The sequence below is a fragment of the Phacochoerus africanus genome, chromosome X (genome assembly GCF_016906955.1).
Source record: "Phacochoerus africanus isolate WHEZ1 chromosome X, ROS_Pafr_v1, whole genome shotgun sequence".
NCBI lineage: Eukaryota > Metazoa > Chordata > Mammalia > Artiodactyla > Suidae > Phacochoerus > Phacochoerus africanus.
In genome coordinates this window covers 97,419,423-97,491,511 of record NC_062560.1, presented here as the reverse complement: position 1 = coordinate 97,491,511, position 72,089 = coordinate 97,419,423, and the positions used below count along the sequence as shown (strand labels likewise).

The window sequence follows — 72,089 nt, the reverse complement described above, 5'->3', positions numbered from 1 at the left end:
CATTTTTCACAGAACTAGAACAAACAATCCAAACACTTATATGGAACCACAAAAGACCCAGAATCACCAAAGCAACCCTGAGAAACAAAAACCAAGCAGGAGGCATCACTCTCCCAGACTTCAAGAAATACTACAAAGCCACAGTCATCAAAACAGTGTGGTACTGGTATCAAAACAGACAGACAGACCAATGGAACAGAATAGAGAATCCGGAAATAAACCCTGACACCTATGGTCAATTCATCTTTGACAAGGGAGGCAAGAACAGAAAATGGGAAAAAGAAAGTCTCTTCAGCAAGCATTGCTGGGAAACCTGGACAGCTGCATGCAAAGCAATGAAACTAGAACACACCCTCACACCATGCACAAAAATAAACTCCAAATGGCTGAAAGACTTAAATATACGACAGGACACCATCAAACTCCTAGAAGAAAACATAGGCAAAACACTCTCTGACATCAACAGCATGAATATTTTCTCACGTCCGTCTCCCAAAGCAATCGAAATTAGAGCAAAAATAAACCCATGGGACCTCATCAAACTGAAAAGCTTTTGCACAGCAAAGGAAACCAAAAAGAAAACAAAAAGACAACTTTCAGAATGGGAGAAAATAGTTTCAAATGATGCAACCGACAAGGGCTTAATCTCTAGAATATATAAACAACTTATACAACCCAACAGCAAAAAAGCCAATCAATCAATGGAAAAATGGGCAAAAGACCTGAATAGACATTTCTCCAAAGAAGATATACAGATGGCCAACAAACACATGAAAAAATGCTCAACATCGCTGATTATAAGAGAAATGCAAATCAAAACTACCATGAGATATCACCTCACACCAGTCAGAATGGCCATCATTAATAAATCCACAAATAACAAGTGCTGGAGGGGCTGTGGAGAAAAGGGAACCCTCCTACACTGTTGGTGGGAATGTCAACTGGTACAGCCACTATGGAGAACAGTTTGGAGACACCTTAGAAATCTATACATAGAACTTCCACATGACCCCACAATCCCACTCTTGGGCATCTATCCGGACAAAACTCTACTTAAAAGAGACACGTGCACCCGCATGTTCATTGCAGCACTATTCACAATAGCCAAGACATGGAAACAACCCAAATGTCCATCGACAGAGGATTGGATTCAGAAGAGGTGGTATAGATACACAATGGAATACTCCTCAGCCATAAAAAAGAATGACATAATGCCATTTGCAGCAACATGGATGGAACTAGAGAATCTCATCCTGAGTGAAATGAGCCAGAAAGACAAAGACAAATACCATATGATATCACTTATAACTGGAATCTAATATCCAGCACAAATGAACATCTCCACAGAAAAGAAAATCATGGACTTGGAGAAGAGACTTGTGGCTGCCTGATGGGAGGGGGAGGGAGTGGGAGGGATCGGGAGCTTGGGTTTATCAGACACAACTTAGAAAAGATTTACAAGGAGATCCTGCTGAGTAGCATTGAGAACTTTGTCTAGATACTCATGTTGCAACAGAAGAAAGGCTGGGGGAAAAATGTAATTGTAATGTATACATGTAAGGATAACCTGACCCCCTTGCTGTACAGTGGGAAAAAAAAAAAAAACAATGAAAAAAATGGACAAATTATCTAAACTGATACTTCACATCAATAAACAAACAAACCAAAATAATGACAAATAAGCAAACAAAAAAATGTATGTATAGGCTATGTAGAGTTAAATAAATTCCCAATGTCTCATATTTTTAATATGTAAAATTTTCATTCCTAGAATAGCCCTTATATATTATAAGTCTACTATTTACAAATAAATATAAGGCTTGAAAAAATGGGTGATTTGACAGTGCCAAATTACATCATGGAAAGTAAGATCCAAATTATATTAAGGAGTGGTAGCCATTTTTCCCTTTTCTGCCTAGCATTATTTCTTCATTCCCTTCTTTTTTTGTTTTTTTTTTTGTTTATTTCTTTGTAATTTCTTTTTTCCCCCCTCTTCTTGTAACACCTTTCATCTCCTCTTTCTCTTGGGAAATGGCTCTTACCTGGTTTCATAATAGCTGCCTCATTCAGGCCAATCGTATAACATATTCCCATGGGTTCTCTAACAGTTTTGTGATTAGTTCTGGAAAATTATATATAGACCCATGTGCAAAGTTCTTTTTTGAAATTGTATTTATTTATTTTGTTTTTGTTTTTGTTTTTTTAGGGCCGCAGCTGTAGGATATGTAAGTTCCCAGGCTAGGGGTCAAACTAGAGCTGTGTCTGCCGGCCTACAAAACAGCCACAACAGCCACAACAACTCAGGATCCAAGCCACGTCGGCAACCTACACCACAGCTCACAGCAATGCTGGATCCTTAACCCACTGAGCAAAGCCAGGAATACTAGTCAAGTTTGCAACCTGCTGAGCCACGATGGGAACTCCCTGCAATTGGGTTTACAATACTGGGTTGATATTCACCTGAGTCTAGCAGTAAACAGCATTCCAAGTTATATGGCACACGCCTATCTGCAGTGAGAAAGAATGAAACAGAAAGCTAGAAGTAAGAAAATAAAATTTCTGGATATTTGAGTGAGGGTGAAGAGGGAGAAAGTTGATGACATCATTCAATATGAACCAATAATCCCCTTTTTCAATTTACGATTGATTGGGTCAGGTCCTTATAACTTTAAAGGAAATGAGAATGGCAATAGCAGAATTAAAATCAGCATTACAAGCAGCAACATGGCAAGATTTATATCACTCAGAAATGATCACATAAGAGTGGAAGACAACCTTGAGAAATTTTCAAAATGTAGTATGTAGAGACAAAGGAAACAATGAAAAGATGCTTAAGTGTGGAAGAGAAAGGAGTGAAATAACCTAGGACATATAGGTATTCCTAAAGATGAAATGAGAGTAACTGGAATTGGAGAAAAAATAAATGTTACTTTTTTTTAGAATGAATGTAATTCTTCCAGTGCCCAAGGGAAGCCGTAAGTATTTTTAAGACTCTTAGGAGTTAGTCTTAGGACTCTCAGGAGTTGGCATATAAGGATTTGAGTGCAAGTACTGGCTGTCTTCCCTTTTCACAATCACTCCCCTACTGCTGTGTCCAGTGCCTCCCAAATAATCTACTTGCACTCAAATCCTTATATCAAGGTTTCCTTTAAGAGGAAACTGCAAAGTAGGACAGCTAACTTTTTTGTTTCTTATCTAATAAAATAGAATCAATCAGAAAGGTGTTCCACATACTCCCTCCTTCACATTTACCATCCTACATGTATGGTTCTTTTTGTGATACCCTGAAAAACTAAAAGTGGAATCCCACTCAATACAGTTGATGATCTATTCTCAGACCTTATATTGCTTGACATATTAGAAACCTTTAACATGTGATAACTCTCTCCTTTAGCAAAAAAATTCCTTCAGCTCCTCAGATATCACATTCTATGGGTTTTCCTTCTACCTCACTAGCTGCTACTTCACAGTTTCCTTTTTTAGTCCCTCTTCTTACACTTGAAACATTGGAATGCTCCAAATTCAGTCATTTACCATCTTATATTGTATGTCTACATGTGGTCACTTGGTCATCTCAACCAGATTTATCACTTTAATCTTCATCTACAAGATATACATTCAGCCCATATCACTAACTAATTGTATACTATTTTATCCAGTTATATTTTAGAATCAACTGCTCAGTGTTGACTATAAAATTAACACCAGGTCCACCCCTCTAAATGAGCTCCTTATGCAGTGTTCCACACCTTGGAAACAGGTATCCTCATTATTCCAGTTACTCAGGCCAATCCTGGTGTGGTTCTTGACTTTTACTTTCCTTTATGCCCCATATATTGTCCTTCAGAAAATTGAGTTAATTCTGCCTTTAAAATATATCTAAAACAAAGCTGTTTGTGATGTTTTACCCAGGGCTAAATTTTTTGTTAGCCTATGAACCATATATTGTATTTATGCTCATTTTTGAGGTGTTCTCCAAATAGTATTGACTACACTATTTGCATCATCAAATTTTCAGTGAAACTGGTGTATTTTGGGGAAACCTGTCTATTCTAACTGGCCTGTTAGAAGATCCATCAAAAAGGAAGGTGTAATAGAATTTGAAAATTTCAAAATATCACTTAAACTCCTGGGAGGAGACCGTAAATCTTTTTGTTTTTTTTCTTTTTTGGGCCACACCTTCAGCATGTGGAAGTGCCCAGGCTAGGGGCTGAATCAGAGCTGAAGCTGCAGGCCTATGCAAAGTCGCAGCCATGCCAGATCTGAGCTGCAACTTGCTGCACCACCAGACCCTTAACACACTGAGCAAGGCCCACACCCTCATGGACACCATGTCGGATTCTTAACCTGCTGAGCCTCAACGGGAACTCCAAGACTATAAATTTAAACTCCTCCTTGTAACTCTGGACTTAAAAAATGATTATAAGACTAGGAATCTAACTTTCTCATAAGTACAGTAACAAAATCAAGAGACTGCTAACAACGCTTAACTCTGAGTTGGGAGTAGAAATTAAAAGAGGGGATCATTTCTTTTTTCATTATATATAATTGTGCTAATGTTTAAATTGCTGATTTTATACATGTGTTACTTTCACAACCAGAAAATGAATAAAGTCATTTAAATAATCATTGTAAAAGAGTGCTATTTAGGAAGGGATTTACACTAAAAGATATAGATGATTATTACAAAAAAATTTGATTAAATAATGTTCTTCTAGTGGAATAACTGAAAGGCCAATGGAATATAATAGCAATAACAAGAAAAAAACCTTAGTAGTTAAAATAATTTAGAACATGACAAATGCATACAATAATGATTAAGAGCACAGATTATAAAGTCAGAATACTTGGGTCCAAGTTCTGGATATGCTCCTTATTAGCTGTGTAACCTTAGGCAAATTACTAAACCTCTCTATGTGTCAGTTTCTTCATCAGTAAGGGAGAAATGATAATCGAACTTAACTCATAGGATAATTGGGAGAATTAAGTGAATTAATATATAGGTATAAGATAGAATAGTGACTACCAAATAATAAGCATTATATAAGATTTAGCTATTAACAGAAATCAGAGGCCTATATATGAAAATTATATATATCACTACTTAGTAAAATGTGTTTCTCATGAATGTACGTGTGAGCAATTCTGAAATTGTGTCTAAAATAGGATAGCATAAGTAAGTATATTATCAAAAATGAGAGTCAGATATTAATGGTAATTTCTTGGTTTTATTGATTGCACTGCAGCTATGTAAGATTTTAATATTTGAAGAAATAAGGGAAAGGAAAAATTTACACAGGAATTCTGTGTAAAGTTTTTGCAAATGAATTTGTAAATCAAATGAATGATACGGCAATAAATAATATTGAGTCATGTTAGCTATTTGAGAAAAATACTTATGTTTACTCATTACAAAATAAAATTTATTCCAGATGGATGAAAGAGGTTTTATATATGTTTTTAAAACACTGGAAGAGCATACAGAAGAATAACTATATGAGCTCTGGGTTGAAAAATGCTCTATGAGTGTACAACTAGTATAAGAAGTCAAAAAGAAATATAGATATTACTTCATAAAAATAAATGTCATATAAAGATATCATATTAATAATTAGATGTACAAATTGGGTTAAACATTTTTATCAAAATACTTAGAAAAAGAATTAGTATTTAGGCAGTATACAAAGGTTTCCTACGATACAATAATGGATTTCCTATCATCCCAATATAAAAGAAAATTGATGTGGCTAAAGTATATCTGACAAATAGATTTTAAGCTAAAAAGCATTACTAGAATAAGTGATTTTTTGGGGGGAGTTCCTGTGGTGGCTCAGTGGTTACAAACCTGACTAGTGTCCATAAGGATGCAGGTTAAACCCCTGGCCTTGCTCAATGGGTTAAGGATCCAGCGTTGCCGTGAACTGTGGTGTAGGTGGCAGATCCGGCTCAGATCCCATGTTGCTGTGACTGTGGCATAGGCTGGCAGCTACTGCTCCAATTCAACCCATAGTCTAGGAACTTTGATATACCATAGGTGCATCCCTAAAAAGCAAAAAAAAAAAAAAAAAAGTGTTTGATAACACATGATTCAATTCAATAGAAAGAAATAATAGCATTACATGTATATGTTGTTAATGATAAAATCTCAAAATGTCTTAAGCAAAATTTGACAGAAATTCAGAGAAATAAAATATTCCACAACTATAATAGGAGACTTTGTCATACCTCCTTTAGTGATAAGACAAGCAGACAAAAACTTGAAAAGAAAAGCTTAATAATTTTAAAGAAGAAAGTTGATTTAATTAACAGGAATATTTAGTGAAACAACTCTGGAGTGAACTTTCTTTCAAATATACACATAACATTTATGAAAATTGAACATTACCAGCATCAGAGAGCAGATCTTAATAAACTTCAAAAATAACAAAAATACAATGAGTATATAAGAAGAAATTAGGCCAGAAATCAATAACTCATACACACACATATATAATACAAGTTAAAAAATACACTTTTAAGTAATAAATTGGTTAAGGATGAAATAATAATGAAAGTTAGAAAATATTTTGGGCTGACCAAAATAAATGCTACATATCAAAACTTGGGATCTACAGCTTAGGCACTACATACAGATAAATATATAAATACAAAAGAGGATAAGATAAAATTCATTATCTAGGAGTTCTTGTCATGGTAAAGTGGTTAACGAATCTGACTAGGAACCATGAGGTTGCAGGTTCCATCCCTGCCTCGATCCATGAGTTAAGGATCCGGCATTGCCATGAGCTGTGGTGTAGGTCGCAGACATGGCTCGGATCTGGTATTGCTGTGACTCTGGCATAGGCCGGTGGCTACAGCTCCGGTTAGACCCCTAGCCTGGGAATCTCCATATGCCTCAGGAGCAGTCCTAGAAAAGGTAAAAAAAAAAAAAAAGTTCATTATCTAAATACACAATTTAAGAAGTTAGAAAAATATGCATATTTCCTATTTGCCAATTCTCTTAGCCTGTGTTTCTCTCTTCTCTTCAGTCTCTTTCCTGTGAAGTTGCATATGTATGTGTTTCATGGATCTCTTATAAAAATGTACTTCTTATTGTAGGATAGAATCAAAAAGTTTGAAAACTACTGGTCTAGTAGCTGAATTGGAAACTGGCATGGCAAACTAAGTACCTAGACCAGGCTTTCTGCTGAAAACATCCTAAAATGCTGGATAAAATGCAGCAGTGCTCTGGCGCAAAAGTAAAGAATATTTAGACTGAACACTAATTGGAAATGCAGTGAGTTTATTTTAAGAATTTTTTTGGGGGGTTAGGACTGCAGAGCAGGAGGACAGGAAGCTCTCCTCCTCCAACAAACACATCAAAAATACATCTACATCCTGTTTAGCAGATCTTAATAAACTTCAAAAATACCAAAAATACAAAAACTATATCTAGTCACTTGTGATGGAACATGATGGAGGATAATGTAAGAAAAAGAATATGTATGACTGGGTCACTTTGCTGTACAGTAGAAATCAACAGAACACTGTAAATCAACTATAACAGAAGAAATAAAAATCATTAAAAAATACATCTACAGGACTTCCCATTGTGGCTTAGCGGTAATGAACCCAAATGGTATCCATGAGGATGCAGGTTTGATCCCTGGCCTAGCTCAGTGGGTTAAAGATCTGGTGTTGCCGTGAGCTATGGTGTAGGCTGGCAGCTGCAGCTCCAATTTGACGCCTAGCCTGGGAATGTCCATATGCCACACGTGCAGCCATAAAAAGCCAAAAAAAAAAAAAAATCTACACATGGAGCAATTCTCATGGAAAACTAAATGGAAATTTGCAGATGAATTCACACACAACCAAATCTGTGAGAAAGATCTCTATGTAATAGGTAGAACAGGGAAAAAAAAAAAAAAAGGCATAGGGTTGGGATCTGCCACCCTAGGAGGGATCTATAAGGAAAATAAAGTCTGCATGGGTGGGCTCTTGCCCTGAAGAGTGAGCACACTGAGACACAATCTGGACATCCCAGTCCTAGGGTCCTATGTGGAGGAAAAGAAGTCCTCTTGCATGCTGGGAAATCTGCTAAGACAGACAGCAGGGCTCAGGACTAGACTAGACTAGACCATTGCAAGGAGTGTGAATGTGCTGGCTTGTCAACAATAAGGGCAGAGAGTCATACACTGGCGACTGCCACTTCACAGCACTTTCCAATTCAAAGAGGCACATACCACAGCCCTGCTCACTTCACACCACAGCATGTTACAAGATCTGGACAAAGACTCAGATTGGGGCACCTGTGGTGTGATGTGAGTGCAGCTGTGGAGCCCACTGTCAGCATGTACACCAGGTGGTGCTACAAGTGGCCATAGACGCTAAGGACTGAATTTTGGACAGATAGGCCCTAGGAGAGGACTCAAACTAGCTATGGAGATACAGCCTGGAGGGCCTCTGATGTGGTTTGGGGTAGGGCAGCAATAGCCATTATTAGCATGCTCAGGAATATGCAATGGTTCAAATCCCAGTGAGAGTGCTCTGGTTTTCCCCACTTTACACAGTAACTGAGTGCTAGATCTGAAGCAGACAAGTCCTGGGTGAAGATGGCCACAGAGGCAGTCCAGATCTTAGGCAGCAGCACAATTACCTTAACTCTTACAGCCAGGACACCCCAACCCCAAGTCCCTGTCTATTTCATACCACAGCCTTGCAATAGATCTGAGACAAACACACCAGAGAAAGGTGTGCAAACTTGAGCTGCTACTAAGTGGAAATGCAGATGTCTACACAGGTGGTGCTTAAGTCCACTGTGACTACATAGGCCTTATTTGCTTTAGAAATCACCTGCTTTGCAGCAGGACAAACACTTAAGGGCAATGGAACCTGACTGAATGCCACCATCAGGGCTTCTACTTCAACAACTGGGGAACAGACCCAGCCCCTGACATGGCATTGACAATCACTGCAGCAGAGAGGAAATCTCACATCACATCCTGTGAAGGCTCTAGATATTCCAACACAAATCACACTCCCTATTAAGGGAATAACAGCCAGCATACCCTGAGGAAAGATGTGGCTAGCAGCCATGAAAAACCAGCCTTTGCACCAAAAACACTGGACACATACCATCTATACAGGGACACTCCCACATAAAAACACCCCTCCAAGACCACAAGAGATAAATGTTTCTCCTACAATGAAAAGGTAGAGAGACTACACTCAATTAAAAGAAAAAGAGAAATCCCCTGAAAGTACAAATAATGAAACAGACTTCACCAATCTACTAGAACCCAAGTTAAAAAAAAAGCGACAAACCTCTTGCCATACTTATCAAAAAAAAAAAAGAGAGAGAGAGAGAGAACCCAAATAAACAAAATAATAAATGAAAGGGGAGAAATAACCACTGACATCACAGAAACACAAAAATCATAACTGAATACTATCAACAGTTATATGCTAAAAATTTAACAATGTAGGAGAAATGAACAAGTTTCTAGAAATACACAGACTGCCAAAGTGAGTCAAGAAGAAACATAATTTGAACAGACTTATCACTCAAAGTGTAATAGAATATGTAATAATAATAATTTTTTAAAAACTCCCTGAAAACAAAAGTCCAGGAACAGACATCTTAACTCAGGAAGTCTACCAAACATACAAAGAAGAATTTATACCTATCCTTCAAGAGCTATTCCAAAAGACTGAAGAGGAGGGGGAGTTCCCATCATGGCTCAGTGGTTAACAAATCTGACTAGGAACCATGAGGTTGTGGGTTTGATGCATGGCATTGCTTAGTGGGTTAAGGATCCCATGTTGCCAGGAGCTGTGGTGGAGGTTGCAGATGCGGCTCGGATCTGGCATTGCTGTGGCTGTGGTGTAGGCCAGCAGCTGTAGCTCTGATTAGAACCCTAGCCTGGGTACCTCCATGTGCCGTGGGTGTGGCCCTAGAAAAAGACAAAAAAAAAGACAAAAAAAAAGATTGAAAAGGAGGGAACAAATTCATTCTATTAATTTACTAAATACTAATTTACATGATACTAAAACCATATAAAGACAGCACAAAAAAAGAAAATTACAGGCCAATATCTTTGATGAATATAGACATAATCCTCAACAAAATGAGCAAACAAAATCCAACAATACTGGAGTTCCCTCACAGCTCAGCGAGTAAAGGATCCAGTGTTGTCAGTGCTGTGGCTCTGGTTAATGCTATGGCCTGGGAACCTCTGCATGCTTCAGGCATGGCCAAAGAAAAATAAATAAATAAACAATACATGTCTGTGAGGATGCACATTCGATCCCTGGCCTCGCTCATTGGGTTAAGGGTCTGGGGTTGCCACAAGCTGCAGTGTATGTCACAGATATAGCTGGGATCTGATGTTGCCGTGGCTGTGGCATAGACCTCAGCTGCAGCTCCAATTCCGCTCCTAGCCTGGGAACTTCCATATGCCATAGGTGCAGCCATAAAAAGAAGGAAAAAAAAATTAAAATCACATAAAAAAGTAGCTAGTAGTAGCATTAACCTAGAAAATGAAAGACCTATATACTGAAAACTGTAACACACTGATAAAAGAAACTGAATATAATTCAAAGATATGAAAAGATATCCCCTGCTCTTGGATTTGAAGAATTAATATTTTTAAAACTGACATACTACCTGAAGCAATCTGTGGATTTAATATAATCCCTATCAAAATACCCATAACATTTTTCACAGAATTAGAACAAATAATCCTAAAATTTATATGGAACAACAAAAGATTCAGAGTCGCCAAAGCAAACCTGAGGAAAAAGAACAAAGGTGGAGGTATAACCATTCAGGCTATATTACTATCCACAGTAATCAAAACATCATGGTATTGGCACAAAAATAGACATAAAGATCGATGGGGGCAGATTAGATAACCTAGAGATAAACCCACACACCTATGGTCAATTAATCACCAACAAAGGAGGCAAGAATATACAATGGAGAATAGATGGTCTCTTCAGCAAGTTGTGTTATGTAAGCTAGACAGCTATATGCAAATCAATGAAAATTAGAGAACTCCTTCACACCATACACAAAAATAAACTCAAAATGGTTTAAAGACCTAAACATAAGATATGACATCATAAAACTCTTAGGAGAAAACATAGGCAAAATATTCTCTAACATAAATTGTAAAAATATTTTCAGCCTCCCAAGGCAAAGCAGATAAAAGCAAAAATAAACAAATGTGACCTAATAAAATTAAAAGCGTTTGCACAGAAAAGGAAACCATTAACAAAACGAAAACCAACAGAATGGGAGAAAAATTTGCAAATGATTCAACCAACAAGGAATTAATATCCAATATGTATAAATAGCTTATACAATTCAATATAAAGAAAAAACAACCTGATAAAAATGGGCAGAAGACCCAAATAGACATTTTCCAAATAAAACATACTGATGGCCAACAAGCACATGAAAAGATGCTCAATATACTAATTTGAGAAATGCAAATCAAAACCTCAATGAGGTACCAGGTCACATTGGTCAGAATGACTATCATCAAAAAGTCTGCAAATAATAAACGCTGGAGAAGGTGTGGAGAAAAAGGAACCCCCTTGCACTATTGGTGGGAATGTAAATTGGTACAGCCAGTATGGAAAACAGCAGTATGGAGGTTCCTTAAAAAACTAAAAATAGAGCTACCACATGATCTAGCAATTCCACTCCTGGATTTATATCTAGAAGTAAAATTTTAAATATTTGAAATGATGCATTCACCCAATGTTTATAGGAGCACTATTTACAGTAGCCAAGACATGTAAACAACCCAAGTGTCCATGAACAGACAATTGGCTTAAGGACATATCACACACACATGCACACACACACGTGAACGCGTGTGTGTAAAATTACTCAGCCATAAAAAAGAATGAAATATTGCCATTTGCAGCAACATGGATGGACCTAGAGAATATTATACTTAGTGAAGTAAGTCAGACAGAGAAAAAAAATACTATGTGATATCTCCTATACATGGATTCAAAAATAATACAAATGAAATTATATATACATTTTTACATAAATTTTAATACATTATATAATATGTATAAAACAGAAAGAGTCAAGGATATTAGAAAACAAACTTACAACTACTAAAGGGGAAGGAGAGGGATAAATTAGGATAAACAGATACAAACTACTATGCATAAAGCAGATAAGCAACAATATTTAATATATAGCACAGGGAATGATATTCAATATCTTGTAACAACCTATAATGGAATATAGTCAGAAAAATAAATAAATAATTGAATCACTATGCTCGATACCTGAAACTAACACAATATTGGAAATCAACTATACTTCAATAAAAGTAGTTTTTTATAATATGAGAATTTTCTAAATGAATAAAACTAAAAGTTTAAAACTAAAAGTAGAAAAAGATTAACATAATGTACTAACTAAACAAGAGCAGGTAAATAACAAAATTAAGAACACAAATTAATGACATAAAAAATCTAATAGAGAGATCAACAGAACCACATTTTTAATGTAGTAATAACATTTAGAAACCTCTGGCAGTTTAATGGAGGAAAAAAAAAAAAAAACAAGGAGTACACAAACACAATAAACTTAGTAATTATATATTGGATTAAAGCATAGGTAGAATGTTCACAATTACCAAGTGGTTACACACTTTAAATGAAAGGCAAATACAGTCCACCCAATGAGAGAAGACAATATGCACTAAAAAAAAAGGTCCATGACATAGAAACATATAGAAATATAAAATAATCTAATAGAGTTAAAAGGTCAGAAGACTTGAACAGACATTTCATAGAACACGGAGAAGAAATAGAAAATAAAATTCTCTGAATAGATGCATCCACTTCTAGAAAGTATATAATAAAATCATATTATTCCACATCCATCAGATAGGCAAAGATTAAATATCTGACAATGCTGTTGATTTGTGTGTAGAATTTTTAGAACTACAACAGACTGATAGTGAGAGTATAAATTATTAGAACAATTCTGGAAAAAATGAAACTTAACATTGTCTAGTAAAGTTGATTGTGCACATATCTTTTGATGTAATAGGTCCATTTGCAGATATAGACCTTAGAGAAACTCTCACATATGTGGCATATATAAGAATGTGCATAGCAGTGATGTTTGAAACAAAACACTAGAGACATTGAAATTTACATTAAGGGCAACATTGATAAATAAATTGTACTGTGTTCATACAATGGAAAACAACATAGCAGTGAAATTGAAAGACCTGCAGCTATATGTGTCAGTGTGGGTAAATCCCCTAAGGTTGAATGACCAAAGCGAGGGGCAGAGAATACATATAGTCTGATCCTAGTTCTACAATTTATATACCTGAAAAATCAGAGTATAATGTTTCAGGATACACATCTACATAGTAAAACTAAAATAAATTATGAACAATATTAAGGACAGATGTTACCTCTGAGAGAGAAGGAGGAAGAGAAGTATGATCAAAGACTATACAAAGGGATTAAAAGATACTCATAATTTGGTATTTTGTTTACTGCATGTTGGGTAAATAGTACTCTTTTTAGACTTTTTAAAAAAATTATAAGAAAATGTTTCACATATTTCATACTAAAATACAAATAGAGCATCACAAAATGTATTATCTGAAATTGTCCGGAGTGCACTTCAAATTTCTTAATGTTTGGTAGAGGCTATTTACTAGCAAGTCCATATTAAAAGAAGGCTGGGAAACTAAGAGATTATTGTATGAGTTTATTATTGTATGACTTTGATTCATCCCCTTTAGCTAATAAGTTCATCTGTCAGGCCTGTTCAATAAGACGTGTCTGTAATTACCATGCATGTGCTGTTGTTTCCAAGTTGAAAAGAAAGGTGACTCTGGTTACACTGTTCCACAAAAGTAACTATCTATCTGCTTTTTCCTTTTCATTCTGACCTAAAATGGAAAATTTTTTTGAGATGAATTTTCTTTTAGATTAAGGATAAAATGCTATTGTCACAAAGTCACTGAACCAGAACTGCTAAGGATCCAACCATATAGATGCTAAGTAAAAGCCATATTTATTTGATATGCTCAGGTTTTCTCTGTATTTCAAGGCATTTATAAATACTTGCACTAATAATTACCACCCATTATTAAGAACTGCTTACCCCCTTTTTTTCTCAGTGAGCTGAAATCGTTTTAAAAAGATATCATGCGAGAAAAATATCCCTTAGAAGCTGTTCCCAAAAATTAACTTTAGTGATTCTGAGATCTTTTTGGATACTAAATTGTAACAACAGCTCTAAAAGCATGCCTCTAAATTCCCCCACTAATGTACCTGAGATTAAATCAAATGAATCATGATTTCTCTGATATTTATAATATTTTAGGAAGATTAATCTTTAAGTAAAAAAGAATTAGTAATTATTGTTGCTATCTTCTATGAAATAATCATTTTAAGAACTCAAAGATGAATCTTGTCATTTAAAAAATCCTATCCGATTTAATAAAACAATATTTCTAGTATATCTATTTTTGCTCATAATTTCTAGAAGGTAAAGTGGCTTTCTTTGGAAAAACTTCAAATATAAAATAAATCCACATTCCAATCTGCTATAAATTCGAAACTAATTTACCAGGAAACAAGAAGTCAAATATTATAATTTAGTAAGGGAAGGAAACTGTGAATGTGAGCAAATTATAAATAGAAGGTATTCATATTCATGAAGCCTGTTGCTTTCTTCTAGTCAGGCTGTTGAAGAATTTCAGATATCTCTTGGGCAGTGTTTTCTCCTTAATGTCCTCAATTTTGTCTCTCATTCCATCTATGTCTCATCATTTCATTCAGCACATCTAGGGACCTGAATATCATGTATACCTTACACATTGTCAATGTATCATGTTGACATTCAAAATCAATTTTGGTGATAGAAATTAGAAAGGTTTTTGTCTGCATGGTGGTGAAGGGTAGCAGGGCAAGATCGAAAATATTTGTGAGGGACCTTTCTGAGGTAATAGATATGTTCTTTATTTGAGCTGAATGAGAATAAGGCAATTATATTTGTAAATATTCAATGCTACGTATATTTAAGATATGTGTATTTCACCCTCCATAAATTTTGCCTTAATTAAGTATTAGCAAAAAAGAAGAAAAGAATATAAACTTACAGAATATCTTGATTCATAATTTACCTTAATATTTAGAATAAAATCCAAATATCTTACCATGGTTTGTGAAATTCTACGTAATCTCATTCCTATAATGTCTCTCCATCTTCCTTTCCTGACACTTTTTCCACTGCTACTTTGTTCGCGCCATGTGGTTCTTGCTGTTCTTTAAAACTAAATACCAACCCAGCAGCCGGGAGCAGCGCGTCCTGACGGCGCGCGGCAGTGTCCTGACGGCGCGCGGCAGTGTCCTGACGGCGCGCGGCAGTGTCCTGACGGCGCGCGGCAGTGTCCTGACGGCGCGCGGCAGTGTCCTGACGGCGCGCGGCAGTGTCCTGACGGCGCGCGGCAGTGTCCTGACGGCGCGCGGCAGTGTCCTGACGGCGCGCGGCAGTGTCCTGACGGCGCGCGGCAGTGTCCTGACGGCGCGCGGCAGTGTCCTGACGGCGCGCGGCAGTGTCCTGACAGCTGGCGGGCACCACCCCCATGGCACCCCTCACACTCAGAAGTGGAGCGGTCCCAGTCAGAGCGCCACTGGCCTGGGACTCAGATTCCAGGTGGAGGAGGAGGGGATGGAGCCGGGGCTGTAGGAGGAGGAAGAGGTGGACCCCTGAATCCAAGCAGAACTGGGGAAGTTAAATTGATCCGTGGCAAACAGGAAACTGAACTTGAAGACGTGTCAAAAGTTCTGCTTTTTTTTTTTTTTTTTTTTTTTTTTTTTCTATTTGAAGCTACTGGTGAAACTGGACAAGCTGGGAAGAAGATAGGAAGAGGCATGAAAGATTAAGCCCTCCCGGAAGGTGCTGAAGTGAGGCAGGGTTAGCTGGAAGCCCAGAGAGCCCCTTGGGACTTCTAATGGGCCACTAAGGTGCCCCATGCCGCCAAGGGGACTATCTCTCTGGCCCAGCAGCGGCCTCTGGAGGATGACCAGCAGCAGCTTAACTCGGCCTGGCAGGAAATGCTTCTGCCACCCAGCGAGTCATGGAGGTGGAGCCCACAAAGATCAGTTACTAATGCATAGGGAGATGGCGACCAGATACAATGCAGTCGTTGGCCACATGCGGCAGCTGGAAAAAAAAAAAAAAATCAAGAAGATGCTGGACTATTTCCAAGCCAAGCTAGGCTCGGAAAAGGGCAAGTACAAGAGGGCACTGAGGAAACTGGCAACCTATAAAATCAAAAGCAGCAACTATAATGGAAAAAAAAAATCATTACATACACACACACACACACACACACAAATAAAGTGGCAGCGCACCAGCGCAGTGAGGTCTCACGGCCACGGTATTGGACTAAGGGCAGTGGCGCGGCACCAAAGACTTGTCCTGCTTAACCCCAAGCAAGGGCACGGAGCAGGAAGTGAAGAAAATAATTGAGTAACAAAGTCAAGAACTACTGGAGGCTCAGCAACAGCAATTGCGATGGCTGTAAGAACCAAGCAACAGAGACCTCTCCTAAGGGTCATGCCTCAGAGGACCGGATGTGGCATCTGTCCCTCCACTGCTCAAAAGGCAGAGACTGGAATACGCTGACAAAAATATGGTGACTAGAATTTTCACTTTTAAAATTTATTGCAGGGAGTTCTCACTGTGACTCAAAAGTAAGGAACCCATCTAGGATCCATGAGGACACGCGGGTTCCATGTTCCATCTCTGGCCTCACTCAGTGGGTGGGGGAAGCTGGTGTTGCCTTGAGCTGTTGTAGGTCACAGACACAGCTTGGATCCACCAATGCTATGGTTGTGGCATAGGCCTGCGGCTACATCCTATTCCACCCCTAGCCTGGGAACTTCCATTTGCTGGGGGTGCGGGCCCAAATGACAAATATTTATGTGTGTATGTGTGTGTGTATATATATATACATATTTATGTGTGTGTGTGTGTGTATATATGTATATATTGCAGTTATAGGTGCCAAAAGCTTTATTTTTGCTAGTGTACTTATTTTCATTACCCCTCTTGCCTTGGTCTTTCCTAAATAAACTTAGAGTGGCCCTGTAGCTTTGAGTTCTTTTAGCTCTAATTCACCATTTTTATACTAGATCCCTGCTGGTATGGTGGTATGGCATGTGAAAGTAGACAGGTTCTATATAAATGCTGCAATTAAATCTCTGTTTTTAGTGGGGCTATGGAATTGGCCTGTGATGTCCCAAGTGTTTGTTTTTTGTTTTATATTTTGGTGGCCTGCGTCACATGGAGTTCATGGGCTCGGAATCAGATCACAGCTGTAGTTGCATCCTATTCCACAGTTGTGGCAATACATGCACCACAGCGGGAATTACCCAAATGTTTTTGTTTGTTTGGGGTTTTTTGGTTTTTTTTTTTCCTTCATTTTTGGCCACCTGGAAGCATATGGAATTCCTGGGCCAGGGGACACATCAGAGCCACAGTTGCAACCTAAGCCACAGCAGTGGCAATGCCCAATCCCTAACCTACTGTGTAGGCCAGGGATTGAACCCATGTCCCAGCAGCTCCCAAGATGCTGTGATCCTGTTGTACCACATGGGGAGCTCCATCAGGTGTTTTTTATTATATGAAATATTTTATTTCTTCCATCACCAAGTTTAAGTGAGACAGGAAGGCATTTCTCCCCTGATTCTTGAGACAAGTTTCTAGTAAATTTCCCCATCCACCCAGTAGGTTTTTGATATGGAAATGCTCTGAAGCATTTTACAAGAATTGCTTTTTCTCTCTTCCTTCCAGAGCCTTGAGGAAATCTTCCCGGATCTTCACTGTGAGACTTAAGGCCCACAAAATTGTGGATGCCCTTGTAAAACTGCAGCCACAAGGAGAAGCTTATTCTCACACTATACCTCAACTAGTCTCTAGCATTTCATCCAAACGTCTACCTAAGTGTTCCTCTGAATTTATAGCTATAGCAGCTTTCACTCCAGGCAAGCAGATCTCTGCCTTAACTTTCTGAATTTACCTGTCACTCCAGGTTTTGGGCTGGCATTTGTTCCTCAAATTCATTTGGATGAGAAGTCCAAGAAATGTAAATTAATTTTAAGCTTTTCAAGCATTTTCTTGTTATAGAACTGAAACAATTAATTCTAAGTTCTTTGCATGTTAGAGCTGAGACCAGAAATCTCCCTCAGGTCTGTCTCGACACCAGATAATGAAGCAATATTATCATCTGTAACTTGCTACCTTTATATTTCACTGCCCCATATTCATCTATTGCAGAAGGTCCAGATTAGAATGATGTCCTTAATTCAATTATTTCATTTCTCCCTTATCTTCCTTCCTCTGGTATATATATTAATGACTTCATCTAGTTTGAGATTTCAATCTCTATTAAACTGAGCAATAGAATTCAATCTATATTATGCTAAAAATTTCAGCACCAATGATTGACTCAATTATTCATACTTTATAAAATATCTATATTTTATTATGAACCTTTTCACTAAAGTATAACATATAATTATAGCTAAGGAGAAACATAAATTTATAAATAGCACAAATTGACTCTATTTAGTGATATTTTAGTACTGCAACAAATAGAGAGCTGATGTCTCCTGTCCATTTTGCTAGTTTTAATTCTCCCATATTAAATTGTGTTCACTATATTATCTCTTTGATTTTTACATTTACTTTTGATGTTTATAAAATCAATAATATTGTAATTTGTCCAATTTAAGTAAAATAAAATTTTTTGAAGAAAGAACACTAATAACCCAGCTGTAAATTCAATGACATGTTTTACCTGATAGAGGCAAACAGCAGGACAGGGGAAATTATATCTGACTGGTTTTTTTAGGCCTTGTGCCAAATATTTGGATACAGATATGGATAGAGGTGGAGTTTCTTTCATTTTATTGATAGCAAAAGGTTACAAACAATTATAATACTTTTAGTCCTAAGGTATATAATTGATGGCATAAAAGTTAACCAAAAAATACATAAGAATGAACTCGGAGTTCCCATGTGGCTCAGCAGTAAGGAAGCTGACTAGTAGCCATGAGGACGTGGGTTCATTCCCTGGCCTTGTTCAGTGGGTTAAGGATCCAGCATTGCTGTTACCACAGGCTGTGGTGTAGGTCACAGATGCAGCTTGGGTCCAGTGTTGCTGTGGCTGTGGCATAGGCCGGCAGCTCTACGTCTGATTTGATGCCTAGCCAGGGAACTTCCATATGCCATGGGTGTGGACCTAAAAAGACAAAAAAAAAAAAATGAACTTAAAACATAAGAAGAGCAGGTAGCTGCCTCAAATATAAAATTAGAGGCGTACTTCCAAAAAATGCACAAAATCTCTCTGTTCGTCCTATTCAAACTTACTACCACTGATTTTTAGGGATTTAATTGTGAAAAATATATCATTTGACCATGAAATGGCCTCAAAAAAATGAGTATTAAAGTGTTTTTTCCTCTCCAGGTTTTTGGAAAATTTGAGAATAAGTTTAATTCTTTAAATGTATGATAGAAATCATTAGTGATGCCATCTAATCCTTGCTTTCTCTTCTTTGGAAGATAATTTCTTACTGCTTTAATGTCTTATTCTTTTTGGGTCTGTTCAGATTTTGTTTTTTTCATAATTCAGCCTTGATAGGTTGTATATTCCAAGGAATTTATCCTCAAATTCTTCTAGATTATCTAATTACTTCTTGCATATTTTTCACTTCTAATTGTCCTTATAGATTTTGTGAATAGCGACACTTAAAATCATTACCAAATTAGCATATTTAGATTACCAGGGATAATCTAGCAAACCTCCCAGGGAAGGAAGAAAAATATTTATGTATAAATTTGGAGGGTGGGAGGAGAAGATGGGATGAATTTAAAATTACCGAATTTCAACAATGTGTTCATATTGTCAATTGCATATCTTCATCTTCGACTTTCTAAAATAAGACAGGCTCTTATTTTCAAATGTCTAATGAACATTTTATTCAGATTTTGAAAGCGATTCAAATTTAATATGCTTAGGATTAAAATATCTTCTTTGTGTGTTTCCAAATATAATGCCATCTCTAAAAATCAACTAAATCTGAATAGGAATCTAATTTATCCTACTCTATTTTTCCCCACCTAATTCACAACATATACCTAATTAGTTACTTCTGAAAAGTCTCTTATATTCACCACTTCTTTTCATTCCTCTACGATTAGCAACATCTTAGTTCAGATTCCTCATATTGTCTCACAATAGGAATGATGTGAAAAGTTTTACCATTTTCATTATCTTCCTACTGTGATTAATAACCAATATCTCAGCTCATATCATCTTTCCAAAACTACTAATGTTTTAACTTCAGGAGAAAGGAAGTTGAACTCAGAAAGAATGAGTTAGATGTAAGAAGTACTGATAAAGAAAGAAATCACTAATGTATATGTTAATCTAAGCTAGCACTAACTGCAAAAACCACTATTGTTAATAATAATCGGTTGGTGAATATTTAACCAGAAGGAATTAAATACTACATCAAACATAAGCTAGGAGGGGTAGGATCTGGGATAAAGTATTCTGTTTTTTCTTTAGTTTATAAGAAAGCTATATAAGTATGAAGATATGAAATAAAGAAATTTGCAAAATATTTATATTTAATCATGGATATAATAACATGGCAGATCATTAAACCATTCTAAAATCCAACCATATAATTGTTCACAAAAGTTGTCAACAAATATCAAAAATAAATGCTATATTGCCTACATTCTATTACCATAGTGTATTACAATCCAGAATTAGTAGTGGAAATTTAACTAAAATTCTGTGTTTGGAAATTAAAAAAAAACTTTTCCTATAACTAATGGATCATAGGTAAATAAAATGGAAGCGCATACATAATTTGAAGTGGATGATGATGGGAAAAAGTACACACAGCTTGTATAATACAGCTAAAGATCTACTTCACTGATGTGATGAATTACCTCTACACTGTCCCTATTGCTGTTGCTTCATGAAATTGATTTTTACTCTTTTTGTGAATATTCATTCTACTGCTTCCATCAGTTCTATATGACCTTATTTCTCTCCACTTTCCTACATTAATAAAAATTTCTTTTAAAAAGACCTACAAGTTCAGATAAACACAAATATTATAAATTATAGTTTACTCTGTCATCATCTGTGATGGTCTGCATTGTATTAAACCAAGTTTCACATGATGCAGTACCAACCACCAGTACCTCAGAATGTAACTATATTTGGAAATAAAGTCAATAAAGGTATGATTAAGATAAAATAAGGCCATTAGTGTGGGACCCTAATCCAATATGACTAGAGTACTTAAGAATAGGAAGAGACACCAGGAGTGTGTACAAGAGGAACAACATAGCAAGAAGCTGCAAGAAGGGAGTCATCAGCAAGCCAAGGAGGTAGGCTTCAGAGGAAACCAACCCTGCTGGCAAACTGACCTCCAATTTTAAGCCTCTAGAATCATGAGAAAATCAATTTCTGATATTTTGTCACCTAGTCTATGCTATTTGTTGAGTTATTCAGGACCACCTCATATTTTTTGGTAGTAATTTTGAGTTATCAGCCAACCAAAAGGTACCAAAATAGTTGTGATAAAAATATCACAACTAGTTTAAGCACCATCACAAGAGAGATAAATTTTCATGTATTTTGGGCTGTTTGCTCATCTTTTGTTGAGCAAAAATCAACCTCCGTGTATGATTAATGCACTTTTATCCTTCGGTAATTATGGACTGAGGGAATCAAAATTCATTAAGTCTCCAAACCATCCACCCAGAAGTTTTCATTCTTAGAGATTAAAAAAAAATTAACTGGAAGAATAATCCTGATGATTTCTAGAATATGTTTAAATAATTTTATTATGTGTTTGAAAGGATAATTAGAGAAATAATGTCCTAGAATTAGTCTGCATCGCTAGTAAAAACTTTTAGGAACGGGGGCATTAGAAAAAGGGTTTCAGAATGAAGAAGAGATAACCTTAAGTGGACTATTCTCATATATGGCTAAGTCCCCCTGTCAGTCATTGCCCTTCATTGAATGAAGTAATCATGTATATGCCATTTACACAAGGTAGATTTATAAAAAGAGAGACTTTGCTGTGAATTTTATCAATTAGAAACTTCTTTATAATTCCACTCTATAAAAAATAGTTTATATGCTTAAATAAGGCCCCAAGTCTTCTTGTGAACTGTCACTCACATAAGAAAATTGAACAAATCTGGGCCTTCGAGAGAAAATAGTGATAAAAAGCAATTCACACATAATAATGTATGAATGCAGGCTTTCAGGTCCATTAATTTTTCCTCCATGGGCTAATGAATATAATAAACTAGAGATGAATCTTTTTAAACAAAATGGAATTTCTGTTCACAATAGGAGTAAAAGCAAAATGCTCAATAATGAAAATAAGATTATCCATTTATTGTCACTAGGCTTTGGTATTTGAAGTCTAATATATAGAATCTTATATTTAGAAAGGACATTAAAAATTATTTTAGTTGTTCCCAATAAAATGATTGCCTGCATTAGAATTCCTGAGCATTTTTAGAAAATACAGAATTGCCTGTTGTCCCCCACACCCACTGAATCAAACTTTCTGGGTGCAGGGCCCTTGTATCTGAATTTTAAGCCACCATCACAATTCTGATAGGAATCCAGGTTAAGAACAACTGATTAGTCCAACTCCCTATACAATTTTAAAATGTCTTCTATAAGACTTTCCTGTGAAAAGACATACAACAAATATTTGAGACTTTGTAGGCCACACAGTCTCTGTGATGACTGGTCAGCTCTGCCACTGTAATGTGAAAAATACACGGACAATATGTAAGTGAATAAGCATAGCTGTGTTCTGTACAAAAATTACTCATAAAAACAGACAGAGGGAGGTAAAAAAAAAATGGTGCAGAATCTCTGAAAATTCTCTCCTTCATAAAAGCAATGAAAAAATATACCAAAATGGAATCAACTTTTTTAAAGCTATGGAAATTCACCCAAATCTTGCAGTGATCTGAACAAAGGATATTTGAGGGAAAAAAAAAAAAAAAAAAGCAGAGTCTCAGTAAGAAGAATAAACTTTGTGGGTTTTAAACTTGCCTTATTAGCATTTTTCCCTCCTCTCCAACTCCACAGTGGTTTTGAAAATGAACAGCCAATCTGAGGTGGCACTTGGGGCTTCACAGTCACCAGAGGTGGTGTAATGGAACTGGAGCTGGAGCCTGTTCAAAGACTCATTCCCAGAGAATTGTCAGTATCTGAGCTCTCTGTCAGTTCCCTGGAAGTCCCCCCTTACAACGCTGCTTTTATTTGACCTGACATGGAATTTGCCCAGCATGAAGACTTTTCCCTAGGTACATATGTTGAAGACAAAAAGAGAGAGAAAAATTAGAGGAGAATGATTAACTTCGTAGCTGTCTGAGGTAGACTATCCAAAAAGCTTAAACGAAAAACCAAGGAATGAAGATGTTCAAGAAGCTTTGAAAAGCTCAGAGGCATTCCTGGAAATGTAGATGGTTCATGTGCATAGCTGTGTATATGTCTATGGCTATATACATGTTCAAGAAAGATATGAGGCTTTAATCCCTTACCTCTGGCTAACTTTGAGATTTTATACTAGCAGGAAGTAAAATATAAATTTTGGAAGTATACAATAAATTGGAATTTTTAATTTTCTGGCTGAGTGTTGAATGTGAGCCTGAACAAACACAAAGAGCTCTGTAGAAAGGATTGGGAGAGTTATTGGTTCCACATAACCACTAAGTTAGTTGAGCAGAAACAGAAACTTAAGTGTTCACACACAACAAAGATTTCATAGAATTAGTTTAGAAAATTAACTAAACAATAGCAAACCAGCAACATCACCAAATCCTGGATCAGGAGGAAAATTACCAAAGTTTCTATGTTATATTACTCAAAAAGTTCAGTTTTCAGCAAAAAAAAAAAAATATTGCCATGATGTCAAAACTATATAAATAGGAGCTCCCGTTGTGGCTCAGCAGCTAACAAACATGACTAGTATCCATGAGGATGCAGGTTCGATCCCTGGCCTTGCTCTGTGGGTTAAAGATCCAGCATTGCCATGAGCTGTGGTGGGAGTCACAGATGCGACTTGGATCCCGCATTGCTGTGGCTGTAGCATAGGTTGGCAGCTATACTTCTGACTCAACCCCTAGATTGGGAACCTCCATATGCTGTAGGTGTGGCCCTAAAAAGACAAAAAAAAAAAACCTTGATAAATACATAGCAAGAAAGCTATAAACCAATGTCCTTATGCTTAGAGATGTAAAAATCATCAAGAAAATACTACCAACCTGAATCTAGCAATATATTAAAAGGATTCTACATTATGACTAAATGGAATTGATCTCAGGAATGCAAAGTTTAATATATGAAAATTGGTCACTATAACACATCATATTAGTTGAAAAAGGAAAAATTATGATTTAATCAATAGATGAAAAAGAATTTGACAACTCTCTTTCATGATTAAAAAATCAATTAACTAGCTACAGAAAAGAACTGTCTCAAACAGAAAAGGGTACCTATAAGAAATGCATATCTAACACGCTTTTTGCTAAAAGACAACATTTAGCCTTATGATTAGGAATAAAACAAGAATATCTGTTCTTGCCATTTCAGTGTAAACTGTACTGGAGGTTCTATCCAGAGGAATTAGATGAGAAAAAAATAAATGAAAAGCATCCAAACTGGAAAGGAAAAAGTAAAGATATATATGCTACAGAGGACATGGTCTTGTATATAGAAAATCTTAAAGAAACCACACCAAAAAGTATTAGAGTTTATAAATAACTTCAGTAAGACATCAGGTTACAAGATCAATGTACCCAAATCAATTATATTCCTATGGTAGCAATTAACTACCATAAAATTAAACATCCATTTACAATAGTATGAACAACAGTAAAATGCTTAGGAATAAATGTGAACAAAGCTATGTAAAGCTTGTGTAATGAAAACTAAAAAGCATCATTGACAGAAATTTTGGGTTCTCTATTCTGTTCCACTGGTCTGTATGTCTGTTTTGGTACCAGTACCACACTGGACAACCTCATGTAAATCAATGAAACTAAGAGTTTCCATCATGGCTTAGTGGTTAATGAATCTGACTAAGAAAACAAGGTTGTGGGTTTGATCCCTGAGCGAGGCGCTCAGTGGGTTAAGGATCCGGCATTGCCGTGAGCTGTGGTGTAAGTTGCAGACATGGCTTGGATCCCTCATGGCTATACCTGTGGCATAGGCTGGCAGCAACAGCTCTGATTAGACCCTTAGGCTGGGAACCTGCAAATGCCATAGATGTGGCCCTAGGAAAGACAAAATAAATAAATAAATAAAATAAAATAAAATAAAATAAAATAAACTTTAAATCAATGAAACTGGAATACACCCTCACACCATGCACAAAAATAAACTTGAAATGGCTTAAAGACTTAAATGTAAGAAAAGACACCATAAAACTCCTAGAAGAAATCATAGGCAAAACATTCTCTGACATCAACCATACAAATGTTTTCTTAGGTCAGTCTTCCAAGGCAACAGAAATAAAAGCAAAAATAAATCAATGGGACCTAATCAAACTGACAATATTTTGCACAGCAAAGGAAACCACATGCACACACGAAAAAACTGAAAAGACAACAACCTATGGAATAGGAAAAAAAAAGTTTCAAACAATGCAACTGACAAGGACTTAATCTCTAAAATACATAGACAATTTATACAACTCAAAAGCAAAAAAACAACCAAGTTGAAAAATGGCCAAAAGACCTGAAGGACTTTTCTCCAAAGAAGATATACAGATGGCCACAAGCACATGAAAAAATGCTCAACATCCCTGATTATTAGAGAAATGCAAATCAAAACTACTATGAGGTACCACCTCACACCTGTTAGAACGGCCATCATTAACAAGTCAACAAATAGCAAATGCTGGAGAGGGTGTGGCAGAAAGGGAACCCTCGTGCTCTGTTGGTGGGAATGTAAATTGGTACGACCACTATGGAAAACAATATGGAGGTAATGCAGAAAACTCAATATAGTACTAACATATGACATAGCTATCCCACTCTTGGGCATATATCCAGATAAAACTTTCCTTGAAAAAGATACATGCACCCATATGTTCACTGCAGCACTATATGCAATAGCCAAGACATGGAAACAACCTAAATGTCCATGGAGAGATGAATGGATTAAGATGTGGTATATATACATAATGGAATACTACTCAGCCATAAAAAAGAACAAAATAATGCCATTTGCAGCAACATGGATGGAACTAGAGACTCTCATACTAAGTGAAATCAGAAAGAGAAAGACAACTACCATATGATATCACTTCTATCTGGAATCTAAGAAATGCCACAAATGAACCTTTCCACCGAAAAGAAACTCAAGGACTTGGAGAACAGACTTGTGGTTGCCAAGGGGGAGGGAGTGGGATAGACTGGGAATTTGGGGTTAATAGATGCAAACTATTGCATTTGGAGTGGATACGCAATGAGATCTTGCTGTACAGCACAGGGAACTATATCTCTTAAATAAATGTCAAGGCATCTTGTGTCTGTAGATTGGAACACTTACTATTCTTATAATGGTAACAATGCTCAAAGTGATCTATAGACCCAATATAATCCCTATCAAAATCACAAATATAATTTTTCAGAAGCTAATTTTAAAAGCCATACAAAAATGCAAAATGTTCAGAATAGCAAAGGCAAACTTGAAAAGGCAGAACAAAATTGTGAGCCTTCTGATTTCAAAATTATTATAAAGGTACAGCAATTAAGATTGTTTTACAGGCCTAATGATAGACATAAAGAAAAATGGGAATTAATTGTCTAGAAATTGACTTTTATGGTCAACTGATTTTGGACAAGGTTATTAAGACAATTCCTTGGATAAGGAACAATCTTTTTAGCAATGGTGTTGGAACAACTGGATATCCACATGCAAACAAAGGAAACTGAACCCCTACCTCATACCATATACAAAAAATAAACTAGTTAAAAGAGCTAAATCTAAGAGCTAAATCTTTAAGCTTTTTAAAAGAAAATATAGGTGTAAATACTTGTGACCTTGGCTCAGCCAATAATTTCTTAGATATGACACCTAAAGCACATGCAATCAGAAAAAAAATAGACTTCATTAAAAGTTTTGTGCATCAAATGACATCACAATAGTGAAAAGACAGCCTGTAGGAAAAAAAAAACATTTGCAAGGCATTTATCTGATATCATATGAAATCATATATTGTATATATAATAATAATTTAGTTGTTTTTCAGGGCTCTCAAAGTTTTCTTAGCTAGTATTTAGCTTTTTTAAACAATTTATTTCTGTGGGTAAACGAGTTCCTGGGGCTTCCTACTCTGCTATCTTTCTGATGCCACCTTGAATTCCAAGGTTTTAAAATCTATTATGCCTCCTTTTTATGTTCTCAACTAAATATCACTGCCTTAATCAACTATGCTCTAAAACTTAGCAACATCTATGTATTTCCCCATGATTCCTGATAAAACATGTAAGTTTGGCAATTTCTTTGACAGATTTTTTTGAGAGCAGGTAAATCCTTTCATGCCTTATACACCCATGTTTCGTTCACTTCCTTTTAATGAAATCTTTAAATGCTTTTAAATGATGACAAATGTTGAAAGAGCAGAATAGAGCTTTAATAATAAATCTTCTTTCTTATCATCCATCAATAGTGTACCCTCTTCCCCAGACTTCAATTCATTTTGTACATAACCTGCTTAAAAACTCTTCCCATAGTCTCCTTCAATATGATCACAACACTTTACAAATCTAGGTTCAAAATAAAGCCTCATTTGCAGTTTGAGTGATAGATTTGGGTGCTTTTTTTTTCTTCACATTATTATTCATAATCAGTCATAACTTCATTTATGATAACATTCACCCAGTTTCCTATGATTACTATAACAAAAGCACACAAATCAAATGGCTTAAAACAACAGACATTTGGAGTTCCCGTCGTGGCGCAGTGGTTAACGAATCCGACTAGGAATGATGAGATTACGGGTTCAATCCCTGGCCTTGCTCAGTGGGTTAAGGATCTGGTGTTGCCGTGAGCTGTGGTGTAGGTTGCAGACGCGGCTCGGATCTGGCATTGCTGTGGCTCTGGCGTAGGCTCTGATTGGACCCCTAGCCTGGGAACCTCCATATGCCGCAGGAGCGGCCCAAGAAATGGCAAAAAGACAAAAACAAAAAACAAAACAAAACAAAACCAACCCCCCTCCCCCCAAAAAAACCAGACATTTATCCTCTTACTCTTCTGGTGGCTCTAAGTCTGAAATTAAAGTGTCAACAGGGTCATTCATGACTTGCCTTCTGTGGGTAGCCAGCAATCCTTAGCATCACTTGTCTTTCAAATGTATCACTCTCATTACTGTCTCTGCCTTCATATGGCATTCTCCCTGTATGTTATATCTACGCCTCTGCTCTTCTTCTTTTTAAAATTTTATTGAAGTATATTTAACTCACAAAGTTGCTGTTACTACAGCAAAGTAAATCAATTACATGTATACATATATATGTATATATGTCCATGTGTGCCTCTGTGTGTGTGTGTACATATATATATTCCTTTTCAGATTATTTTCCCATATAGATTATCATACAACATTGAGTTAAAAAGCATGAAATAATGCCACCTCCTCTTCTTATAAAGACACCAATCATATTGAATTAGGGCCCAATCTAATGATCTAATCTTCACTTGATTATATCTGAAAGACCCTATTTCCAAATAACGTCACATTCACAGGTTCTGGAGGTTAGGACTTTAGCATATCTTTTTGTGTTACACAATTCAATTCATAGCATAATCTAAAGTCAGAATTTAAAAATGATTAAGTCTAAAATACCTCCTATTTTTCAATTACTTTGATAAGCATCACTGCAGCCATTCTCTGTAAATTGCATCTTCCAGCAGTACAGAGAATTGCTGAAGATGATGAGATATTTTAGTAGAACGAAATTCTAATTAACTTTGTAGCTGATTAACTTTGTCAATATTTTTCAGGAAACAGGAAACGGATTTAAAGATTAATGCTGATTTTCACAGGTGGCAACAGATGAGGACCCAGATGCTCACAAATCCTTTCACCCCTCAGCGGAATATGCATTGTTTAGAGTAAAAATATAAGAAAAAATAGGGAAGGCAGACAATACAACTGACCTCTTAAAACGTTTCTGTTTTTTATCTATTTTGTAGTAGAAATAATAAGAAATAGGAACATGGCCAGAATTAAGGCAATAAAAGTTCATAAGAAAATCATACCTGTTTAATCTGTTCCTGAACAAAACAAGTTCTGTCTATAATGCTTCCGCTAACCATAATTCTATGTTAGTTTAGAAATAAAATATATTGTCATATAGAAATAAAATATATTGTCATATATGTAAAACTCTCTCTTGGCCACATTATACATTAAAATTAAAGCAGTCCCCTTAATATTGTGAAAGATACTTCTTTCAAGGCATTGCTTAGAAATGAAAAGCTATAATACAAATCTGGACTTTTTCTAGACACAAAATCCCAAACTCGGAGTTCCTGTCATGGCTCAGTGGTTAGCAAAGCCGACTAGCATCCATGAGGATGCAGGTTCAATCCCTGGCCTCGCTCAGTGGGTTAAGGATCTGGTGTTGCTGTGAACTGTGGTGTAGGTCACAGACGAGGCTCGGATCCTGTGTTGCTGTGGTTGTGGTGCAGGCCAGCAGCTATAACTTTGATTTGACCCATAGCCTGGGAACCTCCATATGCCATGGTGTGGCCCTAAAAGGACAAAAGGACCAAAAAAAAAAAAAAAATCCCAAACTAAATAAAAAGTTTTTCTAGATATTTAGACTATTGTCCTTGCTAACACTAAATGATATGTTTATTAAACTGTCCATCCCCAGTGGGAAAATAGAGTTATAATTTAAGGGAGAGACTGTACAAATCCATTCCTGTTTGCCAATGCCTTTAAAATTTTACATAGTAGGTACTCAGTAAGTATTTCTGATAATTAAATAAATTAAAGGATCCTGGAAATAATGGGTATTAACTCCACATTAAGACCTGTACTGTCATATCATTCAATTTTTACAACTTTTTTTCTTTTAATTAAAATTGGAAAATGAATGTGAAACCATTTTAAATTGTAAAGTTCCTACAAATGTGTAAGTTATTAATATAAGTAATGTGTTGATAAATGATATTTTTAAAAAGGAAAGCTTTTTTCTCCCTCTTTGGGTCATTTATTCTTTCCCTCTGAGCCTTTTGATTTTTCCACTAAATTAATTTATTTCTCTGGTTCATATTGTAAGATGGGTTCATAATGTCCTCTATGTGAAATATATGTGTGGCTGAGAGAGAAAAAAACTAATCATGTCCATATTGCAGTACTTAAAATTTATTGATAAAATTAAGCTTCACCATAGTTGGAATATATTTGTGAGGCATTCACTTTCAAAAATGCTTTATAAAATATGTTCTGTTCAATGTGAGTTAAAAGTAAAGATATTTAAAATATTTAAAATTTAGTAAAATATAAACAACAACTTTCAGTCCAATTAGGTATTTGAAAAAAAGTATCATGATAGGAATTACTTTGAGAGAGTGAAATAAACATACGATTGCCAGTTAAACATAGTTTCTATTGGATGGGGGTAGCCTCAGGATTCTGATTATAAATGAGGAAAGAAAAATAAGTATGGATAGAAGCAGAGGTAATATGGAACAAAGATAGCAGTGAGCTCATCATCTCCCCTCTCCAGCCCTCCTCCCTGGTTCTGCAATAGTCTCCCTCCTGCCTTCCATGCTTCCAAGTCTTGCCCCTTTACAATCCATTCTCTATGATGAAACCAGAATTATCCTTTTATAATATAAATACGATCATATTTATCTTCAGTTTAAAACATTTTAATGACTATCCACTGAAGAAATTAAGTCCAAACTTGTTACCATGGCTTTTAAGATCCACTGTACTCATGCTTTTCTAATTTTAGTTCTCACCACTTTTCTGCTCACTGCCACCATCACTATCGAACTCTCAAGTTCCAGTCATACAGAATTGATCAGAATTCTTGGAAGTTCCTGTCATGGCTCAGTGGTTAACGAATCCGACTAGGAATCATGAGGTTGTGTGTTTGATTCCCTAGCCTCGCTCAGTGGGTTAAGGATCCGGTGTTGCTGTGAGCTGTGGTGTAGGTCACAGACATGGCTCAGATCGCCACGTTGCTGTGGCTCTGGTGTAGGCCGGTGGCTACAGCTCTGATTAGACCCCTAGCCTCGGAACCTCCATATGTGTAGGTGTGGCCCTAAAAAGACAAAAAAAAAAAAAAAAGAATCCTTCACTGCTATTCTCTCTTCAGCTTTGGGCCCTTTTCACATGCTAAGATGTTGATAATAATCTTTTCAAGATCTCTCATGGCACAACTTAGTAACCATTTTCTGTGAGCCCATAGGACTCATCAGACTTGAAAAATCTTAATGACTTTTCAAGGCTCAGTTCAAAAGCTCTGTGAATCCTTCCTTGACTTGTCAGACAGTCTCTTTTTCTTTGCTCCTTTTATACTATGCACATTTCTCAATTATGGCTTTAATTTTATTGCATTTTAGTTCTTTGCCTGCCTGTCTCACTTTCTACCGTGTACAGCATCCTAGCAATGCAATACTGCAAAGCTGATGCTCAATAAACATCTGAATGACCAAATGTATCAATAAACCAAGCCATACATAAATAACAACTAAGTATTTAAATAGCCAAGCAAGATATGTTAATTTAAGGGAGCATAAACTACCAAAGCAATTTAAATTGATCTTCAGAGTGGCAAAAAAAAAAAAACAACAAAGAAAAATAGTATTACTTTTAGTGGCCATAATTTATGGACAAGTTCTGTTATTCAAAGTACAGTAGATAAAAGCAAACGAATGTTTGTCTCTACAGCACAGATTTTTGAGGATATCTGTGGGTGCACTAATCTACAATAGGTAATTATGGCAATTAATTTTGAGTGGAATTTCAAATGCCAAACTGATTGCACACCTTTAAATAGTAAAATAAATTATTTTTGTTAAATCTGTTACACAAATGTTTATAATTTTTTTAGTCCATTCAGAGTGCTATAACAGAATACTATGGATTGGGTGGCTTACAAACAGAAGAAATTTATTTCTAACAGTCCTAGAGCCTGGGAAGTACAAGATCACCTCACCAATATATTTGGTGTCTAGTAAGGACCCACTTCTTGGCTTAAGGATGGCTCTCTTTTTGTTTTGCATTCACAGGGCAGAAAGGGCAAGGGAATTTTCTGGATTTATTTATTTATTTTATTTTTTTATTACTCAAATTAATTTATCACATCTGTAGTTGTATAATGATCATCACAGTCCAATTTCACAGGATTTTCATCCCACAACCCAAGCACATCCCCCACCACCCAAACTGTTTCCTCTGGAGACCATAAGTTTTTCAATGTCTGTGAGTCAGCATCTGTTCTGCAAAGAAGTTCAGCCTGTCCTTTTTTCAGATTCCACATGTCAGGGAAAGCATATGATGTTGGTGTCTCATTGTATGGCTGACTTCACTTAGCATGATAATTTCTAGGTTCATCCATGTTGCTAAAAATGCCAGTATTTTGTTCCTTTTAATGGCTGAGTAATATTCCATTGCGCATACGTACCAGTTCTTCTTGATCCACTCCTCTGTCGATGGACATTTAGGTTGTTTCCATGTCTTTGCTATTGTATATAGTGCTGCAATGAACATTGGAGTACATGTGTCTTTGCAAGTCATGGTTTTCTGTGGATAGAGGCCCAGGAGTTGGATTGCTGGAACAAATGGTAGTTCTATTTTTAGTTTTCTGAGGCATCTCCATCCTGTTTTCCACAGTGGTTGTACCAGTTTACATTCCCACCAACAGTGTAGGAGAGTTCCCTTTTCTCCACACCCTGTCCAGCACTTATTGTTTGTAGACTTTTGGATGATGGCCATTCTGGCTGGTATAAGGTGGTACCTCAGAGTGGTTTTGACTGGCATTTCTCTAATAATGAGTGATGGTGAACATCTTTTCGTGTGTTTTTTGGCCATCTGTATGTCTTCTTTGGAGAACTGTCTGTTTAGATCTTCTGCCCATTTTTTGATGGGATTTTTTTTTTCTTTTTGGTATGGAGCGGTAGGTGGTATTTATAAATTCTGGAGATCAATCCCTTGTCAGTGGATTCACTTGCAAAGATTTTCTCCCATTCTGTGGTTTATCTTTTCATTTTGTTTAGGGTTTCTTTTGCTGTGCAGAAACTTTGAAGTTCGATTAGGTCCCATTTGCTTATTTTTGTTTTTATTGTCAATACTCTAAGAGGTGGATCTGAGAAGATGTTGCTGTCGTTTATGTCAGAGAGTGTTTGGCCTATGTTTTCTCTAAGAGTTTGATAGTGTCTGGTCGTATATCTAGGTCTTTCATCCATTTGGAGTTTATTTTTGTGTATGGTGTTAGGGAGTGTTCTAATTTCATCCTTTTCCCTGTGGCTGTCCAGTTTTCCCAGCACCACTTATTGAACAAGCTGTCCTTTCTCCATTGTATATTCTTGCCTCCTTTGTCATAGATGAGTTGGCTGTAGGTGCATGGGTTTAATTCTGGGCTTTCTATCCTGTGCCACTGATTTGCATGTCTGCCTTTGTGCCAGTACCATACGGTTTTGATGACTGTTGCTTTGTAGTATAGTGTGAAGTCTGGGAGCCTGATTCCTCCAGCTCCATTTTTCTTTTTCAGGATGGCTTTGGCTATTCTGGGTCTTTGGTGCTTCCAAACAAACATTAAGATATTTTGTTTGAGTTCTATGAAAAATGTCTGTGGTAATTTGATAGGGATTGCATTGATTCTGTATATTGCCTTAGGTAGTATAGTCATTTTGATAAAATTAACTTTTCCAATCCACGAGCATGGTATATCTTTCCATCTATTTGCGTCATCCTTGATTTCTTTCATCAGTGTCTTATAGTTTTCAGAGTACAGGTCTTTTGTCTCTTTAGGTAGGTTTACTCCTAGGTATTTTATTCTTTTGGATGCAATGGTAAATGGGATTGCTTCCCTAATTTCTCGTTCTGCTCTTTCATTGTTAGTGTATAGAAATGCCGTTGATTTCTGTGTATTAATTTTGTGTCCTGCGATGTTGCCCAATTCATGGATGAGCTCTAACAGTTTTCTGGTAGAGTCTTTAGGATTCTCTAGGTATAGTATCATGTCATCTGCAAAGAGGGATAGTTTCACTTCTTCCTTTCCAATTTGGATTCCTTTTATTTCTTTGACTTCTCTGATTGCCATGGATAGGACTTCCAAAACTATGTTGAAGAGTAGTGGCAAGAGTGGACATCCTTGTCTTGTTCCTGATCTCAGTGGGAATTCTTTCAGCTTTTCACCATTGGGAATGATGTTTGCTGTGGGTTTGTCATATATGGCCTTTATTAGGTTGAGGTAGGTTCCTGCTATGCCCACTTTCTGAAGGGTTTTTATGAGAAATGGGTGTTGGATTTTGTCAAAGGCTTTTTCCCCATCTATTGAGAGGATCATATGGTTTTTATTCTTCAGTTTGTTTATGTGGTGCAAAAACACAAGCACATAGAGACTACACAACATTCTACTAAACAACCAATGGATCACTGAAGAAATCAAAGTGGAAATTAAAAAACACTTAGCAGCAAATGACAACAAAGAGACAACACTCCAAAACCTATGGGATGCAGCAAAAGCCATTCTAAGAGGAAAGTTCATAGCAATACAAGCCCACCTCAGGAAACAAGAAAAAGCTCAAATAAACAAGCTTACTTTACATCTAAAGCAGCTCAAGAGAGAAGAACAGACAAAACCTAAAGTTAATAGAAGGAAGGAAATCATAAAGTTCAGAGCAGAAATCAATGAAATAGAAATAACGAAAACCATAGAAAAGATCAATGAAACCTAAAGCTGGTTCTTTGAAAAGATCAACAAAATTGATAAACCCTTAGCCAGACTCAACAAGAAAAAAAGAGAGAGGACTCAAATCGATAAAATTAGAAATGAAAAATAAGTAATAACAGACATCACAGAAATACAAAGGATCATAAGAGACTAATATATGCAATTATACACCAATAAAGTGGAAAACCTAGAAGAAATGGACAAATTCTTAGAAAAGTACAATCTTCCAAGACTAAACCAAGATGAAATAGAAAAGATGAATGGACCAATCACAAGAACTGAAATTGAAACTGTGATTAAAAAACTTCCAAAAAAAAGTAATTGTAATGTATACATGTAAGGATAACTTGATCCCCTTGCTGTACAGTGGGAAAATAAAATAAAATAAAGAAATGGAAAAAAAAAAACTTCCAACAAACAAAAGTCCCCAGGACCAGATGGCTTCACAGGTGAATCCTATCAAACATTCAGAGAAGAGCTAACACATATCCTTCTGAAACTATTCCAAAAAATTGCAGAGGAAGGAACACTCCCAAACTCATTCTATGAGGCCACCATCACCCTGATAACAAAACCAGACAAAGATTCCACAAAAAAAAGAAAACTACAGGCCAATTTCACTGATGAACATCAATGCAGATATCCTCAACAGAATACTCACAAACTGCATCCAACAATACATCAAAAGAATTGTACATCATGATCAAATGGGATTTATCCCAGGAATGCAAGGGAGTTTTCTGGATTTAAAAGGCCATTCTTGAAGGCTCCTTCATCATGATGTAATCACCTCCTAAAGGCCCCATCTCCTAATACTATCACAATGGAGGTTAGGATTTTAGCACTCAATTTTTAAAAATTTGCAAAAGATAAAATATTGACTAAAAACTAAGAAAAAATCAGCTATATAAAAAACATGTAAAATCTGGATATTTGGGGGATATAAAATATTCAGTCAAATAAGATGTTTTAATTGTAAAATCAACTGCAATATTAGAGGCAGATTTATAGCAATTGCATCACATCAAGCAATGGTATGCAACTTTGTTTTAGACCAATAACACTCCACTTAAAGTAGAAAATCTAGATAACATGTGAGATATCATCGAATGAAAACTATCAAGATGAAATGCACTTGTGAGGACAAGATCTCCAACAGAAGGGAAATCAAGAGGGTGAGACTGATTTGGCATCGCTTTTCCCCTCCAAGCATTCGTCCCATTCACATTCAATGACTGAGAGACTGAAAAGATGAGACTATTTTCAGTATCCCAGACAGATCAGGAGGGAAAAACTTTGAGTATGATACCTGACAATGAGGAAGAACCCCGGTATAAACATCTGAGGCTTTAAGTGGGACCCTGAAGAGTAAGGGTAAACTTGAAATAGACCAGCCCTCAAAGAAACTAAAGCCAGCTTTAAATCAGATAAATCCCTGACTGGAATAAAATAATCTGACTTAGCTTAATTGAATGTCAGAAACAAAATTGTCCCTTGAACATAACAATATCCAGAGCTTCAATAATCCCAACTATTTCATCATACACAATGATCAGCACCCAATAAGGTATGTAAAAAGTACAAAATTGACTTAAAACTAAGCAAAATCAACTAGATAAACAATCATGCCAAATCAGGATACTGTACTTTTTAACATGTGAACTTTTAAAAAAGCACTGATTAAGAAATTTAGGGGCAAGGTGGAGAATTCAGGAGAGAACTAGGAACTAAAACAAACAATAAAATAGGAATTCTAGAATGAGAAAACATGATTAAAAATATGAACCAATGGATGGGTTTAACAGCATATTAGAGATGAAGAGAGAGGAAAAATTACAGTGTGTGATGATTTAGGAGAAACTATACCGAAGCAAGTGAGAGACAAAATAACAGAAACGAGTCCAAGAAACATAGGAGACATGGGGAAGAATTCCGACATACATGTAACTGGCATCACAAGGAGGGCAATCAGAAAATGGAGCAGAAGCAATAGTAGCAGAGACAATGTCTAAGAATTTTCCAAAATTAAGAGGTAATTACCAACTTACATATTCAGGATATGCTACCCCATGCAGGATAAATGGAAAGAAAACTACATGTAGTTTCATCACAGAAAATCTGCTGAAATCCAAAGATTTTGTCTTAATTGTAAAAGAAGCCAGAGAGAGGGAAAACACTTACTACCTTTACATTTTGAGTTGTTTTGCCCCTCTTGAGTGTTTAAAGGATGACCCACTCTGAGCTCCTTCTGTGGGATCCATATTTGGCTCATATGAGAAACACGTGAAGCACACACCTGTTTATATACAGCCAATCTCTGGAGATTTGAGCTATTTCTAAGCAGCTCTGTCTTTTGTTCGACTATCCTGCATGTCACATCCAGTTTTTCCACTTTAGATTGTTCAGATATGAATCAGATATGGGCACCTTTATCTTCAAGGTATCTCCTCAAGGGAATACATATTCATCTCCTATGAAACCCCATCATTAGGCTTGGTGGAGTGCATTTACCCCCCATTGGCATGGGACAGGGTAGGAGAGATAGATAAAGGTGAGATCATTTAATCCCTTGTAGGCTATGGTAAGGAATGTGTGTGTCTGTGTTTTCTAGTGCAATTGGAATAAGATTACTTGGGGCAGTAAAAGAGATGGCAAGGCAACCAATTAGGAGACTATTGAAATAGTTCAAACTTGGGACTATGGTGGATTGGATTTAAATGGTGATAATATAAAAATAAGTAGACATATTGTAGAAATATTTTGATGATTCTCTTCAAGGTGGCCAGCGCTCCATTCCTATCCATTACTCTGACCCATCTGTTGTTTTTCATGTCAATATATTCTAGCATTTCATATTCTGCTTTTATTATATCGAATTCATGATTTCTTCTACCATGTAAGGAAAGATAAAATATTCTTTGAAATATCATAACTGAACTTGCTAGTAGAATATATCCGAGTTTCTCTTTAACTTGGTCTGTACTACTGATTTTTTTTAAAGTTTCTATATATGATTCTTTTCTCTCTGTTCATCCTTGAAAGTTGCAATATTCACCCATATATGGTATGTGGTATATAGATAACATTCATTAATATTTTGGCTGTACTCACTTTTCTGCTTCCATGAAACCCTTTCCCAGAGACATGAAGTTCAGAGGAGTTGAGTTTCTTCCTATATTCTTGTATTGGCTTTCTGATATCCAGAAGTAAAGTAGTTCCCCAAATGAAAAATATTTGGACATTGTGTTTGCCCCTGGTGCTGTTCACAAATCTAGTTTTTTTCTATAGCAGTGAGGTAGTATGGCACTCCCAGCTTCTGTTGAAATTAGGCAACATGTTTTTATTTGTCCAATAAAATAGAGTGTCACTTACAGGAAGAAACTTTAAGAGATATCATGTGATTCACCATATTTCAGTACTCTAATAATAACAGAAGTTCATACCAAGATGAAGTCTCCATCAACAAGAGTCCTTAAGAAACAACAATGAGCAGAGCCAACTGTGTACCCCCACCAAACTTCCTTGGACTTTAAGCATGTGAGAAAGTTTTATTGTCCTATATTAGGGTTATTAATGCTTTAAAACATAGTTCACCCTTATACAGACATAAGATTAAGTCAACCTCTTACTCTCCTCTGAAACATTTGAGTCTCTAGACATTTGACATTGATAGTGACTGAGAACTCACTTTTTAGGTAGTATTCTCCATTTTTAAGCAGTTAAAATTATTAAGATAGTCTCTTTGTTTTGAACCAAAATTTGCCTTTAACTTCTACTCAAAAGCTAATTTACATACTGGGCTTAATTAATGAACAGACACTTGTCTAAATTTCTTCAATGATATTCTGTAAGTTAGAATTTATAATCTGTCTCAGGAAGTATTTTGTTGAAATTATTTTCTGAAGGAGGCTAAATCCAAAACAACAGAACACATTGAATGTAAATTAAACAGCTCTCTTGAGCAGAAAATGAAATTGGTTCCATGACATGGATTTTAAGGAAGCCCACATAATACAAATAGTGCTGAAAGTGACAGATAAACCTGCAAACTCAATTGATATTCTACCTTGGTGATAACCAGTGAGGAAAATTAGAGTAATATGCATGAACATTATCTCATTCAACTACTTTGATTCTATTATCTAAGCAGAACCAGCAAATATTTTCAAGTAATTAATGACACTTTACTCCAGAAATATCAGTATAGCAGACACTTTTTAAAAAGCACTCCTTTTAATTATTATAGGAAGAGTGCTCTACTCACCATAATCCTATGTTTAAAACTAAATTGGATTGTTTGGATTTCTTCATTATAACAGTGTATTTTACAACTGGTGCAGGGAAATAATTAAGAGCCTACTTGGTACAATTTGAAAATCACTAAAAAAACTCCATTGCCCCAAACTTGTTTTTCAAGGGCTGTTCACATTTTGGGGCTTACAGTATTATTTACTAGTTATTTCTGAGCTCTTAAATATCAATACAAATTAGATAAATGAACAACAAAATAAAAGGAAGAGGAGAAGAACATGGTCTTCAATTTTTTTTTCTTTTTAGGGCTGCACCCATGGCATATGGAGGTTCCCAGGCTAGGGGTCTAATCAGAGCTATAGCTGTCAGCCTACACCACAGCCACAGCAACACCGGATCCTTAACCCACTGAGCGAGGCCAGGGATTGAACCTGAAACCTCATGGTTCCTAGTTGAATTCAATTCTTCTGTGCCCCAATGGGAACTCCAGGTCTTCATTTTTTTTAATGCAAAAGACAAAAAATGTATAAATGTCTCCTTAATTCTCTAGAAATCAAATAATGCAATTATAGCAAGAAGATCCTATTTTTCATCTATGATATAGGTAATTTTGTTTTTACTAACAATATCTATTATTGATGAGTTTTGGAAATGCACCATCTTACTTTTGATAGTAGTGTAGAGTGCCATTCATTTATTCATTTTATATGGTGATTAACATAAAATAAAACATTCCTAAATGGGTAACATGACTCAATGAAGATTAAGAAACTGTCTCAGACATCTCAGGGACAAATGTCTTGGCTGCTACCACCCCCTAGACAAGAAAATTAGACTTGCTGAAATGTTAGTCATGGACGAGAAAAATCTAGAATGTGTAAAGGAGGAAGGGGTTAATATTAATGATATCCTCAGAATCAATAAAAAACAAGCAGAGTATAGCTTCTTCCAATAAACTTTCTATATCAAAACTGGTATAGTGATTGTGACCAGCTACCAACTTCAAGACTAATTGGACTTAATGGAGAACATAATAGTATCAGGCACCTTACATAATCTCAAGATCAACTGTCAATCCAGCCATTCCTATCATGAACAGTTTTGTGTAGGCTTCATCCTATTTCCCACCAACTGCCTCAAGAGGCTTCCACATTTCTCTCCTTTACGACCCTAGGATTTCTGTGATGCTGCAGCATAGGTTACCTCTCAGAGCACTCTCAGCAATTGTATATGTCCTCCCAAGAAGTGTGATGGAGTTACCCAATAGGACAACTCTCAACCACAAGAGAATGAGAATTAATAAGTGCCTTTGATATTTACCCTTCCACAAAAACTTTAGAAATGCATTCTATATGATGCCTCAGAAGTTCCCGAGGGACTGAGCATTAGGCTACCAAGTACTAATTTTCCTTTCTCCTAGATGTCATTCTCCACAAGCCTTCAATCAATCCTGAAAATTCAGATCACTTAAAAAACAACAAAAATAAAACAGTATAAGCACTATAAATCTGAGAGGAAATTATGACTGATAGGACTGACAAATGATTTTCTGTAACTCAATCATAAAAATAAGTACTTTTTGGGATTCTATAAATCTGGGCAAAATAGGAATGGATAACTCCCTAAAATGTTTATTTCTTGCTAATTTTTTTTCAAATTATTTTCTCCCTTTTTTTTTTGTCTTTTTGCCTTTTTCTAGGGCCGCTCCCACGGCCTATGGAGGTTCCCAGGCTAGGAGTCTAATCAGAGCTGCAGCTGCTAGCCTACGCCAGAGCCACAGCAACGCAGGATCCAAGCCACATCTGCAACCTACACCACAGCTCATGGCAACACCAGATCCTTAACCCACTGAGCAAGGCCAGGGACCGAACCCGCAACCTCATGGTTCCTAGTTGGATTCGTTAACCATTGTGCCACGATGGGAACTCCTTCAAATTATTTTCCATGTGCAACCAATCTTATATATTAAGTTATGTTTGCTATTTATTTATTTGGATTTTTGGAAGTTAACATAATAATTAAATTTAAATGGATATTATTTGACCCTGTTTTAGTCCTAGGTATATTTTAAAACAATAAACCATTTTCCTTCACAGTGCAGAGGCTGACAGATGCTTACAACAGTAGGGTAATAGGAATGAAGGAAATGAAAATATTGACTTTTTTGTCTTACTTTAATAAAGATGATAGTAATGTGTTTTGAAAATTCAGGGCAAATTATTCCTTATAGCCTTTAGTCATCCTAATCAAGCAATAGAAAAATAGCACCTTGCTGAGATAGCTTGGGTGTAATCTAAGGGGGGCACCTCTAAGAAGTATTAAGTGCTTATTCATACCACAGTGACTAACTTCCTCTCGGTGATTTCTGAGAATAAGCTGAGTATCCTGAGTACCTTTATTTGACCCACATATATCTCCACTTGTCTAAATGGTTAATTGGATGATTCAGTTCATTTGCTTTTCTATTTATCTGACAATTACCATATACACATTATATGGATTACCCTTTTTCAACAAAATGACATTTCACTGTAAGGCAACACTGAACACAATTTATATTCTTTAATGACTGAGAAGGCACCTTTTGATCTAGTTACAGGACCTCAGAGACATCATGGCAAATCTCGATCATCACAGTGATGTAAAAGGAATTGATTGACCTAATCTTTTGTGATTTCAAAAAAAAATCAATTTCTTTGTTTATATCTTATTTTGGTATATTCCTCCAATATGATATATAGAATAATTTATTCATTAATACTTTGAATATAGCAATAATAGTACTTAATCCATTTCAATATCATTAGCTCTTTTTTTTCCTCGACCACATAAACTGCCATTATTTAACTCCTGACTATTTTTAAGGAGGAATTTGCAATATTCTGGGAAGTTATCTCTTCTTTTTTTCTCAGTTTCAAAGCATTCCAGTTAAAATATAGAAACTAGAGAATTTCCACTAACTAAGCTGATAATGTAGCATAAGTTTAAACCCCATAAATACACAGTTTTATTTAAAGTTGCATCATATAGAACATTAGAAAAAAATTCAGATACTGAAACAATAAAGTTAACTATTCTTTTAAGAATGTGTTATGTAGTTAAACCTAAATAATCTGTAGAGGAATTGGCCATTTGGGGAGTAGTAAATCTTTATTAATGTAAACAGAGACCTCTGATGCATTTATCTCCCCAGTTGAATTTAATAATTATATAAAAACTGTCTGGTAGCAATTCCTGACTCCTTTTTGTTAAGAAAAATATAAAACATTTTTGTAGATACTCTAATTGAATTAAACAGGAAAAGTATAAAGTTCAAGCAACAATGAGTTTCCCATTTCCTTGATGTCCCCTAACCAAAGCATCACACATTAGTAAGCCAGAAGCCCAATGTGGGTTACAAATATCCAACAATTATGCTGATCAGCTGATCAGCTTTTGTCTAATAATCAAGCCATGTGTGGAAATGAACCATCATAGAAACATTTTTACTCTATCCCCAGAAATTTGAAACAGACCTGTTAGAAATTTGTTTTAAAAAGTGATTTGTTTTACCTGTGTTTCTATCCCACTAGTCAATATAAACAAAGTCAATTGCGGTTTGTTGAGGCTTTTTAAACTTTTTTAAATTTTAGAGACGTACTTCTAATTTAAGTCATTGATATTTGCTTTCAAATACTATTGATTTTGATTCTTATAGAGTCTATTATTTATCTACTCAATATATATTTTCCTTAATAACCGTAGCATTGTTTTAGTTGTGATACAAATATACCCAGTAAAAAATACTTTATTTCCCTAGTTCTTTTACAATTAGGTGTGGTCCTAGACTTAATGTACACAGAAGTTAAGGATAAAACTATTTTGAGTGTTTCTAAAAAAAGGGGAAAATACATAGCTGCATTTCCCCTGAATACCCTGTTTTCTTTCTTCTTGTCAGGATGGTTAATAGCTGGAGATTCATAATCCATTTTCAGCTAAAAATTATATATTAAGACTATTACAGGAGAAAGAAAGAAATTGGGAGTTCCTGTCATGGCTCAGCTGTTAATGAACCCAGCTAATATCCATGAGGATACAGGCTCAATCCCTGTCCTTGCTCAGTGGGTTAAGGATCTGGCATTGCTGAGAGCTGTGATGTAGGTTGAAGATGCAGCTCAGATCCTACATTGCTGTGTCTGTGCCATAGGCCAGCAGCTGCAGCTCCAATTCAACCCCTAGTATGGGAATCTCTCTATGCCATGGGTGCGGCCCTAAAAAGACAAAAAGAAGAAGAAGAAGAAGAAAGAAAGAAATTGAATCTCTATGTCCCCAAGGTATCTCTGTATCAGTTACATACTGCCTATCTCAGAATTATTTTAACATGAGAGGGAAATGGCTCCTATCGTGTTTAAGTTTCTCTTATTTTAGGTTTTTCTGTTATAACCAGCTAAAACATGTCTTACCTGATATGATATGATATATTCATGAATTAGGATATTTTTAATAAGAAAAAGTAAATAACATAAATTTAACTGACCTTCACATGCCTCAAACAATGAAGGCTGAAATCAATCAAACAATAGTCTCACTCAAAAGTTTAGCTCCTGAATATAAAGAACTTGGAAGTGATCACTACTATCCTTACAGTAAATTAAAAAAGCTGAACAAGTTGAAAATAATTTTTTCTTTGACCTGTGAGAGAACCAAGGTCATTGAGTAAACCACCATCCTGAAATATGGAGATACAAGAACTTTCAGTGAGTCACAGGTGAGATCTCCTCAAATGGAGCAGAAACCACTAAAGTCATAAATCAGTAGCTGTACATCAATGGAAATTTTGACAAATTGCTGGAGGCTGAATGTGGGCCAATGTGAAAATAAGAAACTCCTAGGGGCCACAGTCTTAGGGATACCCCCACACTTTCAATGGAGTTTACCTCCAGGAACCTTGCTAGGTTTTCAGTGTGAAAAGCTAAGAAAAAAATCTCATGATCTGGCAGGCAGATGGGAAAACTAACCATTCTGAAATATTCACAGGGTATTCTTTAGAAAAGCCGACTTTTCAGGGGAAAAGATTTTACCAGAGCCTTGTCCCAGATCCCTAAGATAATGGAATTATTTTCACTCTAGCCTCCTCTAGTCTTCCCAGATCACCTAAGGGGAAGCTGAGAAAGAAAAAAAAAAGAAGTTATACAAGAAAGAAAAAAAAAAGCACTTATAAAGGTAACAGATGAAAGCACAGGCCCAGTAAAAGAATGAGATTTAAATAGATGATTATATAGGACTCCTCTACCTTCACATTTTGACACCACAGCACCAGTACAAATAACAGTAGATCACAGCTGAAAAGACCTGTAAGCCATATACTTTTATTTTAAGAGGAGTACTTAGGGGATTCCAAAGTTAAGAGTGGTGACAAAAATAAGGGAACTAGAGGAATTTAGAGTCTCTGGCAACTACAACTATAGTAAATATTTTTAAAAGTCTGACTCCTAGCCAGATTAACATAAATTCTCACACTAGTGGCCTACTTCCCTCAGTTTTTATTATCGAATACTACATATCTAACCTTCAAAATAATATTACATGGAAGGAAGAGACAAAGCAAATATTAGATATGACAGGGATTTTGGAATTCTCAGACTAAGCATTTAAAATAACTATGATTAATATTCTAAGGAATCTACTGGAAAAAATACAAAATGTAAAAACAGCTAAGTAATTCAGAAAGACAGAAACTCTAAAACAGAATTTAAAATGAATTCTAGAAATCAAAAACATTGTAACATAAATGAAGAATGCCTTTGATGGGCTCTTAAGTAGTTCAGACATAGTGAGAAGAGAATCGGTTAGCTTAATGATAAGTCAGTGGAAACTTCCCAAACTGAAATGTGAAGAGAAAAAAAATAATGAAAAAATATAGTGCAGGATATGTAAGAACTGCATGACAATACCAAAAGGAAACTGTCAAAGGACAATATCAAGTATAAGCACATATGGGGTATAAGAAGGAGACAGGTTTGGAACTTTCCAAAATTAATAACAGAAAACAAACTACAGATCCAAAAAATTCAGAGAACACAAACCAGAATAAATTCAAAAGTACTACACATAGGCGTGCCATAATAAAACTGCAATAAAAAGAAAAAAAACTTAAAAGAAGCCAAATTGTGTGAGGGGGAACCCACCTTGCTTATTTAGGAAAAATAATAAGATTTATAGCAGGTCCTCATAAGCATAAAAACAAGAAGAAAGTGGAGTAGAATATTTAAAGTATTTAAAAAAAAGATGGAATTCTATATCCAATTAAACTATCCTTCAAAAGTGAAAGAGCACCACTACACATCTATTAGAATGACAAAATACCAAAACACTGACCAAACCAAACTCTGGCAAGGATGTGGAGCAATAGGAACTCTCATTTATTGTTAATGAGAATACAAAATTGTATAGTCACTTCAGAAGATAGTTTGGCAGTTTCTTACAGAACTAAACATATTCTTACCATATGATTCAACAATCACACTCCTTGATACGTACCCAAATGAATTAAAAACATGTCCACATAAAAATATACAAACGGATCTTTACAGCATTTTTATGTATAATTGACAAAACCTGAAAGCAGTAAGACATCCTTCAGTAGATGAATGGATAAATAAGCTCTGTTACATCCAGACAATGGGATATTATTCAGCACTAAAAAAACTGATCTATAAAACTATGAAAAGACAGAAAGTAACCTTAAGTTCATACTACTAACTGAAAGAAACAAAATCAAAAGGGTTATATACTATATGATTCCAATTATATGTCATTCTGGAGAAAGTAAACTGTGGAGAAAGTAAAAACCAAAAACAAAAACAAAAACAAAAACAAAAACAAAAAACAGTGGTTTCCAGGAGTTAGAGAGAAGGGAGTGATGCAAATGCAAAGCACAGTGGATTTTTAGGGCAGTGAAATTATTCTATGTAGTATTATAACGGAAGATACATGTCCTCATATATTTGTCAAAATCTGTAGGGTATACAGCATCAAGAATGAATGCTAATGTGCAGCAACAATGGAGAACAGTTTGGAGGTTGGTTAAAAAACTAAAGATAAAGCAGGAGGCATTAACTCTCCCAGACTTCAGGCAATATTACAAAGCTACAGTAATCAAGACAGTGTGGTACTGGTACCAAAACAGACATACAGATGAATGGAACAGAATAGAGAACCCAGAAATAAATCCAGACACCTATGGTCAATTAATCTTCAACAAAGGAGGCAAGAATATAAAGTCAGAAAAAGACAGTCTCTTCAGCAAGTGGTGCTGGGAAAACTGGACAGCTGCATGTAAATCAATGAAACTAGAACACACTCTCACACCATGCACAAAAATAAACTCAGAATGGCTTGGAGTTCCCGTGGTGGTGCAGTGGTTAACAAATCCGACTAGGAACCATGAGGTTGCGGGTTGGATCCCTGCCCTTGCTCAATGGGTTAACGATTAGGCATTGCCGTGAGCTGTAGTGTAGGTTGCAGACGCGGCTCGGATCCTGCATTGCTGTGGCTCTGGTGTAGGCTGGCAGCTACAGCTCTGATAAGATCCCTAGCCTGGGAACCTCCATATGCTGTGGGAGCGGTCCAAGAAATAGCAAAAAGACAAAAAAAAAGGCTTAAAGACATAAACATGAGATATGACACTGTAAAACTACTAGAAGAGAACATAGGCAAAACATTCTCTGACATTAACCCTACACATGTTTTCTTAGGTCAGTCTCCCAAGGCAATAGAAATAAAAACAAAAATATACCAATAGGACCTAATCAAACTTACAAGCAAAGAAAACCATTTTTTAAAAAAAACTGAAAGGACAATCTATGGAATGGGAGAAAATACTGGCAAACAATGCAACTGGCAAGGGCTTAATATGCAAAACTTAACAAACAACTCATAAAATTCAACAACAAAAAAACAAACAACCCAACCAAAAAGTGAGCAGAAAACCTAAATGGACATTTCTCCAAAGAAGACATATGGATGGCTAGCAGGCACATGAAAGTATGCTCAACATCACTAATTTTTAGAGAAATACAAATCAAAACTACAATGAGGTACCACGTCACACCAGTCAGAATGGCCATCATTAATAAATCTACAAATAATAAATGCTAAAGAGGGTGTGGAGAAAACGGAACCCTCCTTCGCTGCTGGTGGGAATGTATATTGGTACAATCACTATGGAAAACAGTATGGAGGCTCCTCAGAAAACTAAATATAGAACTAGCATGTGATCCAGCAATCTCTCTCCTGGGCATTTATCCAGACAAAACTGTAATTCAAAAAGACAGGAAAATCTTTTGCCAATGCATCTATTTTCTCCAATTCATATTTACTTTTACTTGGCACTGAAAATAAAGGATTTTTTTTCGGTTAATAGAGTTTAGTATAACGAGTCTATTAATAATGCTCTTAAATTCAGCACAGTTACATACTGCTATTTTACAAGTAGTCTTTTGTTCACTCACAGCATGTATTTAAACACTAGTGCTTCTTCTAAAAAAGTATAACCTACTTTGTAATATGGACCTCTGCTACTTCCACAACTTTTTAGGCAGCAGTGTTAAGATTTCTTAAAGCACGGTATTCTGAGTGATCCTTCCATATTGCAGTATCATAGTTCAATTTTACATAATACATATTACATATAAGAAGAATATATGCTCATAAGTGCTTTCAAGATATAATAGTACTTTCATTAATATATTATTCTAGAATTTACAAGATACTTTCCATCTATTACCTCTTCTGAACGTCTCAACAAGCCCAGATGTTGATATTGCTATAAATTTTTATATTCACTTTACAAAGGAGGACACTGAAATTTTTAAAAGTTAAATGACTCGCTTATTTAAAAATTTACACCCTTTTATATATATTCACTTCTGTGAAACATTTCAAAATACAGAGAGAGCCAGAAGGTGTTGACCACAGTGTTTCAAATAAGGAACTGAATAAATATATTTCCAGTCAAAGGATTATTTTTCAGCAAGTAGTTAATTAAAAATTATATAATTCAAAAATATTTATTCAACATCTATAATATATCATCCATTGAACAAGGCACACATGGACTTTGCTCTTTTGAAAATTACATTCAAGTGAGGACAGTTAGAAATTAAAATTAATATATAAATAAGCAAGAACACATCAGAATATAACAAGGTCTCTGCAAAAAATGAAAGAAAAAAGAAAATGGGGTCATGTGATGATATTGAAATGATAATTATAAAAGTGTCTGATACAGAAACAATCATTGTGATTGCTGTTGAGTAACATGCCAAAATAATAATGCTAAAAATATAAGTGGAAATGCATTACAGCATTTAATGCAAACTGTAACAGCTATGTAAAATACAATGCACAGAAAAAGAAGACTGGAAAAAATACTCCAAGATGTTCATACTGTTCATCTTAAGGCATTCTAGTTAGTTATTTTTCCTCTTTATAAAATGAAAATAATTAGATATAACAATTATAGTATGAACACCTTTTCCAGCCTTATTTTTCTGTGCATTATATTTTACTTAGCACTTATGATGAAGCATGATAATGTGAGAAAATAACATTATATTAACAATATTTAAATTTTTTGTTATTGAGTTTTATAAATTTTCTGTGTATTCTAGATATTAATTCCTATCCATTACATGGTTTGCAAATAGTTTTTCCCATTCTGTTGGCTGCCTTAGCACTCTTGATTGTTTCCTTTGTTGTGCAGAAGCTTTTTAGTTTAATACAGTCCCATTTGTCTATTTTTGTTTGTGTTATATGTTTATAGTGTCATATCCAAAAATAATTGCCCAATCATCATGAACATTTTAATTTATGTTTTCTTTGAGGATTTTTATTTATTTTTTTATTTACTTTTTTTTGTCTTTTTGCTATTTCTTTGGGCTGCTCCTGTGGCATATGGAGGTTCCCAAGCTAGGGGTCGAATCGGAGCTGTAGCCACTGGCCTACGCCAGAGCAAGCCACAGCAACGTGGGATCTGAGCCGCGTCTGCAACCTACACCACAGCTCACAGCAACACCAGATCATTAACCCACTGAGCAAGGGCAGGGACCGAACCCACAACCTCATGGTTCCTAGTCGGATTCGTTAACCACTGTGCCATGACGGGAACTCCCACTTTGAGGATTTTTATAGCTTATTTCCTATTTAGGTCTTTAATCCATTTTGAGTTAATTTTTGTATATAGTTTAAGGGTCCAATTTCATTCTTTTGCTTGTAGATATCCCAATTTCCCAATACCATTGTTGAAGAAACTATCATTCCCCATTTTACAGTTCTTGTTGAGGATAAATAAACAATATATGTGAGAGTTATTTCTAGGTTCTCTCTCTGTTTCAATAGTGAATACATCTGTCTAGTCAACATCATACTGCTTTGATTATTGTAGCTTTATAATATGTTTGAAATCAGGAAGTGTGAGGCCTCCAGCTTTGTCTTTTTTCTCAAATTGTTTTGGCTATTCAGGGTCTTGTGAGATTCAATATGAATTTTAGGATTTTTTTATTATTTATCACAAAGTGCCACTGGGATTTTGATAGGGATTGCATTGACTCTGTAGATTGATTTAGGTAGTTTGGACATTTTCATAGTATTAAATCTTTCAGTCTGTGAATAAGTTATATCTTTTCATTCATTTGTATGTTTAATAATTTCTTTCAACAATCTTTTTTAGTTTCCAGTCCACAAGTCTTTTGCCTCTTTGATTAACTTTATTCCTAATTATTTTATTCTTTTTGATACTATAGTAAATGGAACTATTTTCACAACTTTTTCAGATTGTTCATTGTTAGTTTATGGAAATACAACTGATTTTTGAACATTGACTTTGTATTCTTCAAATTTACCCAATTTATTAATTATAACAGAGTTTTATGGAAATTTCAAGGTTTCTTTCTACATTTAAGTTTATGTTATCTTTGAACAGAGATAATTATACTTCTTTCTCTCCAATTTGGATACCTTTTATTTTCATTACTTACCTAACTGCTCTGGGTAGGACTTCCAGTACTTTGTTAATTAAAAGTGGTAAGAGTGAACATCCTTTCCTTCATCTGATTTTAAAGGAGAAGACTACCACAGACAACTATATGCCAATGAAATGGACAACTTAGAAGAAATGGACAAATTCTTAGAAAGGTAAAACCTTCTAAGACTAAACCAGAAAGAAATAGAAAAGGTGAACAGACCAATCACAAGTATTGAAATTGAAACTGTGATTTAAAAACTTCGAACAAACAAAAGTCCAGGACCAGAAGGCTTCATGGTGAATTCTATCAAACATTTAGAGAAGAGTTAACACCTATCCTTTTGAAACTACTCCCAAAAATTGCAGAGGCAGGAACACTTCCTAATTCATTCTATGAGGCCACCATCATCCTTATACCAAAACCAAACAATGATACCACACACATACACACACACACACAAAGAAAATTACAGGCCAGGAGTTCCCATCATGGCTCAGTGGTAACAAACCTGACTAGTATTCATGAGGACGCAGGTTCAATCCCTGGCCTTGTTCAGTGGGTTAAGGATCTGGCTTTGCCATGAGCTGTGGTATAGGTCACAGATGTCACTTGTATCTGGCATGGCTGTGGCATAGGCTGGCCACAGCTCCAATTTGACCTAGCCTGAGAACTTCCATATGCCATGGGTATGGCCCTAAATTAAAGACAAAAAAAGAAAAGAAAAGAAAATTACAGGCCAATATCACTGATGAAAATAGACGCAAAAGTCCTCAATAAAATACTAGCAAACCAAATCCAACACATTAAAAGGGTTCACACACCATGATCAAGGGGGATTTATCCCAGGGATGCAAGGATTTTTCAATATCCACAAATCAATTAATATGATACACCATATTAACAAACTGAAAAATAAAAAACATACGATTATCTCAATGGATGCAGAAAATGCTTTTGACAAAATTCAACACCCATTCATGATGAAAGCCCTCTATAAAATGGGCATAGAGGGAACGTACATCAACATAACAAAGGTCATATAAGACAAACCCACAGCTAATATCATTTTCAATGGTGAAAAGCTGCTGAGATTAGGAACAAATCAAGTATATCCACTCTCACCACTTTTATTCAACATTGTTTTGGAAGTCCTAGCCATGGCAATCAGAGAAGAAAAAGAAATAAAAGGAATCCAAATTAGAAAGGAAAAAGTAAAACTATCAGTGTTTGCAGATGAAGTGATACTACCCCTAGAAAATCTTAAAAATGCTACCCAAAAACTTTTAGAGCTCATCAATGAATTTGGTAACATTGCAGGATACAAAATTAATACACAGAAATTGATCGTATTTCTATATATTAACAATGAAAGATCAGAGAGAGAAATTGGGGAAACAATCCCAATTACCATTGCATCAAAAAGAATAAAATACCTAGGAACAAAACTGTCTAAACAGAAAAAAGACCTGTACTCTGAAAACTATGAGATGGTAATGAAATAAATCAAAGATGACACAAACAGATTGAAAGATATACCATGCTCTTGGATTGGAAGAATCACTATTGTCAAAATGACTACACTACACAAGGTAATCTATAGATTCAACATAATCCCTATCAAATTACCAATGGTACTTTTCACAGAACTAGAACAAAAATTTTAAAAATCTGTATGGAAACACAAAAGACTCCAAATAAGCAAAGCAATCCTAAGAAAGAAAAATGGAACTGGAGAAATTAGGCTCCCTAACTTCAGGTTATACTCAAAGCTATAGTCATAAAGTACTTTTTAATTAAGGTATGTACATTGTTTTTTAGACATAATGCTATTGCACACTTAAAAGACTACAGTATAGTATAAACATAACTTTTATATTCAGTGGGAAACAAAAAAATCATGATTCGCTTTATTGCAATATTCACTTTATCGTGGTGGTCTGAAACCACACTCGCAATATCTGTGAAGTATGTATATACTGTATTTCCAAGGTTTCTCTATCTTCTCATGTTGTTGGACCACGATTCTAAGCATCTGGTCACTGTTTTTCATTTGACTATCTATTGCAGACAATGTCTTGCGTTGAGCAATAGGAATCTAGCAATTAATATTGAATATCCTATATCTTCAAAAAACAGATGGTGTTCTGGAGGAGATGAAATGAAATTTCATATGAAATGAAATATGAAATTTCCTTTGTATATGAAATTTCCTTTGGAAGTGTCAAGGAGGGACCAAGTAATTTCAATAATGGGAAAAAGGGAGGGTGGTTTTTGAAACTCTACTCCCTCTTTTTATTAGTTTAGTTTAATCATTCCTGGAGTACAATCCAACATTTACCTACATTTTATACAATAGCAGTTAATATTTACTAATGGCTTAATATATGCCCCATACAGATTAATTATGCAAGTAACCCAAACATTTGCAGAAATAACTCTGTCTTTTGACATTTAGATAAATTAGTTTAAGCATGTATTACTCATTCTTTAGAGACTAACACCCTCCCCCAAATTAATGTCCATGTAAGGACTTTTCCACTTCCAATTTTAAGCCCCTGCTTTCACTGACATCTGAATCTTATTCTCTAATATCATACCAGTATTTTTTTCTTCTCTGTACTAAACCATTTATAGTAACTATTTACAAAAGTTATGCTTGTGTGTAGCATACTTTACTAAAGGTTTGAGGAGGTAGAAGGATTTTACATGGTGAGAATACCAGAACTTAAAATAAGTTATTTTGTTCTTAAAAGCCTTTGGCCACCCTAACACTGAACATTTTGAGTAACCACCTTCTCCATAGTTCAGAATTCTGTAATTTCAACTGATTATCTCTCCATTTCTTTATCTTTCATGACCCATAAAATTGAATCACTTCTCAAGCAGAGTTTTGATTTTTTTTAATTCATCATTATTATTATTTTTTTGAAGATGTTCTTATACTAAACTTTATTCACAGAAATTTATTTTATCTTTCACAGGGTGGTATAGTTAATGGGGACATAAAACTCATGTTCTTTTTAATAACAGAAGGCATTGTTTTTAAGATAATATGCTTATTCTTTTTTTTTATAATTTTTTTATTTTCCCACTGTACAGCAAAGGGGTCAGGTTATCCTTACATGTATACATTACAATTACATTTTTCCCCCACCCTTTCTTCTGTTGCAACATGAGTATCTAGACAAAGTTCTCAATGCTATTCAGCAGGATCTCCTTGTAAATCTATTCTAAGTTGTGTCTGATAAGCACAAGCTCCGGATCCCTCCCACTCCCTCCCCCTCCCATCAGGCAGCCACAAGTCTCTTCTCCAAGTCCATGATTTTCTTTTCTGAAAGCAGGAGTCTCAATGCTCATATCAGACAAAATAGACTTTAAAACAAAAGACATAAAGAAAGACAAAGAAGGACACTACTTAATGATTAAGGGATCCATCCAAGGAGAGGATGTTACTATCATCAACATATATGCCCCAAATACAGGAGCACCCAGATACATACAACAAATATTAACAGACATAAAGGGAGATATTGATGAGAATACAATCATAGTAAGAGACCTTAATACCCCCCTCACATCAATGGACAGATCCTCTAGACAGAACACCAATAAAACAACAGAGATCCTAAAGGAAACAATAGAAAAGTTAGGCTTCATTGATATCTTCAGGACACTACATCCAAAAAAAGCAGAATACACATTCTTCTCAAATGCTCATGGAACATTCTCAAGAATCGACCACATATTGGGACACAAAGCTAACCTCAATAAATTTAGGAGCATAGAAATTATCTCAAGTATCTTCTCTGACCACAATGCCATGAAATTAGAGTTTTGATTTTTTAATTGCCATTTTCTAAAATATAATTTTAGGATCTTATCTTCATAGATAAATAAATAGTTAGTCTCTGCTCCTCCCCATTAAACAGTCACATCTTCTTGTGCAATACCAGCCATGACCCTGAGACACAATAGTGAAAGTCAAAATAAATGAATTTGGCTGTTTCGGGCACCTGGTCACCAGGGCTGCTTTCAACTATGGCAAAGTGAATATTGCCTATGATAAATGCTTCATTGACCTCAACTTCAAAGTTCTGCTGTTCCTGTGTGACTCCACCCATGGCAAGTTCAATAGCACAGTCCAGTCTAAGATGGGGAAGCCTGTCATCGGTGGAAAGCCCATCTCCATTTTCCAGCATCCTGACAACATCAAATAGGGTGCTGCTGCTGCTGAGTATGTTGTAGAGTCCACTAGTGTCTTTACTACCTTGGAGATGGCTGGGGCTCACATGAAGTGTAGAGGCAAAAGGGTAGAACAATATCTGTCCCTTCTGCTGGTTCCCAATATTTGTGATGAGCACGAACCTTATGAAGTACAACTCCCTCAGGAAGATCAGCAACACCTCCTGTACTACCATCTGTTTGGCACCCCTGGCCAGTGTCATTGTGGAGGGACTCATGGCCACATTTCATACCATCACTGCCACCCAGAAGACCATGGATAGGCCCCCTGGGAAACTGTGCTATGATGGATAAGGGACTACCCAGAACATCATTCTTGCTTCTATGGGCACTAAGAAGTCTAAATAGGAAGTTCACTGGCATGATCTTCCCTATCCCTACTCTTAATGATTTTGATGTTGATCTGAGCTACTGCCTAGAGAAAGCTGCTAAATATGATGGCATTGAGAAGAGTTGAAGCAGTCATTGGAAGCCCCCCTAAAAACCACGCTGGACTACACTGAGGACCAAGTCTTCTCCTGTGAATTTAGCAGTGACACCCACTCTCCTTCCTTAGTTGTGAGGGCTGGCATTACCATCAACAACTACTTTGTCAAGCTCATTTACTGGTATGACAATGAATTTGGCTATAGTGACAGAGTAGTGGGCTTTATGTCCACATAGACTCTGAGGAGTAAGGTCCTCCTGGACCTCCACACCCAGCAAGAGCATGAGAAAGGCCCTCAGCTGCTGGGGAGTCCTTCACCCAACTTGATTCCCAAACATACTGAGAATATCTGAATCTTTCCATTCCAGACCTCCTAACAAAGGGGAGGGTCTTAGTGATCCTTGCCCTTGTCATGTACCATCGATAGAAAATACACTGCACCTAGCCTAAATAAATTTCTTTTTCTAAATACAGTTCCTTTCATGAGAGAAATTTTATTAACTGTTCAAGTGATATATTATCACTCTGCTACACACATTTTGTTTTGTTTACTTTTCATGATAACCCAGTGAACTATGCATATTATCTCCATTTTATAGATTAGAAAATACTGAGTAAAGTTACTTGAAGTTGGAAAATTACAGATACAAGAATAGAATCAAAATCTGATTCCAAAGGAATCCTGCGCTATTATGATGTGTGTATGCGTGTCTGTTTCTATTTACATATCCCACCCTGCCTAATTAGGAAAAATCTCACAACTTGAATCTGCAAAATAAGAAGTCACTATCATTTATTTAAAATAGGAGTGTTATATAGAATTGGAGCCAATAACCATCTTTTTCCATCCCTGGAATTTAGTAAAACATTTGTGTTTTGTTTGGTTTGGTTTGGGTTTCTATTTCTACATACTACTACTTAGAGGAGAGAGAAATCACTTGACAAGTATGCTCACAGAATTCTAATCTGTGACTTCTAATTGAAGAGGGGTTATTAACAATTTCAAGGTCTTCTCTAAGCATAGTCTTCTACAAGAAAAAAATTACCAGTAAATTTGAATTCTACTCTTTAGAAGATATATAAAGATGCAATTCTTTGAATAAAGTTTCCACATTAAAACCAACCAGAGTTTAGAAATAAGAATCAGTTGCTGCAATTAATATGATTGGATGTTTGAGAAAATTGTGGTTGCCAATACTGTAGAGAGAGCAATTGAAACTTTATATAGTTTTAATTTAATACAGTGGATAGAGAGAAAAGGTGCCTCTCCTTGCTTTTATAAACATTCAGTAAATGTTTACTACACTGAGCCAAAACTAGAAAGAAAAATATTTTTAAGATACATGTTCATATTCCAAAACTTTCATAAAACATACTTATACACATAGAGAAGAAAGATCAATTTTTTTTAAAAAAAAGTTAGGAGCTAGTAAAGAAAAATTTGTGTTTAAATGTAATTTTTTTTTGTCTTTTTAGGGCCACATATGCAGCACATGGAAGTTCCCAGGCTAGGGGTGGAATTGGAGCGATAGCTGCCAGCCTGTGCCACAGCCACAGCAACATGGGATCCAGGCCGCATCTGTGACTTACACCACAGCTCATGGCAACACAGAATCCTTAACCCACTGAGCGAAGCCAGCGACCAAACCCTCATCCTCATGTATACCAGTCAGATTCATTAACTACTGAGCCAAACGGGAACTCCTAATATAATTCTGAGTTGAAGCACATTTAAGGCAAGTATTAGTAGGCTGTGGGTATGAAGAATTAAACCATGATACCTCTAAGAACATAAAAAAATTCAGTAAGGCTTCATTTCTCTTGCAGAGTTTCAGAACTGAATATATGAAATTGAGTGGCACTAGTCACAGATGGAAGGAGGTTGCCTTGTTCCCTTTAACTATTAAACTTCAAGGTAGTGTACCATAGTTCAAATTAAGATATATATGATTAACTCCTAAGAATTTTGTTAACATCCTGGTCCTGCTCAATACTATCTGAAATTCTAGAGAGTTAACCTAAGCAGCTGATATCTAAACTTTAGAATATTAATATCAGAGTTTCCTTAATAATGAAAAATACAAATTTTTCTTTTATTTCCTAATTATCATTGGCCTTTATCCTATCATCAATTACTACTATAGGTATTATATTTTCTATATTTATATTACTCCCAATAAAATACCACTACTTTCCTTTTTACATTCTTTATGGGTAAGTGATGTTGAAGAAAAACATCTGAAACTTTTACTTCTCTAACAGGACCTGAGGGGTTTTTTCCCCCAATTTTATCCGTATAAAAAGAGTAATAGGCTTGTACTACATCATTTCTTTTTGAGAAGCAAGAGAGGATGTAATCATTGGGGCAAAAGTAATTTTGGAACAGGGACTAGAGGACATAACACAAAGCCAGTGAAAGGCTCTGGTGAGAGAAAAAATTACAAGGCCTTCAATCAGCTCAAATTAGAGTTGTAGCAGAGAAGCGATAGAGATAGAGAGCCTAGAGGAGGTCAATTAACAATAGTCCTCTTCAGTTGTTATCCAGCTAAGGACATAATTTGGTCCACTTTAAATATATTGTACATTTAAAATATAAGAAGTGAGAGATACAAGTTGTAATCAATTTAAGTATTACTTTAAAAAAGGATGTGACCATATTGGGATAAATTTATACAACTAAAATTTCTAGGGTGCTTAATTTTAATAGGTTTAACTGGGTCAATTTCAAAATAAGCATGCCAATGTTTATAAGTACTCATTTCCATGGTAAGATTCATGCCATACTTAATACTTTTCAATATTTTTTCAGTTTTTTCCAAATTTGTCCATATATTTTAAGTTTTGAATGATAAATCTTAACATATGCGAAAATGTTGAGTATTGGCAGAGACTTGATTTAAATGTTTTTAATTTTTTTTTGAATTTTTTTGTCTTTTTAGGGCATATGGATGTTCCAGGCTAGGGGTTGAATCGGAGCTGTAGCCTATGCCACAGCCACAGCAATGTGGGGTCCAAGCCACGTCTGTGACCTACACCACAGCTCATGGCAACACCAGTTACTTAACGCACTGAGTGAGGCCAGGGATTGAACCTGCATTTTCATGGATGCTAGTCGGGTTCGTTAACAACTGAGCCATGACAGGAACTCATGATTTAAATGTTTTTGAAAGATGTATACATTAATCATTACTTTGTAGAAGTCTGTTAGCAATTTAATGTCTTAAGTGAAGATTTATTTGAAAACAAATCAGCAGTGAGATACCAAGTACAGGGTATTGGACGTGGTCCTCTCTGGGTACAGGCAGAGAGGGAGTGTATCAATTTTGGAGAATTTAAAAACGATGATTACATTCCTGAAAGTTGTTGTCCTTGTTAATATCACCATGTGCCAGCAAGTCTAAATATTGTCATTGATAAATCTTTCTCCTCAGTGGGATGGACTGCTCCCACTACCCTGCCATTCTCTAACAGTAAGTGCTAAATACATGTGCAAATCTCCAAATACTGTTTATCCATGTGTACTCATTCCTTCATTCTCTGTGTTGATATGGTTGCGAGGGCAGTGCAGAATTCTCTTTAAATATCTATATTAATAAATCTGTATTAAAAAATGGAAGAAAATAGAGAAAGAGGGATATATAGATAGATGGATAGATACTAAGTTTAAAATTTTTATTCTGTTGATGTAAAGGTTATATCCAATAATGTACACACATCTTCAGTAAAGAGCTTGATACATTTTTACATATATATGTAAAGCTGTTTATATATAACATATATGTACATATATATAATCTTCATCTAGATCAAGATAGAGCACATTTTTAATCACTTAGAAGTTTCTTTCATGTCCCTCCCTATCAGTACCTTTCCCTCAGAAGAAATCACTATTCTGACTTATATCACTCACCTTATGTTAATTTTGTCTGATTTATTCACTGTATCAATTAAATTATACAGTAAAAAATAAAAAGAGAATAAGAAAGAAAGAAAGAAAAAGAAAGAAAGAAAGAAAGAAAGAAAGAAAGAAAGAAAGAAAGAAAGAAAGAAAGAAAGAAAGAAAGAAAGAAAGAAAGAAAGAAAAAGAGAGGAGGAGGGGATGAAGTCCATGATGCTTTTTGTCTGAGTCTTATCTATGTCTATCCCATATGCACCTGGAATCTGGCCCTTCTCCAGATTAGCTGTGAATGAACAAGACTATCTTTGTGTAATTAGAAACAAAACATCTGTATCAAGGGGCAGAATAAGCAAGCTACAATTCTACTGTTTCTCTTCCTTTAATTTAGTGCAAATAGAAATCCCTTTTCATTAAAATATCTAAAACCTTATAATTCATTAAAATATCTAAAACAACATTCTCTCTTCCATGTTTTATGGAAAACCACATAAACAAATGGTTTAATGGTCAACTAAGCTTAGGAAATATTTCACAATATATTCTCATTTTGGGAAAAAAATGTGCACACTAAAGTAGGCGTTGAGAAGTCCTGTAAGAAAACAGCGTATACACATTCATTTAACCTAGTGTTTGCAAATCATTAAAGGCTTTTTTTGCACATCAACGTTAAAAAAAAAATCCCATGAAATTAATTTTCTCTAGCTATGGTAAATGTAAATGCTTTATTTTCATTTTATTAAAAAGCCAACTATACATTTGATGGGTGACCTTGCATTCATGAAAATAACTTTCTTTTTTTTTCTTTTTTTTTTTTTGTCTTTTTGCCATTTCTTGGGCCGCTCCCTTGGCATATGGAGGTTCCCAGGCTAGGGGTTGAATTGGTGAGCTGTAGCCACCGGCCTACGCCACAGCCACAGAAACTCAGGATCCAAGCCACGTCTGCAACCTACACTACAGCTCATGGCAACACCGGATCCTTAACCCACTGAGCAAGGCCAGGGATTGAACCAGCAACCTCATGGTTCCTGGTCAGATTCGTCAACTACTGCGCCACGACGGGAACTCCGAAAATAACTTTCAATACTGTTGGCATTTTAAACACTTCCAAGCCAAATTTAATCCATTTTCATTATTGTAAAGCATACTAGTTACTCATGGGAAGCTTACCTTTAACTAATATAGACATACATGCGAAAGAAGTGTGTATGTACCAGTGTTCATGTATGTGTCTTTATACAGGGCATTAAATAATATTGTGGATATATCCTCAAGAAAAATACGATAGCAAGTATAGTCATGAATTTCTTTTTATAGCATCCTCAGATAAAAACTGAAAGGAAAACATTAAATTCCAATTCAGAGATGGCAATCTGCCAAAAGGCAGTTGTTGCATTACACATACACTTATTTTACACAATTAGAGAATAAAGTAGTAAATTAATTTTCTAGATAACTACCACTTACATTTTTAAGCTCAAAAACATTTTCCCCTTTTTATTTAGTCTCCTCTGAAATGAATTTTCTCAGAATTCAACTCTTGTAGCAAATGATATTAAGCATTTTTCTTGATGACTTGAGGCACAAAGTAATTGGCATAACAATGAATATTTCCTGTCTTCTGACCAGATGTGCCTCTTGAGAATATGAGTTTGATGTTTTCATATCAAGTTAACTTTAAATTTTGTGTAATCTTAAATTGGTGGGCTTCAGTTTCTCCTAAGAAACTGAGGCCAAGAATGGCTTCCCACCCACACCCCCTCCTGCCCCAAGTGCCTGATTCTTTTGCAGATAGTTGTTGGATGTCTGTGAAGGGAATGGAAAATTAAATGGAAGGGAGAGTTGGATAGAATAGTTGTATGGTTTCTTTGTAGTGGTTGAAAGCATGTACTTTGTTATTTATGGGTTCTGATCCTGGCTTCAATACTAACTAATTGTCATCTACAGCAAGTTATCTAACTTGTGAGCCTCAGTTTTCTCATTTGTAATATAGAATATTCATATTTACCACTGTGGAAATATTAAAGCAGTTACTAAATATGAGATAAAATTACAGGTCAATACAAGCTTGTGTGTGACAGTGAAAGCATACATAAATATTGGGAATCTAGAAGAACAACAAATCAAAAGCCAGATGACACATAAGAGCATGAAGGAATATTTTCTGATCAGAACAGGATTTCTAAAATATAAGCAAAGAGTCATCCCTTTATAAGACAGTATAAAGTCATTAAGCATGCATGTTTTAAAGTCTAGCAGAATTGGTTAAAAATCTAAGTTTTGAGACTTACTAAGTTGATTACCATGGTCAAATTATTTACCATAAATCTTTTTTTAACTCATCTCTAAATGAGATAATATTAAAATAGCTCATAGGTTGTGAGGAATGTATACACACACACATACATACACACACTTTCTCAGTGTCTGGCCGTAAAACTAAGTAAATAGTGCTGAAATGATGATAACAAGGCTGAGAACAATGACATAATAATAATAATAATTCCCACTACGATGTAAATAGATATTCTCCAGTGCCGTTTGGTAAACAAATCTGTCTGTACATATTCTATCACTGTAACACCACGCATGATAGGTGATAAATGAACAACCTCATCTTCCTTAATTTTCTCCAATTCTATGCTATATGAAGAGTTTTATCATTATCAAGTTGCATTTGTCAAAATGCCTAATAAACATCACCATCAAAGATTTAGGACAGAAAATGAAAATAAAAGGTCAAACACACTCTGTTTAGCAGATTTGAGTGTTTAGTATTTTCTCCATAGTGCACAACCTTGGCTGTGCATTATAATTACCTTAGGAGACTTTTTAAATGCCCACACCCAGGCCACACCTGAGTTCAAGTAAATCAGAACTTCTGAGGGTAGGGTCCATGATCAGTAGTTTGTAATCTTCCCCGAACGATTCCAGTATGCAGTCAAGTTTCAGAACCACTGCTCTAGATCAGTGATTTTCAAATCTGGCTCTATATTAGAATCCTGATAACCCTTAAAATACCTCTAAGAGTTTGAACCAATAATATCAGCTACCATTATTGGGGACCAACTATAGGCTAGGAATGGTGCCATAGAGTTTGAATATATTGCTTTATTTACATTTAATAATATTACAACATGAATTTACAATACTCCTAATATTCAATACAACTCTATGAGGTAGGTATACTTTTCTCTTTTAGAGACATTAGATTTCATTTGGATCTACATGTTTTATTTGCCTTATCTTCAGACCCAATCATAGTACCTACCACAAAAGAGACAAATAATAAATATTTTCTGAATGACTAAGAAAACAGAATTTCACATGAAAATATTTAAAGAATTTAATAAATTTGCCCAAAACTGCAGAGGCAGGATTTAAAAAAACATCCAGCTGATTCAATGACATATGCTTTCTATACCATGCCACATTGCTTTCCTTGAGCAATATTAATTTTACAGCAAGAAACAGCAGTAATTACATAGGCAAATTTTGAGACTTCAAATGAAGTAATTCATCCTTTTGTACCACTTCAAGCCACCTAGAATGGTCTTAAAATCCAAACCAGATTTACATTCGCCAATACATGAATGCACTATGAATTATCCAACTTTAAGAGGTAAAACTGTCAATGTATGCAGATGACATGATGCTAAATATGGAAGACCCTAAGGACTCAACCCAAAAAACTACTTGAACTGATCAACAAATTCAGCAAAGTAGCAGGATATAAGATTAGCATTCAGAAATGTCGCATTTCTGTATACTAAAAATGAAATATTACAAAAGGAATACAAAAACACAAAACCTTTTAAAATTGCACCCCCAAAAAATCAAATACCTGGGAATACACCTGACCAAGGAGGTAAAGGAATTATATGCTGAGAACTATAAAACATTAATCAAGGACATTAAAGAAGATGTAAAAGAATGAAAAGATATTCCATGCTCCTAGATTGGAAAAATTAATATTGTAAAAATGGGTGTACTACCCAAAGCAATCTACAGATTCAATGCAATCACTATCAAATTACCCATGACATTTTTCACAGAACTAGAACAAACAATCCAAAAATTCATATGGAACCACCAAAGACCCAGTATTGCCAAAGCAATCCTGATGAACAAAAACCAAGCAGGAGGCAAGACTCTCCCAGACTTCAGGCATTATTCCACAGCCACAATCATGAAGACAGTGTGGTACCAGTACCAAAACAGACATACAGACCAATGGAACAGAATAGAGAACCCAGAAAGAAACCCAAACACCTATGGTCAATTAATCTTGGACAAAAGAGGCAAGAACATAAAATGGGAAAAAGACAGTCTTTTCAGCAAGCATTGCTGGGAAACCTAGACAGCTGCATGTAAATCAATGAAACTAGAACACACCCTCACACCATGCACAAAAATAAACTCAAAATGGCTGAAAGACTTAAATATAAGACAAGACACCATCAAACTCCTGGAGGAGAACATAGGCAAAACATTCTCTGACATCAACCTGATGAATATTTTCTCAGGTCAGTCTCCCAAAGCAACAGAAATAAAAGCAAAAATTAACCTATGGGACCTAATCAAGCTGACAAGTTTTTGCACAGCAAAGGAAACAAAAAAGAAAACACAAAGACAACTTACAGAATGGGAGAAAATAGTTTCAAATGATGCAACCGACAAGGGCTTAATCTTTAGTATATACAAGCAACTTATGCAACTCAACATCAAAAAAGCCAACAACCCAATTGAAAAATCGGCAAGAGACCTCAACAGACGTTTTTCCAAGGAAGATGTACGGGTGGCCAACAAGCACGTGAAAAAATGCTCAATATCCCTGATTATTAGAGAAATGCAAATCAAAACTACCACGAGATACCACCTCACACCAGTCAGAAGGGCCATCATTAAGAAGTCCACAAATAACAAATGCTGGAGGGGGTGTGGAGAAAAGGGAATCCTCCTGCACTGCTGGTGGGAATGTAAGCTGGTACAACCACTATGGAGATCAGTATGGAGGTACCTTAGAAAACTATACCTAGAACTACCATGTGACCCAGCAATCCTACTCTTGGGCATATATCCAGACAAAACTTTCCTTAAAAAAAGACACATGGAACCACATGTTCATTGCAGTACTATTCACAATAGCCAAGACATGGAAACAACCTAAATGTCCATTGAGAGATGATTGGATTAGGAAGATGTGGTATATATACACAATGGAATACTACTCAGCCATAAAAAAGAACAAAAGAATGCCATTTGCAGCAACATGGATGGAACTAGAGGCTCTCAGACTGAGTGAAGTAAGTCAGAAAGAGAAAGACAAATACCATATGATATCACATATCTGGAATCTAATATAAGGCACAAATGAGCCTTTCCACAGAAAAGAAAATCATGGACTTGCAGAATAGACTTGTGGTTGCCAAGGGGGAGGGGGAAGGGAGTGGGGTGGTTGGGGAGCTTGGGGTTGATACAAACTATTGCCTTTGGAATGGATTAGCAATGAGATCCTGCTGTGTAGCACTGGGAACTATGTCTAGTCACTTATGATGGTGCATGATAATATTAGAAAATAGAATGTATACATGTATGTGTAACTGGGTCACCATGCTGTACAGTAGAAAAACAATTGTTTTGGGGAAATAGCTATTTAAAAGGATAATAGCAAATAATTAAAAAAATAAAATAAATTAAAATAAAAATAAAAACAAATTTGAGAACACCATAGGATTTCCTCTGTCAAACCTCACCTCCATGAAGGCATCCTAGATGAACACTTGAGAACACTACTTTCTAACTTTTAGATTTCTAAAATAATTATCCCATCTAGGTCTAATTTTTGTTACACATAACATCCTATCTTACATGGCTAAGTTTCAGGGAAACTTATCCTCAGTATATGCAGTAGAATTATGAAGTTTCTAAAGCTGGTAACAATAGCAAATACTATGTGTCAGATATATGTATATATGTGTTATATATAGCTCAGCTTTATAATTATACATAAAACTGTATATTATATATAACATTTAATTATTACTTGATTATATAATACATATATTTATATGTACTCATTTACAAATAAAAAGTTATATTGAAATACAGCTATCAAAATATCTCTACATGTTTATAATATAGTAATATACTTGCTTTCTTTTAACACATTTGGTAATAAGATTTAGCATCAGGTCTAAAATTATCACAATTTTGAAATAAGATGAGGAAAAATTTATTTTAATATAGTTATAGCAACTTTTGTTTTGACACAATACTGTGTTGTCTATCTCTGTCAAAGTCATTAAATATGGCCAATATTACAGTGGTCTGTTGCCTACTTTAAAAAGGAACAGAAATGTTAACTTTCAGTTAGAGGATAAGAAAAATAGAGATGTCATTTTCTCTATCCCAATTCACATACCGTTTGAATTTAATCAACAAAAATCCAAGATTCATGGACTCCAAAATAAGATCTTCTGGCCCCCAAACATATATTACATATTGAACACAGATATCAAGTAAGGATGTGCTACTTTGTATCTTCCAATATTTATGTATGGAAAATCTACTTAAAAGATGTACTTCACTCTTTATTAGCTTGAAAATATATTTTGGTTGTACTCACATCAATTATTATTGAATATTTGAGTTAAAGTTTAGAGAATTTCATTAACTAGCTTAGGTTATGAAGGCATTTAGAAATATCTTAAAAAGGATTGGCTTGTACCTTGAGCAACTTTTCCAAAACATCTCCTGAACATCTTCAATGTTTAGGAGATTGCAAATGAAAAACAAACAAACAAAAATAGCCAACTTCTCTTTTTAAACATATCATCTATATAAGTAAAATTTGACATTCTATAATTTACATTCAGCTCTTCCATGAAATACAAGTTCAGGCTATCAAAAAAGAAAAATGCAGATTACTTTTTAGTTCAAGATAAGGCACTATGCTGTTAAAAATTTCAAACCTCAACTGTATCAATGAGACCTTAAGTTAGCTGATGACTTGAAATTGGTATCTTGTTAATAAGCATCAACAAAATTTTATGGATTATAAAGTGCTTGCTGAAAAGCCTTGATTTTGCTTTGGATAAGATAATTCATGCATGAAATATCTGTGCTAACGATATGATTTTATGCTATATTTAATGAGTATATATCTGCTTCTTGCAATAGTAAGCAGTTAGTGGCATAGATTTAGCTAGATCTTGCAGGTGTTTACACAGTTCCTCTAGTTTAAGAGAGAAATTTTTTTCTTAATATAAAACAATTCTTATTAATGTATTTTTGAAAAATGTATTCTTAAATATACTTTTAGTCTCTACTGAAGTTCTAAAACTAAGTAGCTGACTTTTCACTCAGCCTGACAGTAGCTCCCCTAACCTGCTTTCCAGTGTATAGATTTTCTTTTCAATTTTTCTCTCCCACTTGGCATTTTTAAAGGGCAACATGCAAGCCTAGCAGTAAATCATACCAGGCTTTTTATTTTACAACAGCTCCAATTAGTTGAAATAAAATACAACTTTGAAAAGTACAAGGACATAAACAGGTACAACAAGCTATTAACTAAGAGGCAACATGCAAGCCTAGCAGTAAATCATACCAGGCTTTTTATTTTACAACAGCTCCAATTAGTTGAAATAAAATACAACTTTGAAAAGTACAAGGACATAAACAGGTACAACAAGCTATTAACTAAGAGGCAGTAAATTACAACTTCCTTCTGTGGACCATGTCTACCAGCCTCTGACACAATGGGCCTGCCAATATGGTTGCACTTTTATTATTAAACATGCATTCATGTAAAATTTTCCTTATTCAAGGTCTTCTATGGGATTCTCATGTGAGAGGTTAGCTTACTGAAGGAACTTTGGCACAAAGATTAACGAGGTCATTGATAGCATACATTGAAAGCAATGTGGACAGAAAAGGAGGAGTTATTAATATCAGAACAGTATTACTCTCTTCACAGTTCTGCTGAGTTTCCCTTCAACATGATGACTTAGCAAGTTATTTAGCAATACCCTATAAAATTATCTGTTTCTTGCTGCATGCAAAGATCATATCACTTTGAATACTTTGTTATATCTTCATGGGGGTAGTCAATAAAGCCTTAAGAGTATGAGCATTTAGTAGCACCAATTTTATTACATGAAACACACCAAATATGTCAGTCAAACATCATGGTTCTGGGGAATAAAACTTTAATGTTTTGATATATAATATATCTCTGCTGGTATAGTTAAATGTCAATATTTGCTTCTTTATTTTCAAAAACTGAATATTGGTATTTTCATGAAATTTGTTAACAAGTAGCTTTAATTATACAGATACAATTATTCTTCAATTGTTTTAAATTCATAAAATTTAAATAAACAGAAGTTAAGGAATTTTCCAATTCAAATATTATTTAGAATGATCAAAAAATTTGTAAATTTGAAGAAAAAGTTTGTTTGAAAACAGTTTTGAATTTTTTCTTCATGTAGCTTTTTATCGAGAAATTGACCTACTTTCTCTGCATTATAATTTCATACAAAACAAATATTCATGAAATCATTGGATTAATTTAATGTTCTATAATATTTATATTAATCTTGGATTTGTGAGAAAAATATTTAATGGAAGGTTATTGGTGTACCAAAAGCAAAATTATGAAGCTAGGACATTTCTTAATTATTTTCTTAGTGTATAAAAATAATAATTTAAGTTAAGTAGTAGAGCTAACGGCCAGTACTAGTCCTGTGCCTCTGGAGCCCAGCAATCAGCTGCCTTGGGACCTGAGCCTGGCCACCAGCAGTATAGCACCAGCCCCCAGGCCATTCAGACACTGTGCCAGACCTTGGTCCTGCCTGCCAGCAAGCCTGCAACACACCTAAGAACCCAAAGGCCATTAAGCCAGCTATAATAGGACTGGGCTTACCCACCAGCAAGTCAGAAGCCACTGTCAGAGACAGGGCCTGGAAGCTAGCCTCATCTACCATTGTGCCTGAAGCAGTCAGCCCTGCTAAAACAGAAGGGCACACACAGGGGGAAACCTAGAGCAACACCTAGAGTTCTGTCGACCAGAGAAAAGTGTAGTGCTGGGCCCAGCAGGACATTTATTACATAAGGCTACCTCTCTAAGATTGAGAAATGTAGCCAATCTACCTAATATGTATAAACGACCATAGAGATTTATGAAAAATGATGAGACAGAGGAATGTGTTTCAAATGAAGGAATAAGACAAAATGTCAGAGTAAGACTTTAAAAAGGAGAGGTAAGCAATCTACCCAATAATGAGTTCTAGGTAATGATCATAAAGATGCTCAATGAATTAAGGAGAGGAATAGATGAACACACTGAAAGGTATAACACAGAGTTAGAAAAAGTAATAAAAAACAATGATATGAACAATACAATCATTAAGATTAAAAATACACTAGAAGGAATAAACAGTAGATTCAATGATATAGAGGAATGGATCAGTGAAATGGAAGACAAAGTAGTGGAAATCATCCAAGCTGAGCAGAAAAAAAGGAAAAGAAGTTTTAAATGAAGATATTTTATGAGCTCTCTGAAACAACATCAAACCTACAAATGCTCACATTATAAGGGTCCAAGAATGAGAAGAGAGAAAGGGACAAAGAACTTATTTAAAGAGCTAAGAGTGGAAAACTTCCCTAATCTTTGAAAAGAAAGAGACATCCAGATCCAGGAATCACAGAAAGCTTCAAACAAGTTGAATCCAAAGAGGTCCACACCAAGACATATTATAATTAAAATGTCAAAAATTACAGATTAAAAAAAGAATCTGAAAAGCAGTAAAAACAGTTCTAAAAGTGAAGTTTACAGTGATGGAAACCTATCTCAGGAAACAAGGAAAAAAATCTCAAACAATCTAAGCTTACACCTAAAGAAACTAGAATAATAAGAACGGAGTAAACCCAATTGAGTGGAGGGAAAGGAGTCATTATTTCTCAGAGAAGAAATAAATGAAATAGAGCCTCAAAAACAATATAAAAGATCAATGAAACAGAGAGCTGGTTCTTTGAAAAGATGAACAAAATTGATAAACTTTTAGACAGATTCATCAAGACAAAAAGGAGAGAAGGCCCAAATAGATAATGTCAGAAATGAAAGAGAATTTGCAAGTAACACCCCAGAAATATAACATATCATAAGAAATTACTATGAACAATTATATAACAATGAATGCACAACTTAGAAGAAATGTGTAAGTTGCTAGAAACAATGTCCCACGAATGAATCAGGAAAAAATAGAAAATAAGCACAGACTAATTACTAGTAATTAAAATAAATCAACTCCCAGCAAATCAAAGTCTCAGACCAGTGGCTTCACAGTGAATTCTACTATACATTTAAGAAGAATTAATACTTATCCTTCTCAAGCTATTTCAAAATATTGCAGAGGAAGGAATGCTTCCGAATTCATTTTATTAGGCCAGTATCACCATGTCACCAAAACCAAAGTTACCATAAAAACACTAAATTACAGGGCGATATCATAGATGGACCTATATGTAAATATCATCAATAAAATATTAGCAAACTGAATTCAACAAAACATTAAAAGGATCATAAGCTATAATCAGGGAGAATTTGTCCCAGTGATTCAAGAATGGTTCAATATATCTGAAAATAAATCAGTGTGAGATAGCACATAAATAAAAGAACAAAAATCATATGGTAATCTCAAGAGAATGCAGAAAAACTTTTTGACAAAATTCAATATCCATTTGATAAAAACTCTCAACAATAAAAGAGATTTAAAACAATAGAAAAAAATCAACTAAAATAAAGGTGATTCTTTGAAAGGGTAAACAAAATTGACAGACCTCTATCCAGGCTTACCAAAAAGACACCAAAAATAAACAAAATTAAAAATTAAAAAGGAGAAATATCAGCTGATACTGCAGAAGTACAAAAAAAGAAAACCCATAAAATAATAGTGTGAACAATTATACACCAACAAATTTGACAACCAAGAGAAAATGGACATTTCTAGAAACATACAGCCCACAAAATCTGAATCAAGAAGAAATAGATAATTTTAATATACCAATCACCAAGTGAAATAGAATCTGTAATAATAATAGCAATTGTAATGAAAATTCCTTACCAACAAAAGTCCAGGACCAGATGGCTTCACTGGCAAAATTTTAGCCAACGAAATCCAACAATACACAAAAGAGATCATACACCATTACCAAGTGGGATTCATCCCAAGTTCATGATGATGGTTCAACATATGCAAATCAATCAATGTCATACAAAACATTAACAAAAGAAAAGTCAAAAAAACACATGATAATCTCCATAGATGCAGAAAAACCTCTGATAAAATTCAATATCCATTCATGATAAAAACACTTACCAAAATGCATATATAGAGAAAATATTTAACCATAATAAAAGCTATTTATGACAAACCTACAGCCAAATATGCTAAACAGTAAAAAGCTTAACACCTTCCTGCTAAAATTTGGAACAAAACAAGGATGCCCACTCTCATCACTTCTATTTAACATAGTGTTGGAAGTCCTAGTCACAGCAACCAGACAAGGAAAATAAATAAAACTTATCCAAATTGGTAGGGAAGAGGCAACATTGTCATTACATGCAGATGGCATGATACTATACATAAAAAATGCATTAAGCTACCAGAATTGATAAATTCAATAAGGTAGCAGGATACAAGATTAACGTACAGAAATTAGTTTTATTTCTTTACAATAAGAAGGAAATATCAGAAAGTGAATGTAAAAATCAATACCTTTTAAAATTGCACCCAAAAAAATATTTAGAATAAACCTGGTTAAGGAGGTGAAAGACTTATATGCTCAGAACTGTAAAACATTGGTAAAGAAAATTAAAGATGATTCAAAGAAATGGAAAAGTATCTCTTGCTCTTGGATTGGAAGAATTAATATTGTTAAAACGGCCATATTACTCAAAACAATCTACAGATTTAATGTGATCCTATAAAATTACTGATGACATTTTCACAGAACTAGAACAAATATTATTTATATGGAACCATAAAAGATCAAGAATTTCCAAAGCAATCCTGAGGAAAAAGAACAAAGCATGAGGTATAACCCTCCCAGACTTAAGACTATATTATAAAGCTATAGCAATCAAAACAGTGTGGTACTAGCACAAAAATAGACATATGGATCAATGGAGCAGAACAGAGAGTCCAGAAATAAACCTGAATACCTAGAGTCAATTAATATTTGAAAAAGAAGGCAAGAATGTACAGTGGGGAAAAGACAGACACTTGAGCAAGTGGTGCTAAGAAAGTTGGGCAGCTGTATGTAAATCAATGAAACTAGAACATACCTTCACACACTATACACAAAAATAAATGCAAAATGGCTTAAAGACTTAATGTAAGACATGACACCATAAAACTGGAAGAGATCATAGGCAAAACATTCTCTGACATTAATTGCAACAATGTTTTCTTGGGTCAGTCTCCCAAGGCAACAGAAATAAAAACAAAAATAAACCAATGGGATCTAATCAAATGCATAAGTTTTTGCACAGCAAAGAAAACCATAGGCAGAATTAAAAAGACAGCCTACAGAACAGGAGAAAGTAATTGTAAATGATGTGACCTATAAGGGCTTAATTTCCAAAAATATAAAAACAGCCTATGCAATTCAACAAAACAAAAAAACCCATCAAAAAATGGGCAGAACATCTAAATAGGCATTTCTCCAAAGAAGACACATTGTATGGCCGATAGGCACAAGAAAAGATGTTCCACATTGCTAATTAATAGAGAAATGCAAATCAAAACTACAGTGAGGACCATCTCACACCAGTCAGAATAGCCATTATGAAAGAGTCTATTATAACAAATATTGGAAAGCATGTGGAGAAGAGGGAACCCTTCTACTCTGTTAGTGGGAATGTAAGCTGATGCAGTCACTATGGAAGCAGTATGGAGGTTCCTCAAAAAAGAAAAAAAAACAGCTAAAAATAGAATTACCATATGATCCAGCAATCCCACCCCTGGGCATATATCTGGAAAAAACTGTAATTCAAAAAGATACATGTACTCCTATGTTCATAGGAGCACTATTCACAATAGCCAAGACATGGAAACAACATAAATATCCATATACGGAATAATGGATAAGGACAATGTGGTACATATATACTCAGCCATGAAAAACATGAAATAATGCCATTTGCAGCAACATTGATGCAATTAGAGA

The 72,089-nt window shown here is 35.3% G+C and overlaps 1 pseudogene; it reads left to right on the top strand.

Annotated features, from left to right (window-relative positions):
• Positions 1-16,018: 16,018 nt before the first annotated feature.
• Positions 16,019-55,197, top strand: LOC125118102 (glyceraldehyde-3-phosphate dehydrogenase-like; annotated as a pseudogene).
• The last annotated feature ends 16,892 nt before the right edge of the window (positions 55,198-72,089 follow it).